The sequence below is a fragment of the Ursus americanus genome, chromosome 9, assembly GCF_024610735.1.
Source record: "Ursus americanus isolate L20-20 chromosome 9, mUrsAme1.1.p, whole genome shotgun sequence".
In the NCBI taxonomy this organism is placed as follows: domain Eukaryota; kingdom Metazoa; phylum Chordata; class Mammalia; order Carnivora; family Ursidae; genus Ursus; species Ursus americanus.
Window position 1 is genome coordinate 31,572,140 of NC_142135.1, and position 72,089 is coordinate 31,644,228.

Here is a 72,089-nt window from a genome sequence, read left to right on the forward strand (position 1 = left end):
AAGTTCCCATTCACTAGTCATGCTGATCATCTTCTCACTCCTCTTCCTTAGAATCTGTATTTCCAGATAACTCCCAAGTAACTAGAGTACTGAGCGATGGGGACTTTTTTCTTCTATTGACTGATTTCTTTTTCTTCCAATGCTATCTTTAGCTTTAATAGAGATATTGGGATAAGTAACCAGTTCCTTATTAGTTCTCCTTTGGGTAGCATACTGTTGTGATGCATACCCTTGGTAAGGCTCAACTCCTCTCTGCCCACAGACTAGAAAGGATTCCCCATTTTGGGGGAATGGTGCTGAGAAGGATGTTGGGGTAATATGCTGAGAAGGATGTGAAGAAAGAGAAAGGTCACAAGACTTGATAGGTGATTGAATCCAGAAGACAGGATTCAAAATGGAATCTAGAAATAATCAACCGCACTCAAGGTTTTACTACAGCAAGACCCATGGTTCAACAGCATCTGGGAACCACAGACTGTGTAGTCATCTGAGCGAACAATGTACATGATCTTCATTGGTGTGTTATTAGTTATTCCTCTTGTCCTGTTGATCTGGCTCTCCCAGACTGTTCTCAACATAGCAGCCACTGTGATCCTTTCAGAGAATATCATTACTTTGCCTAGACCATACTACAGCTTCCCATCTCACTTAGAATAAATCCAAAGTCTTTCACCACCTTCTTTGACCTGAACTTCAATTACACTCCCCCTCATGTATCTTCTCCAGCTACACTAGTCAGCTCACTGTCTAGGCACATTTTCCCCTCAAGGCCTTTGCACAAGCTGGCCCTTCTGTCTGGAAGACTTTTCTACCATATTTCAGTATGCTTCACTCTTTCATTATCTTCAAGTCATTATTCAAATGTCACATTCTCATTGAGGACTTTCTGACAAACTTGTCTAAAATTTCAAACTTCACCCCTCCAACCCTCCTACACACACATATATTTTCTATTCCCATTCTATTCTTCATTTCCCTTAGTTGATTATTTCATACTTTGCTATGTTGTTTATGTCTCTCCTATTAAAATGTAAGTCTTATAAGAGCAAGAACTTTTCCCCCATTTCATTAATATGTATACCCAGCTCCTAAAGCCGGATCAGCTACATAATTAATGGGGCCAAGTGCAAAATGAAAATGCAGTGTCCCATGATCAAAAATTATTAAGAATCTAAAGACAGTTACAGCAGAGCATTAAATCAAGTGCAGGGCCCTGAGTGATTGTAGAAATTGCAAGCTATGAAACTGGCCCTGTCTAGAACTTCCTTTATAAAGCAGCCAACACACTGTACATTGATCTTCCAGTAGGCAAGACTTTGTTCCATTTACTTTTCACATAGCCTGTGAGGACAATCCCTACGTTGTCAACATCCCAAGACACTCATATGTCCCTGTGACAAAAAATGGACCACTGAACATCTAGAGAGCTTTCTACAAGACTTCCCCACATTTTAACATTAAAAAGAACCATCATGCAGTTTCTCTCACGTGTAAAACTCATAGGTACAGAGAATATAAAAGTCTTCTGTACATTATAGAAGACAACAAAAATGGTCTCAGATGAAATAATTGCTGCAAAAACATCTGAATTTATTCATATGTTTTAAAATTCTATAACTGAATAAAAGTATCTTTAAAGAAACTAAATCATTCTAAAATTAAGAACAAAAAGAATTAAAATATCTAAAGCAAATAATTATTTATTGTTCATTTTTATAATATAATATGACATAAAAACACCCATCCTTTGTGTGAGAATAGGGCTTATTTCCTTTTACTTCACATAGTTATTAAATAATAGGAATGATGTTTCTGAGTCAGTTCCTAATTTTAAGCACAGTATCAAATATATTCTAACATTTTGTTTTAATTCCAGGATATAATAAAATTCTCATTCTCAAAAGCAAATATAGCAAAGAGAATAACACAGATTTAGTGTTTTACCTCATATATGGAAGTTTCCAAAATATGTACTTACTTACTTTTGGAAAGCTTACATCACAATTGTTGTGAGGAATAACAATTGGAAATTTACAACTGCCATTAGTCACATTTATTTTAAATCATTCTGATTTTCTTTGTTGTTTTACTGAACAACTATTAAAGTCTGGGGTGGGTTTTTTTTGTTATTTATTTATTTGTTAATTTATTTATTTATTGAGAGAAAGAGAGAGAGCGTGAGCAGTTGGGGGGCAGAGGGAGAGGGAGAGAGAGAATCTTAAGCAGACTCCACGCCCAGCACCAAAATCGGTGATCTCATGACCCTGAGATCATGACCTGAGCCGAAATCAAGAGTCAGATGCTTAACTGAGTGAGCCACCCAGGTGTGCCAAAGTCTGTTTTTTTATTAAAAAATTTTTCTTTGTCAGCCACATATCCATGTGTAGTATGAACCTCTAATGACAACACACATGGAGTAACATCTCTACCAAAATTTAGAAGCACAAACAAATTCTCAAATGAAAACTATAGGTCAATACATTGTATAAGGTTGAAAATTTTACCTATGTACCAAAGCAAAAATTTTAACCATCCTGAGTTCATCCTGTGGGTGATCTCTCATCAGATAGTTTGAACCATTTATAAAAGACATATAATATCAATACATACGTATGTTTAATGTTTTTCTTACATATTAAGGATCTTTTTCATATAACACTTACTAACATTTCACAGAAACACAATGAAAGAAATGCTGACCTAGAGTAAAGCTCAAACTGATAGAACAGCGTAATGTAAAAAATGAATAGAATTTACAGTTAGGCAGACCTTTGTGCTAAGACATTATCATTTGGTTTCAAGAATATTGTGGACTTTACTTAAAAACAAGAAAATAGCAGCGTTTAGCTCTACATCGTGGGGACAAAATAGTTGCTTAATAAATATTAGCTTGCTCCCTTCCACCCCTCCACCCTACATCTTCCTTTTTGGGGATCGCATCAATTAGAACTCTCGGTTGCAAGTGAAAGAAAATGCAACCAACTTCCTTAGGCTAAAAGGGAATTTATTGGCTCACATAAAAGAACAAGACTGGATTCAGGGCCCAGAAAATATAATTAGGAGTTGGTTTTTCTCCATCTCTTTGCTCTGCCTTCTGTCATATTGGCTTCAGCATCAAGCATCACATGGTAGCAAGAGGTTGCCTGGAGCTCCAGCCCCAACATTCTCTTAGGTTTCAGGCCTAACAGAAAAGAGTGAACATCTCTTTCCTGGGAATTGCCAAGTAAATTTTCTTTAGTTATGATTGAATCTTATGCTCAAGACTTGACCAATTACTGTGGCTAAAGGAATGGATATTAGTGATGGGTCCAAGATATCTGTGTTCCACCTCAGGAACTCTGTGTGTGTGTGTGTGTGTGTGTGTGTGTGTGTGTGTGTGTGTGTGTGTGTGTGTGAGGGGATGAACTAATCCCCCAAATGGAATTCAGATTATAGTTCCCAGAAAAAAAGGTAAGTAGTCCTGGAGTTCTGGGCAGCAAAAAACATCAGATATCCACTATAGATCCCATTTTACCAACCTGGAGTCATGGATGCTTCAAATAGAAGTCTTCCCTACCCGTTAAAAACAATGATGTCCCTAAAATCTTCTGTCTGGTTGCCCCAGAATCTCTGAGAGATCCCACCCTGTCAATTAGTTAGTTATTTAAAACCTCTTTTCTTCTTCTACTATAGTTTTCACCCTTTAGACTCAGTCCAAGTTTGCTTTCTTGACACACACCAATACTCTCCTCCACCAAATCTCTACTACAGTCTAGAATTTGTGTCTTCTTTCTGAGCTCTCAAAGCATCCGGACATCCTAGCATGCATCACACTACATTATATCAGTTGCCTGATTAGTTGCGTGTCTCTCCTCTATGCTGTGTTTGATTCACTCTGGGTCTTCATTGTCTAGCAGGAAAACTGCCACTTAAGAGTAACTTAATAGAGATTTGCAAAAGGAATAAATGAATGAATCAAATCATCAGTGAATGAGTACACAGGTATCATAGAAGAGACTTCCAAAATGTGATCCTCTTGGTGTATGTTGTAGACAATTAACTTCAGTTTCAGTGTTAAATAAGTAAAGGTACACATTTCAGTCAGTTTTATACTCCAGGTCATTCTCTTGGAGTATAAAGAAAGAGTGAGTCTTTCTTTCCTTCTGTGTTTGTCTCTTGGTCTCTCTGTCTTTGTGTCTTTCTCTATCACCAACCCACACACACATGTATGTATGCATGCATGCACACACATACAAGCATTCCTACACATATGTAAAACTAAATTTCCCTAAGAGCATAGCTAATTCAAAATTTATATAATGCAGCTTTTATTTTTAATGGGTTTTTAAATATAATCTCAAATGATGAGCTACCCTGAGAAGGCAGTGGCCACATTTTTACTACAGAAAAATCTCTAGATACAGCAATTTTTCTGACAATTTATTTGACTACAAAGTATCTGGCTGGCTTCAGAGAGAGAAAAAAATCATCCAGAGTTTTCAACAGAAGGAACTTCTAAAGGTAGATGAAGCCAACGCATTTCAAGGAAAAAAAAAAAAGTAGATTAGCCAACGGTGAAATCTCTGCAGTCCCAGGGAGATTTCTCCTCCCTTGAATTTTGCTGAAGTGAGTTTTTCATCAATTATTCCCATGAAAGTTTAAAAGTGCTGTGGGTATATAATTCTCACTCTTAAAGGCAAAAGTTCTTTTTCAAGTATAATTTTAAAACCTATTTTTAAAAATACACAAGCCATGCCTGAGTGCAATTTCATCATTAAAAAATTGCAAAACTGTATATAAGTATATAGCATTTTCAAAACACTGTTTAGTCTATCCCTTCACTTCCATACTGATAATTGCTTCTAATAGTTTCTATCTTTCCAGACATTTAAAAAATTCTCACATATTATTCTTCATAAAGTCTCCCGAGTTTCCTTTCTCTTCCTCAACTGATCATTTGGCCAGAGACCACTTCTCAGCACCTGCCTCCACCATGGAATCCAAGCCTTTCTACAAGCTTCTTCTAACAGCCAGGGGCACATGAGGCACAAGCTCAGTCAGCTAGATATGAGCTCCTGGGACTCTGAACAGTAAGTGAGTAAACCAAGAAATCAGGAATTTTGAGAGTCAGAATCCCCACAGTAGCAGCAACAGAGGTAATGGTAGTTGTGGCAGCTGTGGCAACACAAAGACCAGGCTATTCCTGCTCAAGGGTGTTACAACATTTCCTGCTTCTTGGTTTCCTTCTGAGCTTCCTTGTTTCCTGGTGTTTCCAATGTCTTCCTCCTGCTCCCATTGATTCTGTAAGCTGATATCCTTCCAATAGCATGTAGACCAGAATTCTGTAAATTCTATTGTGCCTGTTATTAAAAATGTAGACCAGCTTTCTTTGGGTTAGTCTAATACATATTTTTCCCATCTTTTTAACTTATTTTTTAAGTATTTTCAGATGTGTCCCTTATGATTATAACTATTCAGAGTTACATGCATTGAATTTTTGAAAACTAAATCTGAGAATTTCTAACTTTTAATGGAAATTCTTTCAATTGTCCTCTTTAATTCTCTTCTTTTTCAAACACTCAAATAGTTTCCTATTTTTAAAAAGTCAGTGCATCAACATGACAAAGGGCATTTATGAAAAAACCTGTAGCTAATATCTTACTCAATGGTGAAAGATTGAAAGTTTTCCCACCAAGATCAAGAATAAAACAATGATGCCAACTTTCATCAGTGCTATTCAACATTATATTGGAAGTCCTGGTTAGAACAATTAGACAAGACAAAGAAGGAAAGGGTATTCAAATTGTAAAAGAAGGAGGAGGTGGAGGAGAACTATATCTATAGATGGAATGATCATATACAGTATATAGAAAATCTCAAAGAACCCACAAGGAAGATACTAGAGCTAATAACTGAATTCAGCAGTTACATGGTATAAGATCAACTCACAAAAATCAGTAGTGATTCCATATACCAGCAATAAGTAATCCAAAAGGAAACTAAGAATACAATTTCATTACAATAGGATCTAAATGAATAAAATACTTAGTAATAAATTTAGCTAAAAAGGTGAAATTTCAAAACTTACTACAAAGCTACAGTAATCAAAACAGTATGATACTGGCACAAAAATAGACACAGAGATCAATGGAACAGAATTGAAAAGCCAGAAATAAACCCATAATTATATGGTCAATTAATCTTCAACAAATCAGGAAAGAATATCTAACAAGAAAAAGATTATCTCTCAAAAAATGGTGTTTAGAAAACTGGTCAGCTACATGCAAAAGACTGAAACTGGACCACGTTCTTATGCCATACACAGAAATAAATTCAAAATGTATTAAAGACCTACATGTGGGACCTTGAGACCTGAAACCATAAAAATCCTAAAAGGCTTAGTATCTAAAATATATAAAGAACTGATACAATGCAACATCCAAAAAACAAATGATCCAATTTAAAAATGGGCAGAAGACATGAACAGACATTTCTCCAAGAAGACATCCAGATGGTCAACAGACACATGAAAAGACGATCAATACCACTCATCATTAGGGAAATATAAATCAAAGCTACAACGAGATATCACCTTGCACCTGTCAGAATGGCTAAAATAAACAACACAAGAAACAAGCGTTGGTGAGGATGTGGTGAAAAAGGAACCCTTGTTCACTGTTGGTGGGAATGCAGACTGGTGCAGCCACTATGAAAAACAGTATGGAATTTACTCAAAAAGTTAAAAACAGAACTACCCTACAATCCATTAGTTGCACTACTGGCTATTTACCCCCAAAATGCAAAAGCACTAATTCAAAGGGATACATGTAACCCTTTGTTTGTTTATAGCAGCATTATTTATAACAGCCAAATTACAGAAAGAGCCCAAATATCCATTGACTGATGAATGGAGAAAGAAGCAGTGGTATATATATACATGGAATATTACTCGGCCATCAAAAGGAATGAAATCTTGCCATTTGCAACAACATGGATGGAACTAGAGAGTATTATGCTAAGTGAAATAAGTCAGTCAGAAAAAGGCAAATACCATATGATTCACTCAGGTATGGAGTTTAAAAAACAAAGCAGATGAACATTGGGGAAGGGAAGGAAAAATAAGATAAGATAAAAACAGAGAGGGAGACAAACCATAACAGACTCTTAACTATAGGGAACAAACAGGGTTGCTGGAGGAGTGGATAGTGGGGGAATGGGTTAAATAGGTGATAGGTATTAAGGAAAGCACTGGTTGTGATGAGCACTGGGTCAGTTGTATGTAAGTGATGAATCACTAAATTCTACACCTGAAACAAATATTACACTCTATGTCAACAAACTGGAATTTGAATAAAAACTTAAAACTAAAAAAAAATTAATAACGTTACATGTCAATTGTACCTCAATTTAAAAAAAAGGAAGCTAAATAAATTAATTTAAAAAAACAAAGGAGCAAAGAAAAAAGAGAGAGAGAGAGAAACCAAGAAACAGACTCAAACGGACTCAAACAGAGAACAAAAACAACAGGGATTAAGGAGTGCACTTCTCGTTATGAGCACCCAGTGATGTATAGAACTGTTGAATCACTATATTGTACACCTGAAACCAATATAACACTGTATGTTAACTATACTGGACTTAAATTTTAAAAACTAAACTAAAAAAAAAAGAAGAAGAAATAGAATTGAGAGTTTCAAAATCAATTTATATATCTACGGTCAATTGATTTTTTGTAAGAGTACCAAGCCCATTCAATGGGGAAAGGATATTCTCCATCGGACAGTGCTGGAACAATAATTTAAATATAAGATCTAAAAACCTAAAGCTTCGAAGAAAACATGGGGGAAATCTTCATGACCTTGGATTTGGCAGTGGATTCTTAGATAAAATTGCTGATATGAGCCTTGTTATTAGTGTATTTTTTTCTTGGTAGGTAATTTTTTTATGACTTTGAGTTCTATAGTTGATCATTGATATAGTTTTTTTTTTTGAAGAATGATCTCTCATCAGAACCATTAGTTCGATGAGGAAATGAAAAATGAACTAAAGCTGAGAATCATTTTAACAAGTGATTAATGTTCAACATTTTGCTTAAACTGAAATATATAAATTTGTGTTATTTGATAAGTTTTTGATGTGACGCAAGGCCTTTCCTTTGACATGGGTCTGCTGGTCAGATTTTCATGTTATCTTTCATGAACCACACATAATGGATTATCTACCATTTCCATTTTCAGTGTCTTTATAGTGGAGGGGAAAACTTAAAGACATTGTTGGAAGTGTTTGTGTTTACCAGGTTCCAGATATTTATGACTTTTAACCCCAGTTTTACAGTTCTTGTGCCCAAACCTAATTTCACATCTAATCTTTAAAGTGGCATGTCTTTATGGAACCTCCCTAAAGCATTCAGTTTAGTTTTTCTTGACACAATTCTTTGTTTTACACTAATATTCTATTGGTTTGGACAATTAACATAACATATATAACTCCCTTTTATAGTTATGGACAAAACACAACTTTCTCTTTAAGAACAGAATTCTGTTGGTTGGAGTCATAGTGCTCTTGAGATTTCTATTCCTTCTTTTGTCTCTTTAATTATTTAAAATAAGTTAAAAAATAATAATATTCTTGAAATTGTTTTGTTTTCTCCTGTTCTTGAGTTGCTAATGCAAATTTTTGTGAGATGTGCTTACTCCCCTCATTGCAGTTGTTTCTTTAAGTGACTAAGGTAAAGGTTTTAGAAACCAAGACTGCCAGTGGTCTTAACGTGGCCATAGAATTCTAGACAATTGTTTCAGCACAGTGGAAAATTTGTCCCTCAATTTTATTTTCAATTCCCCCAAAAGGAAAGAGATATCATTGGTTATATGGCAATCAATTTCATTTTAAAAAAGGCCAATGTATCAATTGAGTGGAACTTAAACCTGAAAATATTTTTAGGTTTTCAAATCTTGCCTCCATTACTTAAAATATGATGACTAATAGATTTCACCTCCAAGTTCTTATAGTAGACTTTTAAAATATGTTTGTATGTATGTGTGTATGTCCACAACTGGACAGACAGAAAGGTCCGTGGATACTTTGGAAGAACAGTGAATAGAGTGTTCCTGATCCATTTTTCACGGCGCTCCTTTTTTCCCTAGAAACTTCATATCAGAAACTTATTTCCAGCTCTTTGTCTCACTTGGCCATAGTGTGTCTGTGCCTCAGAAAGCATGAAAACATCAGTGTTCTTAGGTCAAAATCCATATTATTACTATTATTATTATTACCAACTTTTCATGTTGGATTTTAGTTCTCTAGTTATGGAAACTGATGATTTTTTTATTCCATGTCTGTGTGTCTCTTTATTTTTTAACTTGATTAGCATGTATTTGTTGTTTTGTATCAGCATGGCTTTTGGGGGAGGATGGAGGGGTGAAAGGGGAGAGCTACATCTGTTCACCATTTGGCTAAAAATCATTCTAGGATAGAATTCTAAATGTAAAATTTCTGGGTCAAAAAACATGTGCATTTGAATTTTTGAGCTGTTGCTAAATTTCCTTCCCTCAAAAAGATGTGCTAGTATAACCCCTCTCCTACTGTGCCTAAAAGTGCCTATTGCCCCACACTTTTGACTGTACCATATATGAAAATTTTGGAACAAAATTCTCCCATGCTATGCTATTTAATTTTACTTTTCCTTACTACTACTGATTTTGAGATTCTCCTCATTTTTATTGGCATTTATGTTTATTCTGTGATTGCCTATTCATATTCTTTCTGAAAGACTAACATCCGTTTTAACTCTTCTGTTTCCTTTACCTCAGTGGATGAGCCATAAATAATAATTACTGATGATCATGATATTACCTCATTCTATACCGGCATCTAATTAGCAAGAGGTAAAGCAGCACCATTTCCATTTTATAAGGATGACTTTATACCCTAGAAATAGAAGTTAAAGGATTTGACAATCATGTTCATGGTCACAGAGCTATGTAATTCAGAAATTAAACCCAGGGCTGTGGTGCTAGTGTTGATGCTCTAAAAATATTACCCTGCAGAGTAAAGCTAGCTTTAAAGCTCATTCTAAACTGTATTTAAAGAAATTTTAAAAAAATACAACTTTAAAAAATACATGGAAATTTTGATTTGGGGCTAAATGGAATTTCATAATAGAATTTCAAGATCCTTTCAAGATCTTAGGAGTTGGAACCTATGGATATGAAGACTTCTAGCTGTAAGAGAACATGGTAAACTAAGGAAGTTTGATGATCACTGTTCAGTGTTATTTAATGAAAGGTTTAGATTAATTGGCTATTACAAAAGATACCCCCAAATGAAAAATCTTTTGCTTGTTCATGTTTCCTAGCAATAACGATTACCAGTCCCTCCTTACGTACTCCGAGGCTCTGAAGTCTGTGTTAGTAAGAAACCTTTGTCATTATGAGGTACTAAGCTACCTAAATAAGCAAACCAAAGGAATAGTTTGCACTGGCAGCTAAAAAAAGACTCTTTGCTCACCATCTCCTTCTCCAAAATATAATTCATTAATTTTTTCAATAAATATTTATTAAAGCCAGAAGTTAAAGTGGATATATAAAAAGAACATACCAGGTGGCAGGTTACAGTAGTTTAAAAGGACAGATGAAAGGGAGTCCTTTGGTGCTTGGAACAGCATCCATTGTCATAATTAGCAAAATGTTAGCTTGAGAGCTCAAAATTTAAATAGAATATGATCTTTCCTATGATGACTCCTGCCCCCATCTTTTGAAGGTACTCTTGGAGTCTGACCACTGCCAGGCATTAGTCAGACCAATTGTCTCAACCTTTTCGACTGAATAATCTTTTCACTACAAGGCATCTACAATATGCCTTTCATGTGTAGAAAGAAAATTCATGCTGAACCTGTAAAAACCTAGCAGATGGTACAGTAATTTGTATATACATACATGCATGCAGGATATATTCTGGAGAATGAATCAGATTCATGTTATACCTATTTAAACGTTTGATTATATTTAATTTTAATTCATTTATTCATAGTTTTAACCTCTGTAAGAACATCCATTATTTAAATTATTAGACAGGTAAACTGCGTCAACAAAACTGCAGCATTTAATGTTGAAGATAACTGACATGCATGAAGTCATTGTATTAAAATATTGGTTTCCCTATTGTTTTGCACAGATGGTGCTAGTAATTAATATTATGCTATTTTTTCATCAGGGGGATTCCCTGTTGACAAAATTCACATAGTATACAATAAATGGCTACATTATACCATCTAAACAGATGATGTATGGTTTTTAGATTTATTAATAGTAATATATTATTTCAGATGCAAATTATATAATGCTCCTAATGGTCAATGCATTACTGAATTTAATAAATTTAATAAACTGGGCAAAGTGATCTATTAAAAAAATCTTAACAGTATATTCAATCATAATGTGTAACAAATGTGTTCCATGCCATCTGGTCTGAAAACAATAGCAATTTTAAGATAGAGAGGTACTTACATGATTAAAAGTAGCAAGGAATAGCATAATCTAGCACTTTAAATAGGGCTTTCTGAAGGGGATGTCTTTCCTAAGTGGCCAACAGGCACATGCTTCGCTACCAGACATGCTAGGGAACCTTAGCAGTATGGTTCTACATGAACACGCAACTTTAAAAACAAGTTTAAAAACCTTTCTCTTTATAAGCAAGAGTCTATTTAGCAAAAATTCTTAATAAGCTTATTTATCACATGAGGAAGAAGAAAAGTTCTATCCTTTCCATCTGGATAAGTCATTCAGCAGGACCCTCAAATTGAGGCCTCGGAAACATTTCTGAATTTTACTAGCACTTCCTACAGAGAGCATCCAAAGTGGAAAATTGATGTTAATAAATCTCTCCTTATGTCTCTTTTAGAGGGATGAAATTATAACAAGCTTATTTCATTTCTGAAGGATTTTAAAATTATCATTCCTTATTTCTAAAGTGCCATGAAAATGTTTAAATTTACACTCAACTCTCAGAACAGTAAATTACTGGACAGAGAAATATCCATTAGCAAGCAAGAATTTAAGTCAGGAAACAAAGGTAAATAAAAGTCACCCTTATTTCAGGACCTTACCCCTAAAATTTGGATGGGGTTAGTGCTCCTATGGGACCCTTCCCATCTTTTAGAGTTGCCTCTGTCTGGTTCTTCCCTGCCCACTATTCTGGTTCTTAACAGAAGCGTCTTAATCTAGCAGACTAGAATGCAAGGAAGCCTCAAAATCACCTTTTTTGAGGGGAGCTTGAAGGATAATACTTTCACATTACTGAGTATCACCTTTCTAGGTTAGTTACTATTCGCTTTCGTTTTATGAGGAAGCAGACCTATGTAGTCTAACGTGGGGAACTTAACACATGAGTACCTCTTCTTTGAGGAGCAGCCCTGGCAAATGATCACAGACGGGAAAGGGTCTGGGTACAGAAACACAGCATAGGGCTCAGCCTCCTGCGAAGACACAGAGCTGGGAATGCAAATGGAATTGAACAAGATGTGATATCAATCTTTTTTAAAAAATCAAGTACTCACCAGTATTTATACCCTCCCTCCTTTTATTTTTTCTCCCTTTCCTCCTTCCATTTCTTTTTTTCCTTCCTTCTTTAATACTTAATTCACTTGTGCTCTGTTAACACGTATGAGACCAAAGCCCTGAGCCATATTATAGGCCCTTAAGAAATACGCAGCTTAATAACAAGAGGATCTTAGGTGTTTCAGTTTCAAAGGTCTCCTACCTGCAGTTTATTTGTGTGAAAGTTGGGCAAAACACTTTTTTTGTGGGGGGCACCTGGGGTGGCTCAGTTGGTTAAGTGACCAACTCTTGGTTTCTGCTCACGTCATCATCACAGGAGGGAGGGAAGGAAGAAAGGAACGAAGGGGGGAGGCAGAGAAAGACAGAAGAATGGATTGAGAAAATACAGCTTATAAAAGAATACCAAAGGGCATCTGATAAATTATAAAAATGAGGTCAGGATGGGGAAAATGAACCATCTTCTACCTCATTCCAATTCAGATATGGCTAAATCTTCATTTTTACCTGGATTGCACATCATACTTAATTGTATGTGTATGTATATACATATATTTAATAAGAGAGTAGATATGGGACCCAGAAAATATTTGGCAAAGATAGGAAGGAATAAGAATTAAGAATTGATCTGACAAATTTTTATAAACTGTATACAGAGTTATAGCCAATTCTAAAAATAAAGTACAAAGAATGTATTTTAAATTGTATAACGACAAGGATTTAATGTATTGACATAAGGAAACAACTCATTTTAAATACCACTGGGAACCTTGTCCAGCTATTCTCTTATTGACCCTCTAGGTTCTTGTTTATGTCAACTGTACTATTTGTTTTCTCTGAAATTTTAATTTGCATAACCTATAAAACAGAATCAATATTGTGGCAAAAGTAAACACCAAAACTTATGAATGTTAGAAACCTACATTCAAATGTTTTTCATACTCAGAGCATGGTTCTGGAACCAGATGGCCTGGGTCCATATATTGACTCCACTACCCACCACCAAGTAAGATACAGGACTACTGTGACCTCAGTTTTTTTTTTCATCTTTAGAAGGGGAATGATAATAGTACCTATCCTGTAGAACTGCTGTGAAGATTAAATAAATTAGACAAATTCTTAGACTATTATCTGGCATGTGACCTGCTATCAATAGATGCAAAAAGTACTATTACAGGTTTTCCCTTCTGTCTGAAAGCAGAATATTCCTAAGAAACCTTTTTAAGTTGAAATGGCAGAAAGCAAAGAAGCAATTACTATTAATTCACATGGAAAAAGTTTTAGAGTTCCCAGACATCAAAAATAAGCTCTCTTAAGGTTTTGTGATACCTTAGGACACATCTTGCTAACAGATGCACATGATAAATCAAGACAAAGCACAGATGCTCACAGACACAGTTCAAACTATGGCAGCTCGATGCTGAGATGCTGAGTGTAGTTCCTGAGGATAGAGCTTGGCCGGGCCACTCTTGCCACTCAGGGAGCATGCTGCCTCTCCAACGTCTTGCTACAAAACAAACTCTGAGCACTATTTCCACTTTTTGTCTTTGGGTTTCTTTCAGTTAGTGAAAACAGGTACTAATGTAGGTCTGTCCTAAAAGCAAAATGGCGTAATGGGATGGTTTGAAAAGTGGGGGATACCTGCATTATGATATAATTTTACTACAATGGTTCTTTAAGTAGTTTAGAATGACCAAAATAGCGGTGCCTGTGTGGCTTAGTTGGTTGAATATCTGCCTCAGGCTCAGGTCATGATCTCAGGGTCCTGGGATCGAGTCCCGCAGCAGACTTCCTGCTCAATGGGGAATCTGTTTCTCCCTCTGCCCCCGCGCCCCCCCCCCCCAGCTCGTTGTCTCTCTCTCTCTCTCTCTCTCAAATAAGTAAATAAAATCTTAACAAAATAGAATAACCAAAATTATGTTAATCTTTGTGAATTCAAATTAAAGTAATGAAACTTGCTTAGATGCCTTAAATAAACAGGGATAATTGTCTTTAAGAAAGTGGATCATATTATCTTTTTTCTTAGTCTAGTGAGAACACCTGGCAGTCTTGTTTAAGTTGTATGCAACACAATATATTTTATTATTTTTTTAATTTTTTATAATGATTTTTTATTATATTATGTTAGTCACCATACAGTACATCCCCGGTTTCCGATGTAAGGCTCAATGATTCATTAGTTGTGTATAACACCCAGTGCACCATGCAATACGTGCCCTCCTTACTACCCATCACCGGCCTATCCCATTCCCCCACCCCCCTCCCCTCTGTAGCCCTCAGTTTGTTTCTCATAGTCCATAGTCTCTCATGTTTCATTCCCCCTTCTGATTACCCCCCCTTTCTTTATCCCTTTCTTCCCCTACTGATCATTCTAGTTCTTATGTTCCATAGATGAGAGAAATCATATGATAGTTGTCTTTCTCTGCTTGACTTATTTCACTTAGCATTATCTCCTCCAGTGTCGTCCATGTTGTAGCAAATGTTGAGAACTCGTTCTTTCTGATAGCTGAGTAATATTCCATTGTATATATGGACCACAACTTCTTAATCCAGTCATCTGTTGAAGGGCATCTCGGCTCCTTCCACGATTTAGCTATTGTGGACATTGCTGCTATGAACATTGGTGTGCATATGGCCCTTCTCTTTACTACGTCTGTATCTTTGGGGTAAACACCCAGTAGTGCAATGGCTGGATCATAGGGTAGCTCAATTTTTAACTTTTTAAGGGACCTCCACACTGTTTTCCAGAGTGGCTGTACCAACTTGCATTCCCACCAACAATGTAGGAGGGATCCCCTTTCTCCACATCCTCTCCAACAATTGTTGTTTCTTGCCTTGTCAATTTTTGCCATTCTAACTGGCGTAAGGTGGTATCTCAGTGTGGTTTTGATTTGAATTTCCTTGATGGCTAATGATTTTGAACATTTTTTCATGTGTCTGTTAGCCATTTGTATGTCTTCATTGGAAAAGTGTCTGTTCATATCTTCTGCCCATTTTTTGATTTGTTTATTTGTTTCTCGTGTATTGAGTTTGAGAAGTTCTTTGTAGATCTTGGATACCAGTCCTTTATCTGTAGTGTCATTTGCAAATATATTCTCCCATTCCGTGGGCTGCCTCTTAGTTTTTCTGACTGTTTCCTTGGCTGTGCAGAAACTTTTAATCTTGATGAAGTCCCATAAATTCATTTTATCTTTTGTTTCTCTTGCGTTTGGGGATGTATCATGAAAAAGTTTGCTTTGGCCGATGTCGTAGAGGTTGCTGCCTATGTTCTCCTCTAGAATTTTGATGGATTCCTGTCTCACATCGAGGTCTTTCAACCATTTGGAGTTTATTTTTGTGTATGGTGTGAGATAGTGGTCAAGTTTCATTCTTTTGCATGTAGCTGTCCAATTTTCCCAGCACCATTTATTGAAGAGACTGTCTTTTTCCCACCGGATGTTTTTTCCTGCTTTATCAAATATTAGTTGCCCAAAGAGCTGAGGGTCCATTTCTGGGCTCTCTATTCTGTTCCATTGGTCTATGTGTCTGTTTTTGTGCCAGTACCATGCTGTCTTTGTGATCACAGCTTTGTAGTACAGCTCGAAATCCGGCAAACACAATATATTTTAAAGGTGAGCAAAATAAATGATCACTTTGCCTTACACCTATTGAACAAAACTCCTTTTTCATTAAAGACATTGCCTTGACATTGTGATTCATGATGACTTGCCTTCTGTTTGCACTCTTCTTTGCCTATGTTATAAAAGAAAGGCATAAAATTATGTGTTTTCCTTCAACACATATATTCATTATAATGTAGTTGACTTGTGTTTCAAAAAGTTCTTGTAGGAAATAACAGATTTTAATGAGCAGTGTATCTACACTGAAAAATAACAGGCAAAGGTAGAGTAAGTGTCTTTATCCAAACAAAGGGTAATATAACACTACTTCTATTTCTTTGGTCCTTTAAAATTTTATACTAAGACATTTACCTTGGTCTTAGGTTTAGAAGTATCCTATGTCTCCGTTACCCACTAACATGGTTAGAGGCAGTGTAGTACTATTGCAACCGACCTTGCTAGTGCCCCAGTCTTTCTCTTTTACTGGTTCAGATGCCATTCCTCCAACTCCTCTGGCTATTACCACTGTGGGCTTGCTGCACACCTCTCAGGAGGGCTACCCTTGGGAAACTGGAGCCCCTTCACCCTGAGGGGCCTGGGAATTCCCTGATCCCCCATCTCCCTTGTTATAGGATGACCCACGCCCAACAACTAAACAGTGCGGGACACAAGCCCAGATCCTTGCATCAAGGAAGGCCAGACTCTATGATGCATCTTACGCTCTCCTGCTCCCTTTGGGATCAGGCTAAGGTGAGATCTCCTGGAGCCACTTCCTTGTTTAATTTATTCTCCTGTCTATGTTGCTTCCTTCACTCCATTACAGATTTCTCCCTGGAGCAAAACTTAATAAACCACTTGCATGTGAATCTCATTCTCAGACTCTGCTTCTAGGAAGTCCCCCCAAAACAGGTTCAGAGAGGTGAAGCAATACATTGAGAGTTAGAAATCCAGCCCTACCCCTTAAAAGTGAGACTTCAGAAAATTATCTACCATGCTAAGCCCCAATGTTCTCAGATATAAAATAGTGATAATGACCCTTTATCTCCATCACAGCATTGTTGTGATTCACAAATGGACATAAAGGTACTTAAAAGGGTATGTGCAAGCATAAGCACTTTTAGTTAGCACTCCCCATTTTTAAGAAAAAAATTCTTTAAGACATAAAATACATATTGAAGAAAGCAATTGTCCCCACTTTGCATAGCAACAATTTCAAATTACTATTTCTGTGTTTTCATACAATGTTAAATGTGATTTTTTTTCCTATTCTGATGGAATTGTGGTTTAAGCCCCACAGCTGAATAGAAGATATATTAAATCACACATATTTTTAACACAGTCATTAAGCTACTGAACAGGAGCTAAAACCTTTCTCCACAGCTCGTAGAAGATGCAGAAGAATCAACCCACTAACTATCCTAATTCCCCTCCCCATATCCACCCTACACTGCCCAGGCATAGAGTCTCAGGATGCAGGGCCAGGGGAGTGCAGAGGTTAGCTGAGAAATCTTTCCCCCAATCCCCTTTGGTAACGGTCCACTACCTCCCCATGAAGGCCATCTGAGGTAGAGAATTCTAGAAGTTGATATGCGCCTTGGTCTTTATCTGGATGCTTGCATTTCTGGGTGTTCACTCCACTAGAGGGGTGCTGAGCATGGAGAGAGATTCCTCAGAGAGTAATATATGCCCTATATCTGGATAGTTCCAAAAGTGGAAGGTTTGCTGATGCCGTCTTGCAGCAAGGGGCAGTGGGGCTGCAGTGTGGTGTAGAAAGGCAGAATGAGGTCTCTGCTCCAGGTAGAGAGTCGTAGAGTGGAAGTGCAACAGGAGCTACTGATTCCCCGTGACATGAGTAGGCCAGATGGAACTGCTGGCAGGAGCCATCAGGAGAAATGTCTGCCCTTTGCAAAGGAGATTTCAGTGAAGAAAGGAGTTGGATGGAAGCTCTAAACATGACCTCAAAAAAATATATCACAGCAGCCCTAAGCAGAATCTGAAGGAGTGAGCCAGAGCAAGGAAAAGAAAACTTCTACACAAGTGATTTAGGGCCAGAGATACAAGAGAACCCCCCATCACCCCTTCTTCTTCCTCGCAGCCCCCAACTGTGTAGGAGCTAGAGCCAGAAGAGAAGTGATAGGTTGAATGGGTAAAAGGGATAAAACAAAAACCCCCACCTTGTGAATCCTATTCAATAATGGCCAGTGTGATCAGCAGGGAGGAGAAGAACACTCTGAAATTGATAGGGAATTTATAAAATGCACTGGAATAAATTTTAACAACCATGAATGACCAGAAATTTATAAAATTTGCCCAAATTTTCATTAAAGATATAGGACAGCGCAATTTCACAGAGTACAGCTGAAAACAATGATTAAAAAGAATCAAATCCTTCAAAACTGAGAGGTACCACATAGGGAATATGGTCAATGGTATTATAATAGCATTACATAGTGACAGATGGTAGCCACGCTTGTGATGAGCATAGCTTGATGCATGCAGTTGTTGAATCACTATGTTGTACACCTGAAACGAATGTAACATTGGGTGTCAACTATACTTCAACAAACATTTTTAAATAAAATCATTTTATACTCTACTGAGTCCAAAGTCTTCAATAAATTAGCTACACATCAGTAGATAATTTGGCCTACAAATTATCCAAATTTAGTAAGACTGCAAAATATGATAACCAAAGTATAATAAGAAATATGGTAAGGGGTCACAATGGAATAAGGGAGTCCATTTAAGGGTTAAGAGTATAGGTTTTAATGTCAGACCAAATTGAGTTGTAATCCCAGTTCCTGACTCACCAGCTGAGTGGCCCTGGGCAAGTTTCTTACACCCACTAAGCCTTGGTTTGCTGATCTGAAATTGTGTATGAAACGGGCAGATTGACCCATGAGGATTCATCAAGGTCTGCTATTCAAAGGCTGCACTCTGGTTTCATCCTCTCTGTTGTTGTTAGTTCCCCCTCTCCCCCATAATAAACTTTAGCTCAAAAAACTAAGATTTCCCTTCAATTGATGGTTTGCAGATTGTGCTGACTCAGGGTTTAAAAAGAAAGATGTACTCATGTTCTTCAGAACAGAGGCTCTAGTCATCACTGCCTAAGGCTGGATCTGGCAAAAGACACAGCTTCTAAAAGCATGAAAGGTTGCACAAAGGCAGGAGTGGCCAGAACAGGCAGGGTAATGAGAGCTGAGAGATGATAGTCTGCCTACACTTCTCCAAGCCTCTACCCCTGCAAGGCTGTGTCTGTCGAGAGTGCATAGCCTTAACGTGCTGAATGGGCTAGCAGTAACCCTAATTATTGTCCTAAATTACATGTAAAATTACAGACTGCTGAGGATGAAGCTGTGTTCAGCAACCCTCCTTGACTTTTGCTGTGACCCTCCAAGGAAGAATCAGAAGTAGATAAGTAAGCAGGAAGTAAACAGGATAAGTAAGCAGCACAACTGGTGGGAGAAAATTCTGGAAAAGAGGCCGTAAAGAAAGAGCTGTATATGGTTCTAGAAAACTCCTCATTCTGTGCCATCAAATGAACCCAATCTTTAAAGATTTTATTTATTTATTCGACAGAGATAGAGACAGCCAGCGAGAGAGGAAACACAAGCAGGGGGAGTGGGAGAGGAAGAAGCAGGCTCATAGCAGAGGAGCCTGATGTGGGGCTCAATCCCATAACGCCAGGATCACGCCCTGAGCCGAAGGCAGACGCTTAACCGCTGTGCCACCCAGGCGCCCCCTCAAATGAACCCAATCTTTAAAAATCTTGTTTGTCACAATATCTATTAAGAGTCTGCTGTTTCTGCTATTAGGATATTATATTCCTTTGGATAGATTACGGCACTTGCCATATAAGGACAGTCACTATTTTTGGGTCAAGATAATTGGTCATCCACTCCTCTGTAGTTCTCAGTATGGAGTGAACAGAGAAAGCCAATTTTTTTTTTTATTTTTATTGTTAATGTTTTATGGTTAACTCAAATATGAACAAGATAATGTGGAGAAGTGCAGATAAGTGTTGTTTCCTAAGGGAGATATATTTATAGAAAAGATGATTTTTAAGAGCAAAAATAGAAATGTTTATATATATGAGGAAATTAAGAAAGATTGAGTGGATCATTATTTAGAGGAACTTCAATTTGAAGAGCGATTTAAATAAAAAATATGAATTCCTATGCCATAGATAACAGTTACAATAGAGAAAAAATAATTGGGAAGAAATTACAGGGTAAGTCACTTGGATTCTAGTATTTACATTCCAGTGCACAAGGTACAGTGAGTAAGTACATGTAAACTGCTGGGTTTTTTATGAGGCAAAATATGGTCTAATAATGATATCATTATTAGAAGGGATTCCTTGTTCAAAAGCTCTTTAATATGAGGTCAGTTGTAAGTAAACTCTCAGAAGTGAGCTATTAATCCTCATAATCTTTGCATCTCTCCTTGTATCTTATAATAGTATATATATATATATATATATATATATATTTCATATTTATTGGAGAAAATTAGCTCCATGATGCAAAAGGTAGTAGTGCAGAGTGATAAATAGCCTTTGAAAGAAAATAAAAGTACAAAGAAACACAAGCAAGTTGCACCATCACTCTTGGGTGTATCCTTGTAGCAGATTGTATTTTCTGAAAATGACCACAGGAATATGACTAGTTTCATATGATCTTTCTCACATGCTCTTCCAGAATCTTACCATTCTTCTACTAAAAATTGGAATCTCTCTTCCCTTTGTATCTGAGTGTTTCTTTGTAGCTGTTTCAATGACTAGAATGCAGATATGATGCTGTGTGACTTCTAAGGCAAAGTCATGAAGGTAACACTATCTTCATCTGCCTATCTCTCTCAGGATGTTCACCACTGGAGCCCAGCCACCATCTTACAAGGGAGCCCAGACCACATGGAGAGGCCATGATGAAATGTTCTGGGCAATAGCTAAGGTTGTAGCCAATAGGCAACATCAACAACTAGACGTGAGCAAGGAGCCTTCAGATGATTCTAGTCTCAGCCTTCAACCTGTTCCAGCTGATGCAAAGTACAGCAGAGATGAGGTACCCTTACAGACTCTTAAACAAATTGTGATTCATAAACAAAATAAGTGTCATTGTTTAAGCCACTACGTTTCAAGATGGTTTGTTTCACAGCAATAAATAACGAATATAATCATAAGAACCATTTGGTCAGACAAGAGTGTAATGGTATTTCCTCATATAGATCTAAATACTAGAACAGTTTAAAAATAGCATGTAGGAGACTTGTATTTTGGGTAAGTCATTGTTTTAGCACCGTGCTTACCACAAAATAGCCACACAAAAATTAATTTAATTTATTTGGAATTCACATTCTGATAAATATAATATATAGATACTGGTATACCTATATATCAGGCCCCATTCCCAGAAGTTTTGTGTTTAAAACAACTCTTTTAGAGGAAATAAAAGAGGTTAGAACTTAGACATTGACAGACACACCATAACCACCTTTGTTTTTCTTGGAGAGATTTCAATGATAAAAGCTCTAATGAAAGGTGTGTTCTGTACTAAACCTAAAATAATAAAGAAACCACTAAGAAAATCCTAAAGAGCATTGACCAGTATGAAAGCACTTATAGACCACTAAAATGCATTTCAAAATAAGTCTCGACTTTAAATAATATAATGAAGCATCATCTGACAAACCAATCATTTAAAGTGGCTAGATGTTTTGCATGAGCAAGAAATAGGCTTTTTCCTGTGTGAATACTATACCATATACAGAGTCTGGAATAACACAAATAATTTCTCCTTATTAATCAGTTGTGTTATATACATGGCATTATAAAATACAGTACTTTGAAACATGGACATTTGTTTGGAGTTCCAGCCTGATTCATTAGTGTTATTCAACAAACTTTAACTTTAAATTGTGGCTATAAAAGATCAGATAAGAGGCATACACACAAAAATCCATTTTACAAGTTTCATGAACAGCTAAATTGCCTCAGAAAATAATCCAGAAGGTGGCGAAACTTTCCAAAATGTTGCTACTGCTGCTACTCTTACTACTACTACTACAAATAACAATAAAATGCTAATAAGAAGAATGGTCTTTTTAAATAAAATGGAAGAAGAACAGGAAAGGATCGGTACCATGTTAACGAATGATAGAAAACTAATACACTGCTAGTTCACTCCTATCTTTTATCAAAGAGAATTATTTTTAAACTGAGAATGGTAGAAAAAGCATGGCTGAGGGAACTGAAACCTGACATAGACATTCAGGTTTTTTCTGTCTTGGCTATTGTTAAAATATGCTGCTATAAACATGGGGGTGCAGATACTTTTTGAGTTAGTGTTTTTGTTTCCTTTGGATATATTCCCAGAAGTGGAATTGTTGGATCATGTTTTTAATTTTTTGTGACACCTCCATACTGTTTTCCATAGTGGCTGCACAAGTGTTCCCTTTTCTCCACATTGCCAGCACTAGTGATCTCTTGCCTTTTTGATGATGGCCATTCTAACGGGTGTGAGGTGATATCTCACTGTGGCTTGAATTTTCATTTCCCTAATGACTAGTGATGTTTTCATGTGCCTATTGGCCTTTTGTTTATCTTCTCTGGAGAAATGTCTGTTCTTTTTAAAATTGGGTTATTTGCAGTTTTTTGCTATTGAGTTGTAGGAGTTCTTTATATATTTTGAATATTAACCCCTTATCAGATATATGGTTTGCAAATATTTTTTTCCCCATTTTGTAGTTTTTCTGTTGATGGTTTCCTTCACTGTGTGGAAGATTTTTAGTTTGATATAGTCCCACTTGTTTTTTATTTTGTTGCTTGTGCTTGAGGTATCATATTCAGGTAAATCATTACCAAGACTAATGTCAAGGAGCTTTATTCCTATGTTTTCTTCTAGGTGCTTCATGGTTTCAGGCCTTACATTTGTCTTTAATCCATTGTAAGTTAATTTTTGTCGGTGGTGTAATATGTGGTCCAGTTTCATTCTTTTACATGTGAATATCCAATCATCTCAGCAACATTTACTGAGAATTGTCTTTTCTCTATTGAGTATTCTGGCCTTCCTTGTCAACTGTTATTTGACTGTATAAGCTTGGGTTTATTTCTGGGCTCTTGATTCTGTTCCATTGATCTATTTGTTTTTATGCCAGTACCATTCTCATTTGATGACTATAGATTTATAGCATAGCTTGAAATCAGAAACTGTGTTGCTTCTGCTTTGTTCTTCTTTCTCAGGATTTCCTTGGATATTTGGGGTCTTGTGTAGGTCCACATAAACTTTAAAAGTGCTTTGTCTACTTCAGCAAGATACACCATTTTAATCTTGATAGGGATTGCATTGAATCTATAAACGGGTTTCAGTGGTACTGACATTTATTTTAAGAAATTAAGTCTCACAATTCGTAAACACATGATATCTTTCCATTTATTTTTATCTTCTTCAATTTCTTTCAACAATGTCTTGTAGTTTGAAATCTTTCATCTCTTTAGTTAAATTTATTCCTAAGTATTTTGTTGATGCTATTCTAAATGGGATCAATTTCTTTATTTCTTTTTCAGAAAATTTGTTGTTAGTGTATAAAAATGATTCTGATATTTTTCACCCAAGTTTTCATTTAAATTCCAGTCAGTTAACATACAGTGCAATACTAATTTCACATGTAGGATTTAGTGATTCATCACTTAAATACAACACCCAGTGCTCCTCACAAGTGCCCTCCTTAATACCCATCACTCATTTAACCCGTTCCCCCCCACCTCCCCTCCATCAACCCTCACTTTGTTCTCCATAGTTAAGAGTCTCTTATGATTTGCCTCCCTCTCTATCTCTTTTTTCTCTCTCTCCCCCATGTTCATCTATTTTGTTTCTTAAATTCCACATATGACTGAAATCATATGGTATTTGCATTTTTTCTGACTTATTTTGCTTAGCATAATACTCTCTAGCTCCATCCATGTCATTGGAAATGACAAGATTTCATCCTTTTTATGGCTGAGTAATATTCCATTTATATATATAAATATAAATATAAATATAAATATAAATATAAATATAAATATATATATATATGCACATCACATCTTCTTTATCCATTTGTCGGTTGACGGACACTTGGGCTCTTTCTATAATTTGGCTATTGTTGATAATGCTGCTATAAACATCGGAATGCATGAATCCCTTCAAATCAGTATTTTTGTATCCTTTGGGTAAATACCTAGTACTGCAATTGCTGGATTGTAGAATAGTTCTATATTTAACTTTCTGAGGAAACTCCGTACTGTTTTCCAGAGTGGCTGCACTGATTTTTGAACGTTAATTTTGTCCACTGCAACTTAACTGAATTCATTATTTAGATCTGATAGTTTTTTGGTTGAATCTTTAGGATTTTCTAGATACAAAATCATGTCATCTGCAAATAGAGATAATTTTACTTCCTCTTTTTAAATTCTGATACCTTTTATTTCTTTTTCTTGCCTGATTGCTCTAGCTAGGACTTTCAGTACTATGTTGAATAAGAGTGGTGAGAGTGGGCACTCTTGTCTTATTCCTGGTGTTAGAGAAAAAGCTTTCAACTTTTCATTATTGACTATGAAGAATTTTTCATTTTTTACCTAATGCTTGAATAGAAATACCTGATACTTGCTGATACACATAAGAAATAGAATACACACACATTGATCCTTTCTTTATCCCTCATTCCTCTTCCAGCATTTGTCTCATATAAAATAATAACCAAATGGCAGGAAAGGATGCTAACTGCATGTCACTACCTACTATGTTTCAGGAAATATGCTAAGTGTTTTCACATTTTTATTGTCATAACAACTCTTTGATATAGGTATTATTTTTCTAATTATTACAAATGAGGAAATTAAGGTCTCATTATTGATCTCATAAAGATGACAAGTGATCAGTCAGAATTAGAAACAACAGCTGTCTTTACTTTAGTCTGCTTTCTTGACAGTTTTAAAGAAAAACATCTAAACTTCTTTCAGTTAATAAGGACTTTCGTTAGTATCTAGAATGCTGTGGAAAATATCCTAGGGAGATTTCTAAAGTAGGACACCATGTTTGGTCTTTCAGTTCCTCTTGCGTGTTTAAAACACAACATTATGTTTCCTGAGAGACTGATTCAACTATTTTAAAATACACGTTTCTATACAATACTTTAAAATTTTGAGTGCCTGTTATCAAGATAACATATATATACGCTGTCTATACTTGAGAATCACCAGTTTGGAAAATGTCTTCAGGTATCTTTAAAGAAACAAACTCTATGTTAATATGAAAGAATAATTGAAAAGCATTTTATTAGAATTAAGCAAAACTGTGGATATTTGACCACAAGCTGTTGCTAGGAAAGGACCACTTAACAGATTTCAGCAGGTCACAAAATTCCAGTCTCTTCAGTGCACACAGCAGGGTGAGGATAAACAGGAGATTCTCAATGGCTGCCTTTTAATTGATGAATGCCAATATTCAGTGACTCACGATGATATCTTATGAGAAGCTGGGGAGAGGAACAATTATACTGGAGAGTATGGGTACAAAACAGAAGAGATTAAAGGCTCCTTGAACCTTATTCCTTATCACAAGAACCACCTGACCCAAAAGGATTGAATGGAAAAGGGAAAAGTGTTCAAGTTCATTAAGATTTTTCTCAGGACTGAGTGAGTTTAAACCCCTTGGAGTTAGGGAAAGAAAAGGCAAAGGATCAAGAAAAAAATTATTAAATATTTCACTTGTGAAGATGAGGAAGATGTAATTGATATGTTTGGCTCCTTGGCATAAGCATAGGTTGGTGGTACCTCATGAGCAAAAAGCCAACTTAGAGGTGGTAAATAGTTCAATTCCATCCAATTATAAAGAAAGAGGAAGGAGAAGGGAGACGATGAAGGGATCCATCCATCATGCACAATACAAATAAAAGGCTGTCACTCATTTTCCTAATGTCAAAAAAAGGAACTATTTAGCAATTTTTGACACCAAGGAAATAATTTGTAATAGCCTTCTTCACTTTTCAATTCATCCTTAAATTTAAAAGAAAGAAAAAAATCCATTCAATTGTTTCTATTATAAGTCAGTTCATCATTTATGAATCCATGTCAGTGTCTTAGTTTTTTCAGTGAAATAGCTAATTCATATCGTATTTGCCGTCACCACTTCAGAGTGAATCACTGCTGTTTGATTTAGCCTGTCATCTGACACTGAGCATCTCAAAACCATTTGCATCACTCTTCTCGTTCTGATCTGTACATATGGTAATAATTAGGAATGTGATACCTTACATTCATTTAAAATACCCAGTGAATTTACAATGTAATAATAAAACCAGCATAATTTATATATCACAGGAAAAATTTGTGCTAAACTATGTGCACTAAGTTATAACCGTTAATTGTATATAAAAAATCATAATAATTTCAGAGTAGAAACAGAACATATAATTTTATAAAAACATATAATCCCATCGAGATATTTATAACTATCTTCTATAAAGGATTTAAAATATGGACTCAATGCATGCTATAGAAAATATTTGATTTTTAAATCACTATTTTTATTTCAAAACAGAATGCCCAGAAGTTTCCTCTCTCCCCAAATACACCTGCAATTTTCAAGTCCTTTTAATTCATGCCTTTAAATGAAAGGGTTGAGTATACAAGGTCAGTGAAAATGTTATTTATGGTTGAAATGTTTTTGCTACATCTATTTTAAGAAGGGTCATTTTTCATTTCATTTTTTAAAATTGCTTTAAAGTGTTTAGCTGACTATACAAAATTACTCAATGTGCAACTAGCAGTTTCCTCTATGTCTAATCTCTGGGTAGCCTAAGAATTATATAAGATCTTATAATTAAGATGATTAAGTTAAAATTGTACCCTTTAAATGTTTTTATGTTTGTACTATTCATCTCTATGTTAATTATTTTACTATGACTATAAAAAAAATCTTCCTCTTAAATGTGTTTCTTACCTCTCTATTCATTTTCTTTCCTCTGGGGGAAAAATACAATGTCAACATTTAAAGCACAGACCTTCATATCCAATGCCAGTATTTTATGTTAAGATGGCCTGTAGTTATGAAGATTCTTATTTCATAACTGATATTTCCACAAAGAATATCACTTCTGTCCCATTTTCCCTAGGAAATATACCCCTCAAGTCAGTTGTGCTTTTTTTTTAATTGTGATAGCTATTATTTTGCCTTTTGAGGGTCTACTAAATTCAAAATGCATATTCTTCCTGGTGAATATTTTTAGATATTTAAATTCCCATTTTCTCGCTGGTTGGTATTAGCAACTCTTCTCTTTTCAGCTAAAAGAGCACATCAGCTTTGTCGTGCAGCCCAGCAGAAACTGCAGATCTGTGAGCACCTAAACACAGGAAGAGAGCATTACTGAAGCTAAACTAGAGTATTAAGGAAACCTTCAGTCCTGGCAAGTGCTGGATGCCAGGAGTCAGGGAATTCACATACAACAGATTTAAAGATCAAAATATAAAACATCAACAACTAAGCAAGGTTTAGCAAATTTTATTTGAAATTGCTTGCATCCTGCAGCTGGAAGTTTATGCAGTTGTGATTCTTGAACTGTAGTTCAGTTCAGTAGAATGACATCAACTACTGATGCTTTTCTAAGCCAAAGGAGATTTCAAAGTGTAACTATTTACAAGTTAAAATGAGAAGGAATCAAGTCTCTCAAAATTAAGAGTTTACCATAAGGCCGAGGAAAATAGTCAAAACAATGACTACTGAGAAACAATTATGATTATTTTTATATTCTTACTACTGTCCAAGGTCTCTAGGTATTTAAAGAAGAAAATTAAACAAAAACAAACATTTCATTTGTAGGTAGACAAAAAATAAATGACTAACCTTGACTTCCATCAGCATACAAAATCCTACATAACCAATGACAGACTTCATTGTTTAAAGACTACTTGGGGATGATGAAGAAAAAAGATGATGTAATCTAATATGTGATAAAGAGAGATATAATATTCTCTACTGGAAGGCATTCCTATCATGTCATATCAAAGTCTAGCAAAACGTTGAAAGTTAGAAATGTTATCAAGCATTAGCAGGCATTTAAAGAACGTCTCTTGAATATTTCTAGCATAAAAAAGTATTTCATGTGATGTAAATGAATGGTAATTTTCTGACTTTAAAAGAGAGCTGTGCCAGTACATTTCAGCGTTCTGGACCCAATTCTGCAAACATGGAGACGCTTTCAATTTGCTCTGCCTGCCTTCCCGCCTTAGATGGCTGCGATTGCAGCGAAATTAATCCATTTAAAAATCTGCGGCTTAAACTTAAGGATTTTCAGTTTTTTCCCCCTTCTCTCTTTTTTTTTTTTCTTAGAATATCAATAAGTTCCAATTGAAGAGCGGATTCTTTTGCAATTCAGGCATGTGCCGGCGATAACGGGCGAGTTGGCATGAAGAGAGGCAGAGATGGATTAATTATGCAGAGAACATGGAAATTCTGCTTATCATCGGCTAGCAAAGGAGCCCGGCTCACATAATCAGCAAACGAAGGGAGAGGAAAAAATAACAATGCAATGGCACCTTCCAGCCCATCATCAGGATTTTTTCTACCCCCCTTGTAATTAAAAAATAACATACACTTATAGCCCTATCTCCTGTGCAGGCAAGGAGTGGATGTCCACAAAATAATTGCACTGGGATATTAGAGCTGGCAACATGGGCTGTCCATTCCTGCTTGCTCTCCCTCTCACCCTCTCTTTCTCTTTTGGCCTCTCAAGGCACTTTGCTTCTGAACTCAATCCAAATCAGACGGATGTCTCAGGTGACATGCTAGCTCAGTTTCCAAAAATCCCAAATTGGTACCTTATCATGATCCAAGCAAACATACATACATATATGATAAATATTTGAAGGGCTGACTCTGGGGGGAGGCTTTGGAACCGATCACCTGTGGACTATCTGGTCACTTTTGTTTTTTGACAAAACCTGTCCTAATAACCTTCATTTTGCAAAATGACTGGTGGGCTGTGCCATGGCTGTGTTCATCTTCTCAAATGATTTCACTTACCTACAACTTTTGGTTTCTATTCTCTTTGCCAATTCACTTTATGAATTCAAGTATATATAGTTAATGATTGCAGTGTTTGTGCCTCCAAATCAGAATTCACAATTCTTCATTGTTACTGTAAAATCTGACAGCTTAATGCTTTGCATTTCTCTAAATGCCAAAAGAGACTACAATGAACCTAGTTTATTGCCTTAAAGAAAATAAAATTTAATCTCACACTCATATCCATGTGTTTTTCAGTTCTGAAAATTAGCATACAAACACAAATGTTAAACAACGATACTCCTGACTGAATGCCATCAAAGTAGGTTTTGCGGCTTTAATTGTCACCCAAATAATTTGACCCAGTTACAAGCATCAGTCCCAAGAAGCTCTGGCCATGAGAGAGACCATTTCTTCCTGCAGAAGTTATTGGTGAGCTAGAGGAACAGAAAAATGAAAATAAACCCGGAAAGACAAATTATGCAACGTATGAAGGAAAGATGTTGTCCCGAAGTGCAGTAAGCTGGAATTAGAAAGCTGGCAGACTCTGAAAATGTAATTTATTCATAGAGTTCCACCAAAGCAGGGAACCAGTGTGGGGCGCAGTTTACACGCTTGTGGGAATGCTTTAAGTGACAGTGAGGGTAATGGACGGATTTTTTAAACTAATTATTTCCATGTCTATGCATATAGACTTGCACACACTCTAGTCTACATGAGTATTATCGAAAACAAAGTCTGAGTAAAGGGGATCAAGTGAATGTTTGGGAATATTTTTGGTTATTGACTTTGTTAGCTGCTGAAAGAGTGGAAGGAAAATAAAATTAGAAAAAAAATACTCGAGCAGGGAGTGAGCAGGGTTAAGGGTAAAGAAAGGTGGAGAAGGAAAAGAGAATCCCAATGGAGAACAAGAAGGTAAAGAAAATCATAACTGTGACAGTAGAAGTTATAATTTTTATGTCTAGTTATTTTGTAAATGTATGCATATGAGATATATTTTAAATGAATTAAATATAAATAGGAGGTACCTCAAATGTGTATCCCCACACCAAGAAATGTTCAAATGCATAAATTAAAGACCATAGATTCCATGGAGCAGAATGTAATTTACCAAGGATTTTGGAGCACAGACACAGGGAATAGGGGAATACAGCTGGCATTATTTGGCCACCCATTACCATTGAATTCCTACCTTCCTACAATTCAGTCCCTTCAAACACATTTAGTATCTTCTTTGACTCAGCTCTTAAAACTACTCTTAGTGTAATAAAACCTACCTCTTAGAAGTTCCCAGATAAAAGGTTTTGAATAATCAATGAGAAGCAATGAGTAATTCTTGCTTACGCCAATTATCAGACCAAATCTGACTACTTTTGATATTAGAGGGGAAGATGAAGTCAGAGCAAAGGTGATCCTAAAGTATTACATGACATTACCTATTCTGCAAAATAAGTTTACTGGGCTTTTGGGCTCCTGAAAAACTGATACTATTCTAAGATCAAAATATTGAACTAGTTTAATTCAATCAGACACTAGAAAATGATTTCCTACAGGCTTACCAGATGGGCAGAGAATGATCCAGAATGGTGGTCTTTCAGAGGCTGTCCTTGTTGAGTAGTCCCAGGTTCCTTAACCCAGGCTGCATGTTAGAATCCCAGGAGAGCTTTTCAAAAACACTTATGCCAGGGCCCCACCCCAGACCAAATTCTGGGGATGGGGCCTGGGTAAAGACACGCATCTATTATGACTCTATGTTTATATCTGTAGTTAGCTTCCTAGGTGATTCCAAAGGGCAGCCAGAGTTGAGGACCATTAACTGCCGAGACCCATTCACTGTGCTTTATTGGACTCCATGTAAAATCCCAAACATCTTCAAGGGCCAGGGCCGTCATCAAAGCAAACTAGACTGTGAACACTGTGAGGGCAGGAATCACACTACTTGTTCTCTGCTTCATCTCCAGCATCTGGCCCGGTGCCTGCTACACAGCAGTCCTCAAAAATAATTTTGACTGAAAGAGTAAGGCAAACAGGAGCCAAAAAGACAAAGGGCTTTATGCCCATCTGTAACCATGGCTGCCTCCTCTGCTCTGTGTTCAACCCCACAAGCCTTGACAGTTAGGAAGCTTTCTCATGGTTTTCTGTCTGAAAGCCTGTGCTTGCAACTTTATAGAAACAGCATACTTCTATAATCTTTTATACTTCCTGAAAACATGTCTTAACATCTTTTACAAGAGAAGGTAGATAATAGAATTCTCAGTAACCGTAACTGTAAATGGATTTGTAATCTACCCATGATTAAAATTATTTTCATCATGAAGTAGAATTCTCATTATTGTTGCAATTTTAATATTATCAACTCCAAAGTGTCTTGGTGATTGATAATATAGACAGCGAAACCCTATATTATAGTAATTAAATTTAAAATGATTCAGCCATCCTTACATGTCTCAGTACAGTACCTGATTATTTGAAAACAATTATCTTTGCATGTCACCTAATGCCACACAGCACTTGGAGCTGCAACAAGGATTTGTTTGCAGTCACAAAGTTGCTGCAGGGTCGAAATACACAGATGCTGCCTCTTAGGTGCCACGATGAATATTTTCTCCATTAAAATACATGACTGCCACAAAAGTGAGCTATAACTGAAGAGGAATGGAGGCCTGAATTAGGAAACCTTTGAACAAAACCTTCAGGCTGAAATGTGCATTCATCACGGCTAAGTCTCACTGACTTTAAAGGAAACCCCGTCTCTGGGAAACCCCAGAAACCATGGGCCCAAGAGCAGCTTTCAAACTCAAGGAATAGGTTTCTCTTGTCTGAGCAGAGCCACGATCTAATGCATAATGCTTTCTTCATTTGATAGACTGTTCTTCAAAGGGAATGTCCCTCTTTAGAAATTAAATTAAATATTACTACATTTCCCAATGTTTTCTCCTATTTCCCTAATTAAGATTTTACAGGAACATGCATTTCTCAACATGCACTCCTCTGCTTCTCTTCATCTTGACACTTTTTGCAATCCTTCCCAAGCCTCCCTCTCGCTGGATGCCCTGCCCCACCACCCTCCCCATACACATTTTTTGGGGAAAAAAAAATTAGTACAAAAAATTCTTCCAGACTTGGTTCATTTGCAGATTTCACCAGGCTTGCAAAAAGCACACCTGTTGTGCTGTCTGGATTTCCTTTTCTGATCATAGGCTTCTGACAAAGAGGGGGGGAAAAGAAAGATTTTTATCAAACGCTCTTCACCGGACAATGAATTTTCTTCACCATTTGAATGTATCTGTGGAATGCCTGAGTGATTCATTACAGCAGATTGTGAAGTATGACAATGGGCCGCAGAAATGACTGATGGTATCTTTTTCCTGATTTCATTTCCCTGATCCTCTTCATCCCTTGGCCTGTGTACCTCGATTAATTAGAAACCAGGGATTTTCACTCATCAGCTGATGGGTTTCATGCTCCACTCTGTCACAAATCTGCTGCCTGCACTATCTCTCTTACAGCCGGTGGCTGCTTTAAAAACTTTCCCTTCTTTTTTTCCTTTTTTTCCCCCCCTTTTTTGAAGCAATGCTTTGTGACTACAAGTTTAGGTCTTCTAAAGATTCAGACATATTTTTTAAAAAGAGATTAAAAATTAAAATAAGAAGATTCAAAATCTCTGATTAAGTTAATCCCCATCCAAATGATACTTGTCCAAAAATGAACTTTTTGAAGAGATAATAATATGTTTCATAGCTCTTAGCTTTCTAAGTTCTTTTCTGAAGATATAATAACTGAAGGTAAAGACTGAGAAAATATATAAATATGATTTTCGTGTGTGAGAACAAAAGCATGTATGTTCATTTCTCACCCATTTTGGGAAATCTATACTATATTTTTAAGCTCAATTGCATTCAAATTACTGTTGAATAACCCACTTTATAACAACATACTGAAATAAGTCATTGAACCATTATTGTTTCTGGAGGAAATATTTTATGATTGAAATATGCTCCCCCTTAGGGTATATACCAAATTAAATCACATGGTGATATAATCCCCAAGGCAGCAAATCAAAATTAAATGGTATTTAAAATGCAGGATATTTTATGTAAAACTCACACTCTGAAATCTAAAATAATGCTTAAATCAAAGGTGAAAAGCACATAAATTATTTTTACCAGAGAAAAGTGATAGGTACCTACTACTGCAAGGTTATTTATTAAAGTATTTTTCTCCGTATTAATTTACTTAACATTAACTTTGAACTGGGTCCCAGAATTAAAAGCAAAGCCCTCCATTTTAAAATGCCGGGTCCATCAGACTTGGGAAGACAGAGTAATGAGAAGGAGTTTACATTTTCATAGTGTTGCTTACAGTAGAAGATGTCAGGATTTCAGAGAGTTCATCCTGTAAGTCAGCTTTTTATAGAGTTTGCAAGTCATAATAAGAGAAAAAAAATAATTTGTGGGGGAGTACCTATCCCCTGCCATCTGAAGATTCTGACCGACAAAAGCTCTGATCAGTATTGAGGCCAAGCCTTATCTCCCATGACTCCTTGAAAGAAAACCACTACCAACTTAGCAGTTCTTTTAGTTTTGGTTAAGCACTAAGCAAACTGGGCAAAAGGAAGAGCTATCGTGTTTATGTTCCAGACATGTAAGAAAGGATACACAAAACTGTGCTATTAAATCTTTGTGGCATGTTTATTGCCATATATTGAAATCCACACTATCAAAAACATTGATTACATAACTCTGATCAGTAATGTGCCATGGTATTGAATTTTCTTTCAGATCCACGCCTAAATCTTTCTTGTTTTTGAAGTGGTCTATCAGACTTGAAGTAAAGTGGATCTCATAGGATTCATATCAATTTCTCTTCCTATGTACTTTTTTAAACCTCCATAATGCTGAAGCTGGACACAAGAGAGAGGTCAGGAAAATACACCTTGAGCTCTCATATACATGAAAGAAATCCATTACTTTTCAAAGTTATTGAAACCTCTTGTGAAATCATATTTGGCTTTAAGGATGCTCTGAGAAAAGAACAAAACAAAACAGAATTATACTTAATTTCAAGTAACCCCAAAGAAATTAGGAAATGGGTAAAGAAAAAAGATTGTTTAATTTTAAATAATCTCTGCTTTTGTAAATTAATATTTTTAATACAGAGTGTCATGGTTAATTTTACCTTATCTTTTTTTTTTTTAATATCTCATCTTTAAAATGGAACAAATCACTATCATTCTGCTAGCTGGGCTTAAAATGCTGCCTACATAATACACTTTTCTTTAGCAGTAATGCAAAAGAGCTCTGGAACAGTTGGAGAGTATTTTATTTTAACAACAACACAAGTGTGCTGATAATCTGGAGTATCAGGCCCATCTGTAAATTTCCCTAATTTGCTATGTCTTTCCCTAACACTACCAATATTGTGATAATGCCACATGCTCTTGAGAACCTGCTAGCGCCAGGCACAGGGACTAACAATCAGGAACAGACACAGTACCGAACGTAGGCCCAAAAGTCAGTGGGATGTGGTATTGCCTTCGACTGACCCTTGACTTCAGCCATCTCACAGTATACACTTCTGATGGTCCAGGAGAGTCACCAGTTTAGATGGTGTGTATCTAATCTATTAGATTAAGTCTAATATATTCATTCCTTTCCCTGGAATATTGCCTCTAAATATAGTTTTTGAAAATAATTTAATAGACTAAAACTTTTTATCTGATTGGCTAACTCTGAGATAACATGCCCGGAAGATATATATTTTTTTCTTTTCATGTAGCAATTTGAGATGAAGAAATGGAAACATTCTCAAAGTAATTACAGTGAGTAATTTTACCAAACTTTGCTGACTAACAAGCAAGGGTAAATTAAAACCAGAGCTTGCATCAAATGATATTTTCTGATCAAAATAAAAAGGCACTGCATTCATGTAATGCTAATGCACTATCAACCCAAAGCATTTTAATAACCATTTGCTTTGTTCTTTCAAGACCTCTTAAGATGACTGAATGACCGCATAATGGGCTTGAGTACTGTATGAAAAATACTCAGATATTTGTACATACTAAGCAGCATGCCAATGGAAAAGAGTCTGCATTTGTTGTTTGTAATCTTTATCACTTTCCTGGACTAAACAGTTCACACAGAAAATATGTACTGAATACAGAGATGAACAATTATAGTGAGTCCCCTAATGTTGTAGTTTAAGAACCATCAATACTTTTGTTAAAAATTAGGAATGCTATATAAGAAATCTTAACTGTGTATCTAAAGTAGGATCATAGGGGAAGAGAGGAAAAAATGAAACAAGATGAAACCAGAGAGAGAGACAAACCATAAGAGATTCTTAAATCTTAGGAAATAAACTGAGGGTTGCTGGAGGGGAAGGGGCAAAGGCGGAATGGGGTAACTGGGTGATGGACAATAGGGAGGGTATGTGTTGTAATGAGCAGTGGGTATTATGTAAGACTGATGAATCACAGACCTGTACCTCTGAAACAAATAATATATGTTAATTAATTGAGTTTAAATTAATTTTTTTTTAAAAAGTAGGATGGCAAGAGTAGTAGGTATCTGCTTTATTCTTCTAATATTTTAGAAATGACTTTCATCTTTCATTATGTCTTCATCATGCTGACAGAATGTTCCTACTATTAAATAAATCAGATTATATGAAATCTAAACTCTTAGTTTAGTCTTTGAAGTTTGTCTCATTGGGATTTACCATATGCCTTTTCAAACTTAGTTTCAAAGCTTCTCATTAAGTATCCACTGAACCAGGGTGTATTGAAAACCTAACATACATTTTCTTTGGTTATTTCTACATCATTAACATCTAGTACAGTGCCTGATTCATAGTATTATATTTTGTTGAATCAAAATAAACACAATTCAGTTTGAATGAGGTTGGCCTTCACTCTATCCTACAAATCCACATCTATTATGTTTAGATCACTACTGGAAATGTGTTCCTGTTTTCATTCTGCTAATTTATTTATTCTTTTTTAAAGAAAATTCACTTCTAGTAACAATTCCTTCCCCATCCTCATTATTTTCCTATTCTTGCATCATTAATTCATCCAAACATATAATTGATAAACATTTATCCTGTGTCAGTCAAATGAGATGTGGATCCCACACTTGAGAAGCTTATGTTTATTTGACACAACTTGATGCTTTAATGACAGTTTATTGCCTGGATCACTATTATTTAATATATATTAGTTTTCATTCTCTGAATAGATAACGATAACTTGAGGTTAGGGAATAGGACTCTGTTCTCACTCACCCAGGAACCCTGCCCACCTAGCTCACTGTTAAACAGTGGAAATGTTCAGTAAACTTGTCTATTGATTGAATTCTCTTTTAAATTCTAAGGACATATTTAGAACTTTATCACATTTCAAAAGCGAATTCAAAATTGGACACTGAGTATGACCTTTCAATTAATTATCGTATTTACTCTCATATTTCTCTGCTGTTTTCACTCAGTCTTGGAGATTGGGAACCCTGCCAGCATCTGGATTTTCCACCTTTGGTAACCCTCATTAATCTTTGTGATTATGGTCCCCATTTACTAGAAGCACCCAAATTACACCACAATTACTAGGAATATTAATTGGAAAGTGGATTTTCTACTTTGTCTCCCTTTATTTGTAATTCTTTAATGGCTTAAACCCAGGATTACTTTCAGAGCAGTGACAGAAAAGGACCAAAAAAAAAAAAAAAAAGGGAAAGAAAGAGAGAAAGAAAGAAAGAAAGAAAGAAAAAGAAAGAAAGAAAGAAAGAAAGAAAAAGGAAATGTGTAGGTGATCAAAAAGGAGCATTTACATTTATTTCTAGGTGCAGACTCTTCGCAGAGAAAAATTATGAAGATGTTACCATCCCAGACTGTGCTACCCATTTCCCCCAAAGTTGAAGCTTTCCTGGAGACAGCCTTGTCCTGACTTAGGCAACCCAAGGATGTAACAGAGATATAAGAAAGAATGTCTTGTAAAACAGCTGAGCTGTGCCTGAAGGACAGATGCACGCTAGCTTTCAGTCCCATCAATCCAGCCAATGGCAAGCCACTGCTGCAATTTTATTTACCTTTCGTTAGGCCTGATGAGGACATTCTGCTCTTCTGAAGAGATCTCTTAAGGCTGTTTCAAGGGAGGAAAAGAGTAGTAAGTGAGAGATAAGCATTATAATGGAAAATAACATTTTCCTCTATCTTTTAAAATATTTTTCATATGTTTTTAAAAGACGTAGAGAGGAAAACACACAAAATTTTCCCCTAGAATAGGATTTTGGATCATCATTGCCATTTGATTACATATTTCTTCAACCTCTGTGTTCTAGATGAAAGAAAAATACACGCTTTCATATTTTTATTTTTTAAATGAAAGTATATACCAAAATTTGGCCCATGTTTCATAGCAGGAGTGAGAAAATAAGTCAATTCTAAAAGTGTGACCTCCCTGCACTCCCTACTACACTTGAGAAGAATCTCCAAGTCAGAGGCATTAAAAGTATCTCTTTCTTGAGGTTATATTGAATCCTTCTTAATTTCCCAGTTGGATTTGGACGCCACCTCTTAGGAATGTTTGGATATGTGTAGCAGGGATGTAAGCCTGGTGCAGATAAAAACAAAAGTTAAATCAAGACCTGCCCACTGCAGTAAGCCAGGAACCCAGAAGAGTTGTTGCAAGAATAGAATTGAGTTTGACAGGAAGCACCTAAGATAGAGTGCTATAGGAAGTATTCCAAAAGTGAGAAGGAACAGAGTGGACTCACAGCCTGACTCTGGTCTTTACTTTCTATTAGAGTTTTGGTAAGATTTCATTTGAAAAAAATAGAGTTCTGTTGAAAGAAGGAGGGGCAGTAGGGGAGGGGGAGAGGAAAGGGAAGAGGGAGGTAGAAAGGAGGGGGAGAAAGAGGAATGGGGAGGGGAAAGGGGAAAGGAGGAGGGGAGGAGACGGGACAGGGTGGGGAGTTGTTGTTGTTGGAGGAAAGAGAAGGAGAGGCAGTAGTTGTTGTTTGATAATCCCTTGACAAGAGGAAGAGTTTTCTTGAGAACTAGACAGAATCTGTTTCACAATATACCCCAAATGTTTGTCACAGTACCTGGCACATGGTGGGCATTCAATACATATTTATTAAGCAAATGGATGAATAAATAAATGAAAGAGTGTCACAGATCAGTTGACTATGCATTAAATAGCTCAAGAAATAAACAGAGTACAATAGTTGGTTAATGAATGCCCACAAAGCAAGGAGGCAGACAGGTAGTGCAGAAATCTGTTCACAAGAAGCAAGGTCCTAGTCATTGTAACAGAAATCCGGGACCTAGGACAGGGACTGGGTAGAAGAAGGTAGGCCTCAGACCTAACAGAAACTTAGATATCTGGGAGTGTACTAGAAAAGAATCTGGATAACAACCAAAGCAGAAATCCAAACTGGGGCTTGGAAGCAAGATGGGAAAACTGTTTTCAACAGTGACAGTGGGTTAAGGGCAGACTTTCAAAAGGAAGACTCAGGTACTCAAATCTGGTCCTCCCAGTTCTGGTCAAGGTGAGTTCTGGGAACTGGAGGTGATTGGCAATAATCTCAATCATGATTAATGTTTGGAGTCAGAAGCTAAAATCCAGCCTGGGTTTGCACTCAATCTTTTTCTCTCAAGTTAGGAAGTTTTTTGTTTTTGTTTTTTTAAGTTTGTTCAGCAATTTCTTTCACCTTTGAAAAGGTTCAACTAGGGAAAATCACAGTAGAGTGAAGGAGATGACTTTCAGAGGTAAGAAAAAGGCCGGGTGAGATCTAAGAAGGCTTCCCAGACTAAAAAATTTGAATACCACTGGTCTAATGCTTATACAGTAACCTCTACAGATACACATTTATTACAGGTGAATGAACTAAGTTAGCTCACTTGACAAAATGTATGATCATCCAAAAAGAAAAATGTTCACCAGAGTGCCATGAAATATGTAGATTTCTCTCTGAATGTAATAAATAGTACGGTATTTATTGAGGAGAGGATAAAGATTATTACGCATTTATTTTTTTTTATTATAAGACTGTACAAAGTCTTGATAAAATATTTAACTATTGGTAGTAAAAGCAAACATGGTCTTTCCCATTTGGCCAGTACCACTTAGAAGAATGTTAAAAAGCATCCTATTATATATGGTTTTAGAAACATTCTATGCATATGCAAGTGTATAGATTTTCACACTTTTCTTACACAAATGGAATCATACTCAATGTTTTGCAATTTGCTTTCTGCAAATAGTATTTCTTAAACGTCTTTCTACATAGGCTCATATAGATCGATAGATCTGCCTTATATTACCCATTGGGCTACATAATATTCTATTTTTATGTATACTATACTGCAATGAATATTTGTTACCATATTATTTATGCCCATTTGTGTGAATGTGCCTGCAGGATAAATTTCTACAAGTGAGATTTCTGGACCAAAAGCATGTAGACTTGTATTCAGGAGCCCCATGAAAATAAACAGCACAATTTTTTGTTTTATTTTTTGTTTCTATTTCACTTTATACAATAAAATGAAAAAATATACTATTTTTTAAGGTGTGTAAATGTTATACTTTTTTATTTTATTTTATTTTATTTATTTATTTATTTTTTAAAGATTTTTTTGTTTATTTATTCGACAGAGATAGAGACAGCCAGCGAGAGAGGGAACACAAGCAGGGGGAGTGGGAGAGGAAGAAGCAGGCTCATAGCGGAGGAGCCTGATGTGGGGCTCGATCCCATAACGCCAGGATCACGCCCTGAGCTGAAGGCAGACGCTTAACCACTGTGCCACCCAGGCGCCCCAATGTTATACTTTTTTAAAGTATTCATTTTATTTACGGTATCAAACCAGGCAAAATCATAGCTAATTAACCAATATTATTAATGTCTTTACTAAGGTAGAATTCAAAATATAGTTTTGAATTCCATCTCACAACTGCAGAGAATAACAGAGAAGAAAATAGAAATATTAGTAAAGCAACATCTCCCACTCTTGAGAACACAGATTACTTACAGTTGAAAGTGGTACTCCACTTTGAAGGTTAATGCTCTATGTCAGTCAGAGGAAAACAATTGCCTTCACTATATGTAAGTCAATAAAAGTCTCTCTGTCTCTCTTTAGGGAGGGGTGTAAGGCCAAACCCAAGATACAACATGGGAGAAATCTTGCCCTGGAAAAGCAGTTAGAAGCTAGTCCTGAATGGAGGAAAGGCAGGAGTGAATGGTAGTTTGAAGGACTAAACTTGATCCCATTGCAAAAGTAGGGGCTACAAGCTTCTAGAATTGGCTTCAGTCAACCACAGAGAAAAAGTCTGTCTCTGTAACCAGAAATGGTCCTGTCCCTTCATGGGTCATATGAGGTCCCTTCAAGTTCTGTCCTTAGTAAAAGGCGATTTCCCTATTTCTCCCCCTGGCATGGAAAAGATGGTGCTATGACCCTGGGAGTTCAGGAAGAAAGAAACAACAAAATTTCCTTGATGGTGTACAGTAGCAAGGATCTCAGCAGTGGTGATAGTGACTTGAAGTAGCAGCAACAGAAAAAATGTAGAAAAAAGGACTCCTCGTATGGACCTGCACCCTTGTGACCCAAACTAAGCTGGGCTAGGTGCTATACAGTTGACATTGATAGCAGGAAGGAGAAGGTGGGCTTCGCTCATATGCCAGGAACAGAATGCCCTGGGATCCTGGAGGCAGGCCGAAGGCACAGAAGGAATCAAGTATCTGTCATACCTGAAGGCTTTCTTGCAAGGCATGCCTCTGTGAGTGTCTCATTCTAGCATGTGCATTACTGGAGGGACACTGTTGGTTTTGTTATCATTAGTGCAAAGTTTACCTATGGCTTTTTCTATCTAGGCTGGGGAGTTTGGAAATAAGTTTTAAATGCACTATACATAAATACATATTTATAATGACCATGTATACCGTGCAATCTTTAGCAACCATGGTTTTGAGAATTCTCATATGAAAAATCCAACTTTTTGTACGTGATGGTTCAGGTGTGTGTTCTTAAGTAAGAGAATACAACAATAGTGCCCCCCTCTTCTAGTTTCCATATAGTGCATGATAAAAGAGATTTTTTTATGTGGAAGAGAATCTGGTTCAATAGCCAGAAGCTTAGGTCCAGGAAAAGCTCTACATTTGCTTACAAAGGACAGACTGTGGCGGGTGAAAACAAGAGCAGATAGATGCAAAAAAAAAAAAATTTAGTATTAAAAAAAGAATAGTTTTGCCTTTTATGGTCAATTTAGTATCATCTCTATGATGACCATTCTAACTTAACGTTATATTTTAAATTAGTTTTTATGTTCAATGTAATTATTTTTCAAAAGGTTACTTTATTTATTTGAGAGAGAAAGAGAGAGTGTGCACGTGTGCAAGCAGGGGGAAGGGCAGAGGGAGAGGAAGAGAGAATTCTCAGATTCCCCGCTGAGGGCCCAGCCCCCCACAGGGCTCGATCTCAGGATTCATGAGATCATGAGCTGAGCTGAAATCAAGAGTCAGATGCTTAAATGTAAATTGAACCACCCAGGTGCTCCTCAATGTAAATATTTTTATATTATGCCAGTAATTCTCAATCTATGAAGAGTAATGGAATGAGAACTTAATAAAATCATCAAGGCTAAGCAAACAAACAAACAAAAGCATTTAGTATCATCTAAAATCAGACCCATCACCAAGCGACAAAGCTTGCCACCAGGGAAAATGGTCAGTCTGGTATCAATTGATCAATTACTAATGATTAAAAATATATCTTGATAATGGATTTTCACAATGTGTCTCTTGCTCTGTAGCACTGGTGTTTCAGTCCAGATGTTTTACTATGACATTAACCATCAGATGTTCCCTGGTTCTACCTCTCAGGACTTACTTTTTATGGTCATATAGATTTTAGAAACTAAAACCTTAGGAGACTGGGTCTCTTTGACCTTTTGTAGCCCTCATCTTGCCTTTTCATTCTGCCTTGGATTTCTCCATCTAAGTGGGTTCAGACAGCCCTCCAATCAACCAGCAACAAGTTCAAATATAATTATGACAAATGCAAGGTCTGGAAACCCTGCCTGGTAATTGACTTTGAAAGAGACTTAAAGCTTCTTACAGAATCAAGCCTATTGTAATGGGGCATGTATTGTAATACCAACTCCGTAATTGTCCACTTCAGTTCAGAATTGAGAGATGCACTGTGCATTCTGAATTTGCTTTTAATAAAAATGTGTTTTTACCCACTATACCAAAACTTATTTGATAGTAAGTCCTCTAGATTACCAAAAATTGTGCAGAAATTCCAGACATTATAGAGTTTTCCTCTCATCCGGATAAATCCTAACTTCCTGTATTTCAGCATATAACTCCCCCAAAAACCTAGACTACTGTATCTCCAGTGTAACTGCTGTATATTCTCCTGCCATAAAGTAGGGCTCATCCTCACTTATTGTGAATAGGCAAGGATTCCTCCCGTTTGCATACTTCTAAAAGCATGTATGCTTTGCCCCTATTTAAATATAAGTTCTCATTTAATGGCATGGCAAATCTAAAATGATTTAAAAAAACTATTCCAAATTATTGCAGTGGTTCTTTTTATAGTTACCTCCTTTGTGTTCAGGGGCTACAGAGCACCTGTCTTATACAAATAGATTATTCTTTTTGTCTACATAATAATCCTTAGTTTACTTCAGATTTTTCTTTCCAAATTGCTATTAGTAGAACATTTCTAGAATCGCCAGCATTTCATGAATTCTATGCCTTGGCCTTTTCCCCTTGAGTACAGAGATATTCTTCTTAAAGGAGGCTTTGTAGGGACAAAGCAAGGTTTGGGATCAGTGAGAGGTCCTGTTCTGCATCCTTCCAGTTGTGTAGAATTGCATGGGAAGTGAGATTTATACTTACAAGATGACAAGTTTTACCTTTTTTTTTTAATGTTTTCTTGAGGCGCTTGTTCACAGAAAGTGAAACACCTAGAATCCTTATAATAAACTATCTGTCTTGCTCAAAGGACTTAGAAGGTATGCTGCTATGAGTGCCTCAAGGACTCTGTTATAATACAGATGCATTTATGGCACACTCCCATACTCAAAGCTCACCAACTGTCTGGGCTCTATCCTGGGACCCGTCAACCTTATCCCTGTGGATCTGAACCAGTTGTAGTTTTATATATTAAAACTGCAGAGAAATAGGGCATTTTCTTTGCTGGCACTGTGTAGAAAATATCAGCTTGTTTTCTTAACTGTTGGCCTATTTATTTCACAGCCAGTCTCAGAAAATGGGCCGGCTCCTTACTACTCCCACACAATATAAGAGCTTGTTTCCAAAGAGCAGAGAAAATTGACTAAGATCCTTGGTTAGATGATAGATGGATTCTGTGGCTTTGCCAGAGACGTGAAATTACAGGTGACACCTGATATGTGATAATAAAGAGCACCCACCCAGTAATCAGCCCTTGGCCTTTATATTTGTGATGTCATCAGCATGCAGGTGGCTTCTTGGGATCCTGAATAAAATACTGAGCATTGTCAAGGGGCTCACATGGACAATTTTTATCTCCCCATCTGTGTGATCTCCTGTGTGATGAGCTTGGACTACAGCCATTTCCATCTCTGTCTTGGTTTACAAAAAGTTATCAGAAGGTTGTCTGTGGTTCTATTTATCCTGCTCTGTCCTTTGTCTTGAAAAAAATCTTGAAGCCAACAAGAGAGTTCAAATTATGTCATTCATTAATTGTAATATTAGTACATTTAGAGCTAAATTTATGCAGTTTGTAAAAATATAATCAGTAAGATATATGAGATGTAAAAAATATCCACATAACATCAACTGGATTTGGATTGTTCATTGTGCTCAGAGGACAAAGTCCTGGTTTTATTTATTTTATAGGGTTGTTTCCTACAATTTGGTGGCATATTAAAAAAATGCCCTGAGGAAGCGGTGCTTTTCCTGTGGCATTTGGGAAGTGAGGCTATTAACCTATTCTTTATTTCCACTCAGTTCAACTACTTCTCTTTAAAAAATAGAAGAAGTTCATTCAACTTTAGGTCTCATAATGAAAAACAACCACACAAATTAAAAAAAAAAGATTAAGAAATAAACTCAACCTCTCGCAGTTATGTTACGAATTATAAACAGTTTGCTGAGTAGGTAGCTCTTTTAGAGTAAAATAGCTAGCACTCCTGGGAGCCCCCCAAAGCACCAGGTACAGGTGCTGTGTACCTTAAGACCACTAGCTGGTTTAAAGCTTATGAATCCGGGGCACATGGGTGTCTCAGTCAGTTAGGAGCTTCCAACTCTTGGTTTCAGCTCAGGTCACGATCTCAGGGTCCTGAGATCAAGCTCCGCATCAGGTTCCACACTCAGTAAAGTCTGCTTATCCCTCTCCTTCCTCCTCTGCCCCTCCCCCTGCTAAAATAAATAAGTAAAATCTTTAAAAAATAAAGCTTATGAATCCTAGTGAGCTGGTTTATTTCATTACTGCCAATTCATCAATAAAGAAAGAGAAGTGCAGAGGTAATGCTAGGGACCCAATTTGCCCAAGTATAAATAGCAAAACCAAAATTAAACTCAAGCTTCTCTGATTTCAAGGCAATGTTCCTAACCAGCATATCATACTGTTCATAAATAACATGTAGGTAGAACAAGAGTGGTTTTCAGATGTTAGGTTCTAATCTCTCCTCATTAAGACATGAGCAAACTCCTGCTCAGGGGCATTAAAGGAGATATGTTGTCCCGGTCCTTTGTTCCATTATCACCCTACAGCTTTATTGTTCACTGCTCGTCTTCTGTGCCCCATGCCAGCCCATATCCTACAATGACCTGGCTGATCCTTCCATCAATGCTGATTTACAGACAGCCAAGAACTCTTAACTCTCTACTGGTAATTGCTCAAAACCCGTATGTATTGTAGAGAATTATCATTAAATCATTTTTGTACTGGCAATTATGTTGTTTGTTGTTTTCATTTTTTGTTTTATTTTGTGTTCAGGGGAAACTACTGAATGGATTGGTATACATTTTGCAACTTAAGGCATTCCACGGTTCCCAATCTGCAAAATTACTTACCTGCTATAAGTGTGTGTGTGTGTAGAGGGAATTTTAAAATGTTCAGGGTGTAGCATGAACTGTTTTGAAAGACTTTTAGAAAGAGAAGAACAATTTTAAAATTTTAGAAAGAAAAGAACAATTTCTGGACTAAGTACTGCATCAGAAAATGTTCACTAATTTTAAAATAATTCTTGCTTTCTATTTTTTAATTTATTTTAATTTTTAATTTTTTAATTTTTTTAGAGAGGGTATGGGAGAGGTAGAGGGAGAGGGACAGAGAGAATCCCAAGCAGGCTATAAGCCCAGCATGGAGCTTGATCTCACGAACCCTGAGATCCTGACCTCAACTGAAATCAAGAGTCAGACACTTAACCCACTGAGCCCAAGAGGTGCCCCTCTTGCTTTCTATTTTTTGTTTGTTTGTTTGTTTCATGTGATTAAACATCTTACTTGGTTAAAGCAATTTATTTTTAAAAATTAACAATTTCACGTGTGCACACGTGAAATATATATGGGGTGTAAACCCCATATAAATACACATAAAACAAAAAGGAAATTAAATTTTTGGAATAAAATTTTATATTAACTTTAGTGACAATCCAGCTTTCCTGCACATTACATACTAATAGTTAACACATAGGATAATTTGAACAATTTTTATTTCAAGGTCAAAAAATGATACCTTGTTTGAGATATTATCAATACTTGAAATGCTTTTTTTTTTTTTTTTGGCCAATTTCTCGAACCAGCATGCTGGTACAATTATGACATGGTGTCCATGGGCCTGACATATTTGTTTGTTGGTTTGTTTGTTTGGTTATGTGTTTGTATAAAAAGCAATGAATTTGGACAACTCAGTTATGAGAAAAATTCAACAGACTTTTTCTCCGATTTTTCCAGAAGAAAGTGAACAGAAATATTTAGTGTAATAATGACAATGAGAATAATTCAGAAATCATATAGAGAGTGTTTCAGTTTTAGCAATTTTTACTTATACAGGAGCAATATGCTACTGCATTTTATTCGTATTCTCTAAGAGACATGAACATTCATGCTTAATAAATCTGGCATAAATTAGAGATACTGAATGTAATGTGAGAATTGTAGGATTCCATAATTACCCCATGGTGGATTTGGGGTTATATACCAATAGCAAATTCTCAAGTGAGTTTTAATGCATACACACCAAATAGCCTCATTATTTTCCATCTTCAAAATCAAGCTTTTGTGTATTGTAATGTATTTTTGTCCCAAAGTCTATCTTGAAACCATAATAGGAGCACTTGCAGTTATGAAAAATGAAGCACAAAATACGTGAATCAAATGATACATCAGTAAATAAATCAAAAGTGAACCATATGAAGAAATCCAAATTTCTGAAAATCCAGATAAATGCTAGCATTAGGTATAGGAATCATCAAATACTTAGGGAAGGAGTTATTTCATCTAGAGAAAGAAAAATGGTGATACATGTTTGGGCAAAGAAACCAAACATTTTCAAGTAGATGAAAAGAGTTAAAAATTGAGAATCTTCTAAGCAGAACTTCTATGCATAAATAGTTCACTCTTCCCAGAGTGACATGGTGACTATCTCTACAAATACGACTGATAGATTCTCATCAGAATCCTGGAAGTTCTTCTATAAGGCTTATTGGAATGAGCCATGACGTAGTGTTGGCTAAGCATGATATCTGATTTCCTATCTATGTAACTGTCACAAGTGGACTCAGGAACACACTGTATCACTTCCTAATGATTTTTCTTATCAGTTTGGTAAGTCATGCAATAGTCCCTAAAATACAAATCAATATACTTCATGCAGACTTCCTTGATCCTGATTCACACAATCCTAAATAAGAAAAACCTAAATAATGGGTGAGGCCCTCTCATGGGTGAGACTGCTTAACTATAAGTACATCCTTTAGTTCAGTTTCTATCATATACATATCTTAGTAAATTTCAGTACCATCTCCTAGTGGAAGACTGCAAAATTGCAAATTGATCAGAATCTCTACCTAGTGGCTGTTGATTCATATCTAAATTATTTCAAACCTTTTATCAATTAACTTCCAAATCATTAAAACGAGAGAAGGGAATAGAAATAGATAAAAGTGCATTTTACTCAATTTGGATATTTAGGTGCTCTAAACACACTGTGCTCCAACTTTTAAATTGTAATACATGGGTTAAAAGTATAATACAGCTACAATAAACTGCTTTAGAAAAATCTTAAGGAAAACAAATATGTGCTTTTTATTAGAAAATTGAAGTCTGATTCAAGACACTGGATTTTTAAATTCGTAATTGGTAATACATTTCTGCTGGAGTAATAAAACTAGGAAATCAATGGCAAAATAGTCCTAGAAAAAGATAAAAAGTATATTATATGATCTTATTTTACCTTACTCATTTTACATTTGTGTGGAATATGAAAATTATGCAAAAATATCTTATTTTGCACATTAAAACTATGTGAATTCTTCTGCCTTTTATTAATACCATCATATATCTCTTTGTTCTACAGATGACTCCTAAAAATCCACATCCTCCATAAATCCATCCTAGATTGATCAGAAAGAGATTAATGATTTCTACTGGACCCAATTTATCTCAACCTTGAAGTCCAAGTCCTACTCCCCTTGTTCTTCAACCCCCAAAGAGAAATTTATACTTGATTTCTTTCTAGTTTTCAAATGACCAGAACATGTTATAAATAATTTTACTGTTTCTGTATGTGTCTGTGCATTCTTATTCTCTATATAAACCTTTTTCCTTTGTTTTTCTGTATCACTATAACTTGATTCAGATTCTAAATCTCTGGAAGATAAAAATACTTAGAATGTATAGTTTCAGCATCATGTAACAAAACCCCATCCACTCATTCACAAAATATTGAGTACCTACTATGTATCAGAAATTGATCAAGAAGTTGGGAACATAAAAATTAATGAGACATAATGCTTGCCCTTAAGATATTTATTTCAATGGAACTGGGGAAACTGCATAAGCAACCGTGTATTAGCTTTTACTAAATAATGCTGCTGTCATAAAAATCCCAAAATCTCAGCGTCTTACTATATTTCTCACATTAACTATTTACTGTTGTGTCTAGAGTTTGGCTATGACTTTGCTCCACATCTTTTTCATTCCAGAATTGAGACTGAAAGAGAAGTCCCTATTTGATATATGTCATTATTTTAAAATATGAATAGGAGGAAAGTCTCTTCTTTGTGATATATGGAACCTCCACTGAAAGTCCATTGACCAAAGCAAATCATATGGTCAAGCTTGATGGCAACAGAAAAAGAGAATATATTCCTCCCATAGAAAGGTACTATAAACTACAGGACAATGGGTAATAATAAAGAATTCTCTAATAAAGTGGAAAACAAAACATTAGAAACAAGAATGTAATTGATCATGAATTAACTACAAAGTAACATCAGTAAATATGAAATGTATTTGGATCACATAAAGAGGATCATCTAAAAATGGCATTTGGCAGCAATAGAGGCAGAAAAAGTTGTGCTTGTGCTGAGTCTTGCACGTTGAGCAGAAGTTTGCCAAGGTGATAAGTTGGGGAAGGTATTCTAGGTAGAATATAAAGATGTGCATTTGCAAAGACAGAAAGGAAGGAATGAGTTTATCATGTTTAGGAATGGTGAGTTGTTTAGTATAATTGCGAGATCAGTTTGTGGTAATAGTCATTTGAGGTTAAATGCAATCTAAGAAGCTTTGACCTTATATCCTCAGAAATGGAGTGACCATGAAGGTTGATTTTTAGCAAAGGAATATCCCTATAAAGCCAGTTTAGGGCAAGTCACTTAATACCTTAGTTTTCCAGATTCTCAAAGTGCAAAATGGGATCTTGGGGTCAAAATATATATCAGATTCTTTCCAGACCTTAAGTTTTATAATTCTATAGTGTTTAAATTATGACTCAATTTAAGATAATTTGCAAAACATTTTAAGATTTTGCTTTCAAAATTTGCATTTCCAAAAATCAAACATGAAACAAAAATTTTCATTTTTCTCATATAAGGGATCCATAATAATTATTTTAAAACTATTTATATGCAGTTAAAATTAAAAAAAAAAAACTTAATTTAAAAAACCTGCTTACTGATGTAGTACTGCCCTGATACATAGTTAGAAATCCAAAAGACAGAAAAGAGATTTTAGAATAATTATATTTTCCATTGTACTAAGTCATTTGTAAACAAAATATATTGGAGAAAAAAATATATTTTCTCAGATAACAGACTTATGTTCCTCAGTTTTTATTTTATACACAGTGATTTATTTTTTTCTTCTAAATAATGCCTATACAATGAGATATGTGAAATATAAGTGAAAAAATTGAATTAGGTAAATGAATTCAAGATTGACTAGATTATATTGAGGTAACAATCCTTAAATGTGAGTACTTTACAATATCAAAGATTTATTTTTAGCTCACCCAAGACCATTTCAAGTCCACATAACTCTAAAGAGTAGCCATTCCCATGAGTTAGTACGGCATTCTAGGTAGCTTTAAACTTCTGAAACCTCTTATCAACACATTTTCTTTCATCATCACCTAAGCAGGGTGAAGCTTGAACAGGAGAGTGGAATTTCAGCATTAAATGCTTCTTCCCAGAAGTGACATGTCATTTCTTCCAACCATCATATCTACCCATATTTCATTGTACAAAGGAAGTTATATGGCCTTTCCTAATTTCAAGGAGATGGGGACATGCTATGTTCCTAATGTGCCCAAAGATAGAGATGAATCAGATTGCTGCTGGAGAACAGCAAATATAGGGCAAACAAGAAATTAACATTTGTTTACAATCTACCATGGGCCAGAACTGTGTTAGGACCTTTCTTATTTGTTACCTTAGAGGATGCTCACAGAAAAAATTACTGGTATAATATAGTATTTCCATTTTGCAAAAGCCAACAAGCAAGGAAAAACAAAAATAAAAACAAATCTGTACTCCAAACCTGCCCCTCAAAAGATACAGGGAACTTAACTCATGAATTTTTATTCCAAGACCTTTGCTCTTTGTACACAATCTTGCTGCCTTCGAATGTCTCCATAAGCTTATAAGCAATTAATAAATATTATTTTTATGTTTATCACTTAAGAAGTCAAGTAGAAACTATGTTTTGAGGTAATAATTTTTTCCTCTTTTCTTGAAAACAAGATTTAGAAAAACATTATGCTTAAGTAGTTGAATATCACAATTGTCTGATTCACATGGAATCAAGGAAATCTCCATATTCATTCTAACTTTTTGAGTGTTCTGAATCTGCTCTTTTAGAAGTTATAAACATCTGACTTACTGGCTACAAATTCATCCTTTTTGTGTTTCATCCATCAATGGCCTTAGGAATTAAAAATGGAGCCCAGTTCAGCATAAAATGTGAATCTAGTTACATGAGCCTTTTTTTAAAGCTCAATGATAAGTAAAGAGCATTCATACTCATTGAATATCTTATCTCAGTGTTTCAATGCAGTTAGGATGATGGTCTTGCAAGAGAGATTATTCAACATGGTCTATAGATTTTATTTTTAAGTTTAAAAAGTAACCTGCAATATGGCAAGGATAATGGTTTCTATATACTCTTGAAGGCAGTCAGTAGCTCTATAAAAAGGCCATGGAATGCATTGCCCCTTTCTTCCCAAAATGACTATTATAATTTTTTAAAAACCTGAATTGACAATGGATTTAGTTTGCATATATTAATATTCACCCAATTTGTCTATTTGGGATATTAAATAAATAATATAGGATTTGTGCATATGAAACAAGCTTTCTGAGTTGCTGAAATTCTTGAATAAGTTCCACTGACTATACTTCCCTTTCTCTGCATCAGAATATGTCTAGAAGATGTGAAGAAGGAAAGACCATGCAAAGCTCTTCTCATACCATAAAAATGCTATTTCTTTATTATGAAACTTTGGAAGATAACCTATCTGAATAAAAAAATTAATAAAATTAATGATTTCTAATTGTTACTTAAGCATTGGTCTTCTACATATGTTCTCAATAAATATGTTATGAAACAAAAAATATCTGGTTAAGAATAATTATTAATATATAAAATCATGAAAGAGATCAAAACAGACAAAGAATATTTAAGGTAGCAAATATTTGTAAGGAGGTTTAGCAAATTTTCAAACTGATCATATTTAGATAATGTTGACAATTCATAGTTCATATATGGAATTCAAGCTCAATATTTGATACGATGCACAGAATGAAACCTATATGCCCAATGACATCGGAGGATTAAGCCTCTTATCACAGACTACTAAGGACTTAATGAATTAATAAAATAAAATAACACAAAATGAAAATGAGTCCAGATATTTAAACAAAAATATTATTCAAAAGATATTGATGTATACTAAGAAATTCATTAATTGTTCTCTTTTAATTGTTGGACTGTTTATATTGCTAACACTTATTGTGTGTTGAATAGTTACCAGGCATTATTTCTTATCTCCCCAACAACTCTGGAAGTTACCTCTTAACTATCCTCACTTATGGATATTATTTAACTGAGGCTCAGAAATGTGAGCTAGCACGCATGAGGTTACTGGTGAAGCAGAGATCTAAACCTACTTCTGGGTGATTCTAATGTTCAGGTGTTTTCTGAAACCTCAAGTCTGTTATAGGTAATGGCCCCCAAATCATCCAAGTAATGTGGGCGAGTCACCTCAGGTATATTTTAGAGCCCCCTCCTCCAAGTTTTATTTTTCTCTCTACAAATCTCTTGCATCTGTCCTCTTTTATCCACTGACATTTATTCTAACCTAAATTAGATCATTATATTTTGCTCTATTTCTTTAATTAATTTAGTCATTAACATATAGTAAATGTTTAATAATTTATATTATGTACTAGAGGTAAAAAGGTAATAAAATCCTTTCAAAACTAGCCCAAAATTCTTTGACACTCCTCCCTTAAGAAGTGGGGTTGGTGTCCCCTCTCCTTATATTTAGACTCTGTAACTGCTTGATCAATAGAGTATGGTAGAAGTATTTTGTGCCTGTCAGGACCCAGAGCTCAAGAAACTGGGAGCTTCTACTTCGTATCTGATGTGAGAAAGTTCAGGTCACATGACCGTCCTAGCTAGTCTCATGTCAATAGCATCAACCACCAGACATGTGATTGAGAAAGACTTTGAAATGATTTCTGCCACAGGCTGCAATCAAGAACACGGGTGAACACAGTCAACTTCCGGAACTGTGAGAGAAAATAATAAAGTAATAAAGTAATTGTTTAAGTCACTGAGATTTAGGGTGACCTGTTTATGCAGCAATAAATAAGTAGAATTGATGACCAAAAACGAAAACCTTACCAACAGTCGAGTGAAAAATGAAGACATGAAATAGAGGAATTGAAATGGGAAATTTTTCATTCAACCAAATAACCCTAAGAGAAAGCTCAATATTTGTGTGAGAGAAATACATGGAGTAGGTCATGGGTGTATGTTTGAGGTAGGCCCATTTTGAGGTGGGTATGTTTTGACCACATTGCTCAGGGTTGGGGGTGTTGCTGTTATACCGATCTTAGTGCATTTTAGTTGGGAGGAGCACTGATCTTGTTTCAAAGAGTGCTTTCATTCTCCTAAGCTACCTTTGCTTATTCTTTTAGTTTCAAAGAAATTCCTACTCAGAAGAGACTTTAAAGTATCTGCTGTCTCTAGGTATTTTAATTCTCTTAGACTAATGATATGATAGACAGTAGAAGGAGGTGGGGAATTCTAAGAATGAAACCAGGTGCCACGGCAGGAGAGGCCGATGCCAGTGGAATTTCTTCAGGCTGAATCGTATCTATCAGTGGGGGATATGGCCCATTCTTTCTGGAATTTTCAAAATATCCCAATATTGATTTCAAATAACTTTGAGGAAGTATTTGGCCTCCTAAATAAAATTGTCTTGTATAATACAGCTGTTTCCAGAAAAAGGAGATTTGTGCCAATGAAAAACATAGAAAACAGTATTATGTGTTTATATGTAATTTTAAAAAACTCTGAATCAGAAATTCAAGATTTTATTTTGGTCTAATTTTTCTGTCCCATCCAGACTGCTTTGCTGATTCAAGAAAACAAAAACAAAACAAAACAACAACAAAAAACACAGTGTAAATTAGATTAATAACTTATTTCCCTGTCACGTCAAACAATAGAATAATCATTTTTCTAGAAAGCTCTAGGTTTTATTTTTAAATGATTGGTTATTGTTGTTGAAAAAAAACCACCCTGCATAAAATAGATCAACTAATAAATGTTTAATTACATTTTAAATTAAATGTAAATCTTGAAAATATAAACAAATTGGTAATTGTAGGTTGTTTCATAATTTCCCTGAAAGCAACCAGCTACATGCCATATTCATATATTCATAAGGAAGGCACACAATCTAAAGAGCTGAAACTATCTAAAAAATTCAAAGTAATAGTTTATGTAATTATATTGAATCAGAGAGGTCCTGTTACTTTGTTCATGGCTAGGGAAAAGACCTTATGTAATACTGAAATGAAACATTATTACCATCTCACTTACTCGGTCTTGGAATTGGTTTAGTGATTACTTCAACATCGACATCAGTGAAAAACATTTGACATCTGGCCTAGAAAATCAGACAGTAGACCACAGAGACTTTGATTAAAAAAACTTCATGTAATTTTCTCCAATCAGTAGCTTGGCCTGTTCTTTTATCAGAGTGAAGGTTGCTCTCATCACCTGCAAATTTATACTAAAGCTTTAAACAAACAAGCATGAAACTTTTACATGAAAATCCCCTCCTGAAGGAATACTTACAGAGGAACTTGATTATTAGCTGTACTGATAATTTGATCTCTTCGGTGTAAAACAAGCCTTGAATCTTTTGTATATTTTTTTATTCCAGTTTTGTGTATGCATGTGTAAGTGTGTGTTTAGCCTTCATCTCATATAGCATCTTGGGGAAAACTCTACACAACGTGCTATTGCTTTCTGGGAGAAAAAAAAAAAAAAGACAGCTTCTTTCACATCATCTATGTGCCAGGAACTATTCTGAAGTCAGAAATCATGCAAGCCACTAGGGTTCTGTATGTTTAACCTCCTATAGAGCAGAGCCATTCCCATTACTGAGAAGAATGAACCCTTAGCGACACAACAATAGAGATCCTGAAATGAACTGCATTGCAGTATCGCCATGAATTAAAGTCTCCATCAGAGGCTGTGGCTCTTGGCATCAGAGAGCAAGGGCTTCGATGAAGTCGAGCAAGGAACTCTGCAGTAATGAGCCATCCTGCTGCCTTTTCTCTTTGAAGACAATTTATATGATGAAACTTGATAATTAACTTATGTCCAACAAACTAAATCCAATATATCTGTTTTCAGGTCAGAAGCAGTGGCTGTAGGCTCTCAGAATATGCTACCCCATCTACCAGTTCCTTGACAAGGAGACAGTCCCTGCTAATACAGTGTCACAGTAAATTTGCTTATCTCTTAAGAACAACGAGGTGTGCTGTAAAATATGTATGTACTATCAAAACATTCATAATAAAATCCTAATAAAATTAGAAAGTTGGAATAAAAGGAAATCATGGTCTCCAATTGTATGTCTTGAAATTACCTTCAATAATGGCTGATAGGTTATATATGTGGTGACAATTATATATATATATGTATGTGTATACACACACACACTACACACACACACACACACACACACACACACACACACACACAGCTTCAGCTCATGAACACAGAATTGGTTTCCCAGGGTCAGTTTCCAAGGAAGACAGTATGATGAAGTAAAAACCAACTTTTCCCAATTCTACAACTTTATCTTTCATGGTTTACAAATTGTCATTGCACTGTTATACCCTGGAGAGTATGAAATCTACTCAATGATTAGAAACACAGTCTAAAAAAAAAGCTTTTCCTTCTTGATACTACCTGAAATAGCAAAGTAAAAAAACATAGAAGGTGAAAAAAGGAAACACTTGGATCATTTTTCAAAATGTCAATGTTTTATTTAAACCTGCCTGGGGCTGATCTTTGCACTCAATCCATGTACATGGCATAGTATTGGAATTACAACTCTCGGATGGAAAGAAATAAGAAGTACAAGGCAGATTTTGCATCACAAGTTGTGACTGTTTCTTGATACATGCTTACAACAGTCATTTATTGGTCCATTGGCCTACGTCCTCATGAAATCAGATTGCATTTTTGGAAATCAGGCAGAGAAATAAAATCTGCACTCAGAGATGGATATCTATTGGGAAACACTTTCATTACGTGACTGCTACAAGAGGTATTCTGCTGGAAAAAAGTGATTTGTTCCATGGAAAAATGCATCTAGAGAAAATTGATATTTAGTTACTCATATCAACCATGCTTATAAAAAGGAGAGATTCTAGGTTTTTATCTTTTAAAACATTACATTATTAATCTTTCTGGATGTGTTTATTTGTAAAATGACATACCACAGGAAGCTTAAAACCACTTTTCACAAATTCTGCCCTTTAGATAGAAAATTTATTGCTGATAAATTATTTAACCCCTGCCCCCCCCTTTTTTTTACAATTTCAGGTTAACCCATAAATGTCTTAACAGTGGACATATTTCTAAGATAATATAACTATGCAATTTTCTTAAAATTATTTCTTTTCTAATTAAAGTTATGTTTTTTCTCAGAATAATAAATTGAAAAATGGTTGGTCCTCATATGGTGTGTTGGAGAGAACTTAAATCATTTTCTCAAAGATGAATTGATATCAAGACAACCTGAAGTTCTCCAAATGTCTTAATTCTAAATCCCCATTCACGGGATTTTTATAAGTAATCGACTGAAATACAATGTTTTAGGTGATAGAGCTCAAAGTGAGAAGTCCTTTTACTATATTTGCCAGTCTCTTGTCTACCTTTAATTGATATGCCTTGTAAAATTATACATTCAATAGTTTATGAGTCCTTAGACCTAGACAAAGCTTTTCATTTTATATCATGTTTTCCATTGTCTATGTAATCAAATGCATTATTTATGAAATGCCATGGTGTATGAAGATATTGAATCCTGCTATTTAAAATTGTTCACATAAAAATGTATACGTTTTATTAAAAGAAGAGTGATGGGTATTAAGGAGAGCACTTGTTGGGATGAGCACTGGGTGTTACACACAACTAATTAATCATTGAACACTACAACAAAAACCTATGATGTACTATACATTGGCTAACTGAACATAAGGAAAATTTTTAAAAATTAAAAAAAAAGAAGCTAAATTAAAAAAGCAATTTTTTTTAAAGATTTTATTTATTTATTTGACAGAGAGACAGCCAGCAAAAGAGGGAACACAGCAGGGGGAGTGGGAGAGGAAGAAGCAGACTCTTAGCAGAGGAGCCTGATGTGGGGCTCGATCCCAGAACGCTGGGATCACGCCCTGAGCCAAAGGCAGACGCTTTACGACTGCGCTACCCAGGTGCCCCTAAAAAAGCAATTTCTGTCTAGGATATAAAGCTCCATGAGGGCAATTGTCTTTGTTTCGTTCTCAAATGTATCCTAAGCACTTGAAACAATGTTTGATATGTATTAGGTGCTCAATAAAGATTTGTTAAATGAATGAACGAGTGAATTGTGAAAAAGACAAACAACACTGCCTATAAAGCAGGTCCTTGAAATGATATTGGCTCACCTCTTTAAGGTGACTGTGGAATAGTGATTTGTGGAGAATAATCTTTAATTTTGCCTTTGATGCCCTAGGGGTAGTAAGCTAACCCATGACTGATAGTTGTTTATTTCTGAGAACTCTGGGGTATATAAATAAACAATCAAAACTTTTGGAAAGCCTTACAATATAAAAAATATCCAAGTGTGCTAAATTTTGTGGTACAGAACACTGGAGAAAATGAGAATTTAGAGCAAGGCAAGTCCATTCAAGCCTGGAGAAATCATTTATTTAACAAGAGTTCTTGTTTACTTAGTATCTACCAAGGGCCAGACTCTGTGAATGTGATGAGTGCAGGGGTAGAGGCATACATGTAAAGCTATAATTATAATCCTGCCCCTACTCTAGTGGTGATATGGTCATAACTAACTTACTTGGGGAATCAGAGAAGGCCATATAGAGAAGCTGACATTTGAGGAGACAGTTCAATGAACTGTAAAGAAGAGATGAGACAAAAGGGCAGGGCATTTAGAATAACAACATTCCTCAAAACTGAAAAACAGTAAATGTTTCAGAGAAGCAGCATTGAGACCTTGAAAAATAGATGTTTGAGTGGAAGAAATTATGCATTAAGATAATTTTCTGTTAAAAAGGAACCCCAAAATATGGTGACTTAAACAAGATAAAAGTTCATTCTTCTCTCTTGTAACAATCTGAGTATAAGTGTTTGAGGGCTGATATGGTCATCTCAGTGTGCAGAACCAGGCTTCTTCTATCTAGTTGCTCAACCATACTCAGTACATGACTTTCATCTCATGTTTTAAGATAGCTGCTTCAGCTCCTGCCATTACATCTGCATTCCAGTAAGTCAAAAGAAGATAGGAGGAAATAGAGAGCATACTCCTCCACAGCATATACCAATTTTCTCTCTTTATCCTTTTTTTTTTTTTTATTCTGCCAAGGAAAACCACCTCTGCTCCCACCCTCTGGTTTCTAATTCATATCTTTCATATTTTTCTTTCAGAACTAGGACAAAAGCCTGGGAATTTAAATACCACTATGGGCTCAGAAAACTAGAAACTGGAACTCTTGAATCACTTTCAGATTTTCATAGATTTCTTCTTTCACATCACCTTCTCTGGAAGAATGGGAAGAGAACCATGTATAAGGAGAAGATCCTTGGTTGAAAAATGCTAAGTGACGATTACTATTATTTATAGGGAGATGTCTCAATTTGTAGCCCATTATTATCACCTTTGTAGCTTCATTAAGGTTAGGAGGGTGATTCTTGATAAGCTGCAGTCATCTCCTCCCCCTAGAAGTATAATTATGCGGAGGGTGTGACTGCAGAAAGGCACACCGAAATCTTCCCATGGCACATGTGATGCTAGCAGGCTGTAACTGATTGACAAAATCATGTCAACAATAGACATCTCAATGGTACCAGCTTAGCTCAGCTGGGGAAGATCTCTCTTCTTGCCTGTCTTGCACCTCATCGAAAATCACCAATGAAATTCTGATTCCAGGATCTTGATTACTGGAGATGATGCATGAAACAGCAAGACACAATGTGACTTATACACACTGGGCTGGGCTTTCAGTAGGGAAGATTCAAACCAGAATTGATTTGTCTACTCAGAATACACGTGAGGTAGGAGTTGGGAATTGAAAAGGAATAGGAACACTCTCCTAATGATATTGACACCTTTTGTCTTCAGGTATTACTTTTGCATGTCCTGAAATAAGAGAAGAGCCTCAAGATAGATTTGTTCCAGAGGACAGAGCTTAAGGGAACTGTTCTCAAGACCAGGAACATTGTAGAATAACCTCTTCCTACTCATCTTAGCTTCTTTTTAAATAACAATGGTTTCCTGAAGTAAAATGGAAATTTCTCCAGTTTTCAAACTAAGGAGAAAATCACATTAATATCTTTCTATAAAACAAAAGGAGGGCAGTCTTATCTGATATATTTTTTCTCCTCTCCTCAAATCAGACTGATTTAATGTTATAGAAACATTAAAAAGTATATAAACTATATATCAAAAAGGAATGCTTTCTTACCCTGACTCCAGTTGAGAAGTAGTTACACTTCTTAATCATACAAAGTCAACACCTCTACTAGAAGTCAGCTACTGTTCATTTAAGATCAAATTGTATAAATTAGTGACACGAAAATTACAAATTGAATTTCAATAATAATTTAGAAATTACAGTCTTAGTGAGCCCTTCTCTATAGTTCAGTGCATGCCATTCACATCACTGACTTGGTTTTCTCTTTTTTCCAGGTTCCTATTCTTCTTTGTCCTCATTTCTTCCCATATTTTTCTTAAGGACTCTTCTGCTTCTTTCCAATCCTTTTTGTTTTTTGCTTTAGTTTGCTTTTCTCCTTTATCTGTTTATTGAACGTCTACTGTATACCATCATTGAAGGCTCTATTGCTTTTCTTTCTCCTCCCAATATCTGCCTCTCCCTCTAAAATTGTATCTTTTAAGTCTCTCCTCTTTTCCATTATTTCATGCACCCTCCCTCCCAATGCACATGCACATTGATAGTATCATGGCTCAATTGGTACTGGAATGTTAGTATCATGGCTCAGTTGGCACTGGAATGAGATATGGTGGGAATGGCTGAGATCTGGATAATAATCAGACCTACTACAGCTGATAAAAAAAAAAAACAATAGACAATCATCAGGACAGCTTGGTGGAGACTATTTGGGAAGCATAAAAAACAGATAGTAGTAATCAGACAATTCTGGCAAAATCATAGCAAATGGTGATTCAACACTCAGAATGAGACCTGGGGCGCCTGGGTGGCTCAGTCGTTAAGCGTCTGCCTTCGGCTCAAGGCATGATCCCAGCATTCTGGGATCGAGCCCCGCATCAGGCTCCTCTGCTGGGAGCCTGCTTCTTCCTCTCCCACCCCCCCTGCTTGTGTTCCCTCTCTCACTGGTTGTCTCTCTCTCTCTCTGTCAAATAAATAAATAAATAAATCTTAAAAAAAGAGAAATATACATGAGACCCACCCACAATGAGTATAGTATTCTGCCTGTTATTCTCTGGGAAAAGAATTAGTGAAAGAGCCCAATTTTGGGACAATTTCTTCTGCAGAAACTAACTCAAGCATGAAAGCAGATTAGAGAGAACCAAGTACATAAATTGAGTTATTAGGGCCAGGTAGGTGGATTCAGCTGGCCCAAGCATGCTTAATTGCCAAATTCTCAGCTTTCTCCTACCTCTGAGCCTGAGAACAGTAAGAATCTGAGTCATGGGTGGGTTTCAACGGTCCCTGCACAACGACCACTAGGGTGCTTTATTAGAGTGGGTGACCACCAGCACACCTCTTGTCTCTACTTGCATCCCTGCCACTTTCTAGTCCCAGGGCATGTCAGTTTGCTGCTTCTGTAATGGCCATTTAGAAGTCTGAACTTGAAATTGTATCTCCAAAGAAGAGCAGTTGCTTATAAAAGGAGATTCTCAATAAGGGTAAGAGATATGTCCTGAAACCCTGAATTGCCAAATCCTTAAAACCTTTGTAACCCAAACTTTGAATAGGAACTATTTTCATGAAGTTTTGGGTTTTACCTTTATGAGATTTTATAGGTTGACAAGGATGAATAAAGAACTGATTTGTGGGGGCATAGGGATCTTGGGTGATTTCTGAACCTCAGTTATAACTAAATTAATATATGCAGTACACATTTGGCTAGAGAACACACTAAATCTTTAAATGTTGAGAATATCTGTTCTCGAGTGTCCACTTTCCCTCTTTAAATCACCTTGACCCACCATACACATGCATTCAAAGAATGTGAAGAAATTGAACTGAGGGTGTCAGTCTCTTCTATTTCCAAAATTTGCCCAGCCATTGCTTATTGTACTTCTTACTCACAATACCCTTGGCCATCATTTCCCCTGGGCTCTTTGACTTCTGTTTGACTTTACAGTGTGGTTCCTGATTTTAATTTCAAGCCTCTAGTTCTGGTGACCCATTCATACATAAGACTGGTCCAACCTTGGCCACTCCCTACTCTCTTATATCTACACATAGTGACATTGGGAAAGACACATTCCCAGTTTTCTTGGCCTTGATTTTTCTGTATTAATTTCCTTGGTCTCCTCTCTTCCTGTCATTGGTGATATGCAAAAAATTTTCAAAAAATATGTTAATCATGATAACAAGATATTCCCTTACTAAAAATTAACTACTCTGGGTGTGAGAGCACAGTAATAATGACCAAAAATATCTCTAAAGGTAGGCAATGAAAAAGAATAACCAAAAACTAATCAGAACTTTTTGTATAAGTAACAGAATACATTCTTATGATATGATACTATAATGACTACTATCCAAATACATTCAATGTGATTAAATGCCATATAAATACTTATGATTATATAGATAGAAGTACAATTTGAGACTGCCAGATTTTATTCTTTACTCTTTCTCCCATACATTGCTGGTGGGAATACAAATGATATAGCAACCTTATAAAAGTGTCTTATAAAGTTAAACAAATACTTTCCATATGACCCAATAATCTCACTCCTATGTTTGTAGTCCAGATAAATGAAAGCATATGTCCACATAAACATTTCTATGTAAATATTCGCAGTAGCTTTTTCACAATAGCCCCAAACTGGAAACAACCTAAAAGTCTACCAAGTGATGAATGGATAAAAATATTATGCTATATCCATGCAATAGAATACTATTAAGCAATAAAAAGCAAAAAACTACTGACATATGCAACAACATAGATGAATACCAAAATTATTTTGCTAAGTAAAAGAAGTTAAAAAGGCTTTATACCATATAACCATTTATATGACATTCTTAAAATATTAGCTGTATCTATATATTTTAGTGCCACAGAGCTTCTGATATCAATTCCTTTGAAAAAAATCATGGAAAGTAAAGCTTATAATAAATATGAACATTTATTAGAGTCAAACGTGTGGCAAACCAACACAATACACATTTACATCTCAAATACTTTTGAATCCTAGAAACAGAATATTAAAAATGGAAGGGATCTTAACAATGAGCATATCCAGTGCCCACATTTTATAATTCAAGAAATAACTGCATATAAATATCTACAGATTTACTTATAGTCATGTATTTGCAAATATTCTTACTTTAGGGTATAGACCTTTGATAAAATAAATGCTCAGTTTTTATTCATGAGACAACTTTTAAAGTGGGTTTTCAGTATTTTATTTTTGAAGATGATCCCAATTTCAGTTGTGGTTGCAAATATTAACTGGAAGCACAGATTGTGGGTGTGATACAAATAATTAACGAAAAACCAAAAGGACTTGGTGTCCTTCTGCTGGAGATACTAATTCTTGACGTCGTAAGGGTGGTATGGTAATTCTAGATCTGTTTCCTATATTGGCACGTAGTAAGTACTCAGTAAATGGTTGCTAAGTCACTGAATGAATCAAAAACCTATTGCTTGACAATTTCACAGAATAGTTTTTCACACTTGAGATAATTATGCTAATGAAAATTTGCTTGGATTCAATACATCTTGGTTTCACTTCTCTCTTTGTCTCTAATTATTTGTATCACCTGAGACAGCATTTACATTTATAAGTCAGTGGCCTCACCTGTAAAATGGTAATGAGAATGCTTGTCCTCACTAAAATACATTTGGTAATGGAAAACATAACCATGATTTAGTTAGAAGCATTTTTGGTAATATTTTGTGTTTTTATAAGGCATGTTACCTATTCAAGGTTTACATTAGAAAACTAATCACTAAGATTTCTTCTAACTCCATGCATTCATACAAAATCTTGATTATTCACATACAAGAAGTGTTTTGATAGAGAAAATAAAAATTTGATACATATAAATATCAATACTATTGCGTTTGTATTTGTTTTACGAATATGAATAGATATATTATTTTTATATTTTTAATTTGAAAAATGCTTTATTAGGTGAATCGGCAGATGAGTTTGAATTTAATAAACACATTAATTCATGGCTGGAGATTCCCAGAACTAAACAGGGGAGGGAAATCAACCTATTACCTAACTTGAGTGTGGAATAGAAACACATTTTAGGATGGGATTCCAGTGGCTAACATAAAGTGCACCTAGTTTCTGAGCCACACACTATCAAAGGGATAATTTAGTTTATTTGTTTTTAAACTAAATTATTTCTAACTCTTGGGAAGTGTTCATCTATTTTTATATATTCTTACACTACTTGTCTGTGTTTCCTCTCCCTCCTTCAGACTCAGTATGGTGAAATACAGAAATGGTCTACACTGCATTCTTTCCCCTAAACAGATCAGGAGCATGATACTGACATTTGTTGAATAGCTATTTATTGAATTGCCTTTTCCCCCAGGCACTGGGCTAAGCATTTTGCATGCATCATCCTATTTAATCTCACTACAACCCCATGAAGTGGGTATTACCATCATTTTACAGCTGAGCAAACTGAAGTTTTGAGAGGTTAATAACTTTTTCAAGGTCACACAGCTGTTAAGGGGCAGAGCCAGGTCTAAAATGCAAGTAAATATAGCTCCACCCTTAGATTTCTCCACAATGTATCAGTGGTTCCCTAAGTGTGGTTCTGGGACCAATAGCAACAGCATCCCTGGCAAACTTGTTGCAAATACAAATTATCAGGCTTCATGATGCAACTACTGGATCAGAAACTCTGGGAGGATGTAGGACCCAGAATTCTGTGTTTTAACTAACATTTTGGGTTATTTTGATGCCAAAGTTTGAGAAACACCAAGTTCCATTATATGTCTTCCATACTAGCAATGTGTCTGACATTCATAAACAATTCTTATTCAAATTCATATTTAATTTACCTTCAAAAGGCTCCATAATGATTTAACCAGTAAGCTTCTGGCGAACGAAGTTCCATAAATAACATCAACAGCACACATGCTTGTAAGAATGGAAGGCAAGAAGATACTTGGAATCTAACTGAAGATTAGACTCTTTTGCACGTCATTGTATTCATTTATTCCATGAGACTCAAACACTTTTCCAAAGGAAACAGATTTATTATCCATAATTTATGGGAAACCAAATTGTACATCATTAACTGACTGATTTGGCTTCAGCCAGTCAAGGTGTCACAAATGAAAACAATACCAACCAGTAAACAGTGTACATAAAGTAGATTCACAATTGACCTGGTTGCTCAGACATTCATAATTTTGATAATTCCACATGGTAAGGCAATGGGGGCTGGTGGGATGAGAAGGGAGGATATAGCTATTAGAGAAGGTGGCAAGATGAGATGGGGAGATTACTTCCTCCCTCACAAACTTTAAATTGCAGCTTTTTTGTGAGGCATGTGTGCCTCTGCACTGCCCATCACCCAGCACCTGAATACCAGAGTCTAGTCAATACACTGTAAACAACCTATATTAATCTGGGGAATTTCATGCTGTTGAAGTGGGTTTGGAGCAGCTAGTGCAGTGTTACACATTTCAGAAAATAAGAAGGAGAGAGAACTAGAACACAGCTTAGTAAAAACATGCTTTTTAATTCATATTAACCGCCTATTAGGATTGTGCTTACTGATGTGAAAGGTTTGGAAAAACTATGAGATATCACATTAAAACAGGAAACAGATGGTGCTTAACTGGGTATGCAGGTGAGGAAGCAGGAGCTTCCTCACGTGGCTGCGGGACGCTCGACAAGAACAGCAGCGACCTGTTTGTTCTCCAGTCCGAGTCCGAGGAAAATATCAGTATGTTTGTGAATTATTATTCATCATGTTTAAGATGTACTAATTTACTTACATAGAATCTAACATGATAACCAGAATATAATCTGACCACGAATTCAGTGAATTGCGGTTTATTCTTGCTATTACAATTATTTCTGAATATCAAAACCACTCCTTCAGATGTTAATATAGAGCATACTGGGTTTTAGAGCATGAAAGACTGCAAATTTAACCATTTGCAAGTCAGGTTAATGCTGGAATAAACTAAAATAATTTATAGAATGTACTAAAACTGAATTGCAAGGAAATTTATGATAGGTAGTCACACAATAATAAAAAACCAAAGATTAATTAACATAAAAATTCAAGCTGTCATATTTCTCTAAGTAGAAATAATTGTAACGTAATTTTATTTCACTGATTGAACCTCCAACTAGGTCGTGGGTAAAGTCAATATGAAAATGAAAGGCTATGAAAGGCACCTTTAGGCCAGAAGGAAAACAGGACATGATCTCACCAGCTTCAGAATTAAAACCATTGAATTATTTGCTATACACACACACAGAGAAAGAGAGAGAGGGAGAGAAAGATTCTTTTAATGATACTCATTATTGCTTCCAAAGAATGGGAAACTTGAAAGAAAAATGAATGAGACTTTTTAAATATCTGTTTAAACTATTTTGGGAAATTGCAAAATAGCTAATGTATTGAGTTTCATTTTTAAAAACTTAAATGTACAAAACATTTTGTTCATTTTATTCTTAAAATATTGAAGCATTAGAAATACAAAGAATTCCTTTATAGAAACTATACGAAGAAATTAAATTATTGAACCCAAATCAATCATGTGTGACATTTTCTTACCCATAATATAGAGAAGTCACATTATAAGCAAAAGTTAAAATAATTTAGAAAATAATAGTTTCTTAAGCACAGGACCTCTAGTTACTAGACAAATGTCTAAATTACTGAAGGGACAGCATAGGTTTCCTACTTCATCTTTGTATCTCTGCAACCCAATCCCTGATGCACTATAGTTGCTCAATAAATACTGGTTGGACCAAATGGAGTAATTTTCTGGAGACACATTGGCTGGGCCCAGTACATGTAAGAGTGTAATTTTCTGAATGAAAAGAGAAGCTCACCCTTGAGTATTGTGGGCATTCATCAGAGGCTCAAAAACACTCTCTTAGGGACGTGTTTGTTTCTTCGTCTCCTCCAGTGATGCCAAATCATACTGTTTTTCCAGACTTTTGGTTAATGGAAGATGCAAGTGCATTTTCTATATTTAGGATGACTTGTGATGCATTTGTATGGTTTATGACATTGTGAGCAGTTGGCTGGTATTGTAGAAGTAGGCACCTGAAGCAACCCGCAAAAATTATCCAGAATCTTATAAATGTAAAGATTAGGCAGTGCTGTGCTTTTTTTTTTTTTTTTTTTTTTTTTTTTTTGGTATTTGATAATAGCATACTAATCACTATTTTAGCAATCATGTATGTTTTGGTTAATTCTCACATTTTTAAAATAAATTTCTAAGAATGGGATTTTATAAAATTTTTAATTTTGAAGAAATTTAGTCAAAGATCATTATAGTAATATTTGCCTTTGTATGGCAACTGAGACAAATACTCTCCTCTCCTACCCACTACATCCCATCCCTAAAAGCCTCAAAAATCAGAAGACTTGGATTCTAGTCCCATTATCTTGAGACCTTGGTCAAATTCATTAGCATCCCTTCTCTTTTGTTATATTCCTATGTAAAGCAGTACTAATGAAACCCATACCATAGGGTAATAATAAAGTTTACATAGAATGAGATACTCTATGTAAGAATGCTTAGATAGCTAAAATGTTACATAATGTACTGCAAAAGTTGGATAAGGTGTTAGACCTTGAATATTCAGAACATCAGAGTGAAAGTTCTGGGTTCCATTTATTTTCTAGTTAATGGAAGATGAAGGGAAAACCATTACTTTTTCAATCTTCACTTTTTATTTTTACTTTTATTTTTTTTAAGATTTTATTTATTTATTTGACAGAGGCAGCAAGAGAGGGAACACAAGCAGGGGGAGTGGGAGAGAAAGAAGCAGGCTTCCCACTGAGCAGGGAGCCTGATGCGGGGCTTGATCCCAGAACACTGGGATCATGATCTGAGCAGAAGGCAGATGCTTAACGACTAAGCCACCCAGGCGTCCCTTAATCTTCACTTTTTAAACATATTTCTGAAATAAATCAGTTTGGTTTCCTGCTGTACTGTGAAAAACAAAACAATAAACAAAACCTTAAGATAAAATGGGATTTAACCACCTGATAAGTAGCAATTTTAACTATAATATTGTAGTTCACACATTACGAGTTGGGTCTGAAACTATCCTAATTTAGAATCCTTAGAAATTGTATTTTTATTCTGTACTTAAAGCCTGAAATTCACAGCTGTTTTTTAGAACTTACTTCTCTTTTACAAAAGGAGAGTGTAAAAAAACAAATCATTAATTGTTAATGTTACTTTATCTTTGATTAACACAGAATTCCTGTTCTGTAAAATATACTTGATTTATTGTGAAAGCATTAGAAAATATCAAATACCTTGGGCATTTTGAATTTAGTTTAAGTTCAGAATAAACTGAAAGAGTGAACCCCTACATATCACTGCTGTCCAAGGACTTACCAAATTCATGGGCTAATTGGATTCAGAAATTTGAGTAGCATTTTCTGAAGACGGGGAATGGGCTCCACTAAGAAAACTAAAATGAATAGACTTGTGTCGGAGCTCGAGGAGCCCACAGTCTGTAATATCCAGGTTTACCAGAGGCAGTTATCCATTTGAGGTGATATAATTTAATTGTGGGATATGTTACTTGAATGTAAGTAGATATGTTTAAAATGTGTCCCACTATATTTAAAAGAGGGTGGATGATATTTTTATTTTTAAAATGTCCACATGGTATTGAAAAGAGTGCTTATTTTTATTTCTAGTTTTACTGTGAAATAATTGGCATACATCCCTGTATACGTTTTAGGTGTACAGAATGATGCTTTGATTTACATGTATTGTGAAAGGTTTACCACAATAAGTTCAGCCACCATCCATCTTCTTATATAAATACAATGAAAAGAAAAGAAAGTAAAGAATAAAGGGAAAAAATTCTCATTTGATGAGAATTCTTAGAATTTAGTCTCTTAACGGCTTTCCTATATATCACACAGCAGTGTAAGCTATAGTCACCATGTTGTACATTACCCCCTTAGTACTGATTTATCTTATAACTGGAAATGTGTAATTATTGACCACCTTCCTCCAATTCCCCTCCCTCTATCCGCTGCCTTGGATAACCGCAAATCTGATCTCTTTTCCTCTGTATCTGGTTTTGGTTTTGTTGGTTCGTTGGTTTTTTTTGGTTTTGTTTTTGCTCTTTTAGATTCCACATAATAAATGAGATCGTATATACAGTACTTGTCTTTCTCTGACTTATTTTACTTAGCATGATGCCTTCAAGATCCTTCCATGTTGTCACAAATGTTAGGATTGTCTATTTTTTATGGCCCAATAATATTCTATTGTATTTATATTCCAAATGTTTTTATCCATTCATCCACTGATGGACAATTAGATTGACTATTGTAAATAATATTACTATGAACATGGGGGTGCAGGTATCTTTTTGAATTAGTGTTTTTTTTCCCTTGGATATATTCCCAGAAGTAGAATTCTTGGATCATATGGTAGTTCCATTTTTAATACTTCAAGGATCCTCTATACTTTTTTCCATAGTGGTTGTATTAATTTACAACCCCACTGACAGTGCACAATGGTTTTCTTTTACCCACATTAATGCCACCATTTGTTATCTCTTGTCTTTAATGATAGCCATTCTAACAGGTATGAGGCCATATTTCACTGTTTAAATTTGCATTTCTCTAATGACTAGTGATGTTGAGCATCTTTTCATGTACTTGTTGGCCTTTTGTATATCATCTTTGGAGAAATGTTTATTCAGGTCCTTTGTCCATTTTTAAATCGGGTTTTTTGTTTTTTTGGGTTTTTTTGCTATTGAATTGTATGTGTTCTTTATATATTTTGAATATTAATACCATGTCAGATATATGATTTGCAAATATTTTTTTCCATTCTGTAGGCTTTCTTTTCACTCTATGCTTTATGGTTTCTTTTTTTCTTTTTCTTTTCTTTTTTTTTTTTAGTTTGATGTAGTCCCACTTGTTTATTTTTTATTTTGTTGCTTGTGCTTTAGGTGCCATTATCCAAAAAAAATCATTACCACAATCCATGTCAAGGAGTTTATTCTTGTATTTTCTTCTAGGAGTTTCATGGTTTCTGATCTTACATTAAAGACTTTAATCCATTTTGAGTTAATTTTTGTCAGTGGTGTAAGATGTGGGTCCAGTTTCATTCTTTTACATGTGAATATCCTATTATCTCAGCATTATTTATTGAAGATTACCTTTTTTCCACTGAGTATTCTTGTTTCCCTTACAAATATTAGTTGACCATATATACTTGGGTTTATTTCTGGGCTCTTGATTCTGTTCCATTGATCTATTTGTCTATTTTTATGCCATTACCATACTCATTTGATGACTATAGACTTACAGTATAGTTTGAAATCAGGAATTGTGATGCCTCCTTCTTTGTTCTTCTTTTTCAGGATTTCTTTGGCTATTTGTGGTCTTCTGTTCCATATAAATTTTAGGGGTGCTTTTTCTACTTCTTAAAAAAAATGCCATTGGAATCTTGATAGAGATTGCATTGGGTCTATAGATGGCTTTTGGTAGTATTGACATCATAACAATATTAATTCTTCCAATTCATGAACACATCTTTGGATATCTTTCCATTTGTGTCTTCTTCAATTTCTTTCATCAATGTCTTGTAGTTTCCAGAATAGAGATTTTTCCTCTTTTTAGTTAAGTTTATTACTAAGTATTTTATTGGTTTTGATGCTAAAACCAATGTAAATGGTATGATACCAATGTAAATGGTATGATATTTCTTTATGTCTTTTTAAAAAAATTGTTAGTATAGAAACACTACTGATTTTTGAATATTAATTTGTATCTTACAACTTTACTGAATTCTTGATTAGATCCAACAGTTTTTTGGTTGAGTCTTCAGAATTTTCTGGATAGAAAATTACATCATTTGCAGATTTTTTCCTTTTCACTTCTGATGTTTTTTCTTGCCTGATTGCTCTAGCCAGGACTCAGTACTATGTTGAATAGGAGTGGTGAGAATGGGCATCTGTAACCTGTTCCTGATTTTAAAGGACAAGTTTTCATTCTTTCACCATTGAGTATAATGTTAGCTGTAGGCTTGTTACATATGGTCTTTATTATGTTGAGCTATGTTCCTTCTATGCCGAATTTGTTAAGTTTTTATCATAAATAGATGTTGAAATTTGTTCAGTGCTCTTTCTGACTCTATGGAGAGAGTCATATGTTTCTTTTCTTTCATTCTATTAATGTGGTATATCACATTGATTGATTTGGGTATGTTGTCTATGTTGAACCATACTTGCATCTCACGGATAAATTCCACTTGATCGTGGTGAATGGTCCTTTTAATGTGTTGCTGAATTCAGTTTTTCAGTATTTTATTGAGAATTTTTGCATCTATATTGATCAGATATACTGGCTGGTAGTTTTCTTTCTAATAGTGTTCTTTTCTGATTTTGGCATCAGAATAATGGTGATCTTACTAAATAAATTTGGGAGTATTCCTTCCTCTTTGATTTTTTGGAAGAGTTTGAGGATTGGTGTTAATTCTTCTTTAAATGTTTGGCAAAATTCACCAGTGAAGCCATCTAGTCCTGGGCTTTTCTTTCTTGGAAGATTTTTTATTACTGATTTAATCTCCTTACTAGTAATTGGTTTATTCAGATTTTCTATTTCTTCCTGATTCAGTCCTAATGTTCTAAGAATTTTTCCATTTTTTTCTAGATTATCTCACTTTTTGGCATATAGTTGTTCATAGTAGCCTCTTATGATCCTTTGACTTTCTGTGCTTTTAGTTGTAATGTCTCCTTTTTTAAAAAATAATTTTGTTGATTTGGATCCTTTCTCTTTTTCCCTTGGTTAGTTTAGTTAAGGGTTTGCCAATTTTGTTTAGCTTTTCAAAAATCAACTCTTAGTTTGGTTAATCTTTTCTATTGCTTTTCAGTTCTCCATTTCATTTATTTCTGCTCTAATTATAATTTTTTTTTTTTTTTGGTAACTTTGGGCTCAGTTTTCCTTTTTCTGGTTCTTAGGGCATAGAGTTAGGTCATTTAGTTAGGATCTTTCTTGCTTCTTTTTTTAATGATCTTTTTTGCTTCTTAATGTGGGCATTTATTGCTATGAAGTTCCTTTTAGAAAGCTTTTGTTGCATTCCATAAGTTCTCATATGTTGTGTTTCCATTTTTGTTTCTTAACAATTTTTTTATTTTCCTTTTAAATTCTTCTTTGATCCATTGGTTGTCAGAAGTGTGTTAATATCTGTGTGTTTGTGAAGTTTCAGTTTTCTTCTTTATTGGTTTTTAGTTTCATGCCATTGTTGTTAGAGTAGATAATTGACATGATTTCAGTCTTTTCGGATTTGTTAAGACTTGTTTTGTGGCCTAACATATGGTCTAGTCTAGAAACCGTTCCATGTATACTTGAGAAGAATGTGTATTCTGCTCTTGTTGAGATGGAATGTGTATTCTCTTTATGTCTGTTACGTCTATTTGATCTATAGCGTTGTTCAAATTTGCTGTTTCTTTACTGATTCTCTGTCTACATGATCTATCCATTATTGGGAGTGAATTATTAAAGTTTCCAATCATTATTGTATTACTGTTTATTTCTCCTTTTAGCTCTGGTAGTCTTTGCTTTATACATGTAGGTGCTTCAATGTTGGGTGCAAAAATATTTATAACTATTGTACCTTCTTGATGTATTGACATCTTTAATATTATATAATAACCTTCTCTGTCTCTTTTTGCCATTTTTAGTTTAAAGTCTATTTAGTCTGATAGAACTAAAGCTACCTCTGTTTTTTTTGGTGGCCATTTGCTTGAAATGTCTATTTCTATCTCCTCATCCTCAGTGTATGTGTGTCTTTAAGGCTAAAATAAGTTTCTGGTTGGCAATATATTGTTGGATCTTGTTTTTTATTCATTCAACCATTCTATGTCTTTTGATTTGAGAATTTAATCCATTTATGTTTAAAGTAATTATTGATAGGCAAAGAGTTACTATTGGGTTTTTGTTCATTATTTTTTGGTTGTTTTGTAAATCCATTGTTCTTTATTTCTTATCCTGCTGGGGTTTTTGTGTGTTTTGATATCTTTGGTCATTATGTTTTGACTTCTTTATTGTATTCTTTTATGTAATTAATATAGTATTTTCTCTTGTGATTATCAAGGAATATCCATCTTTTAAATTATGCCTATAGATAGGAACAAAACATTGTCATTTATTATTAACTTTCTAAGGTGTTTATTTTAAATGGATTTTTTTT